The following is a 59,633-nucleotide window of genomic DNA, read 5'->3' as shown; positions in this document are numbered from 1 at the left end:
AATGAACCATAATCCCAACTCATAACGTTACTGTCCTTTATGAATTTTCAGATAGGTAAAGCTAACCAACTAGGTTCAATGTTTCTTAGCTAGGTAACATTAGGCTATAGGTAGCAATTCAAATGGCTCTGAGGTATGAATAATATTACTACACATATCATACATGTAATGTTATCTAGCGAGACAGCTAGCCAGCTAAATTATTTTCTGCCAAAATTAGAAACTTATAATATCGGAAATTGTAGCTAACTAGACTCTTACATGTATTCATAGATTAACGCTTCTCCCTCACCGATGCCATGGTTGCCCTTAGTTTGAAGATGTAATCCGGAGACAAGTGTTCTCTTTTTGACTCCCTCCGCGTATTTGCAATCAAACGGCAGAATTCTCTATCTCCTTAGCTGTCATACTCTGCTTCCACCGGGCATTCCACCAATTTCAAAACTGTCCTCATGAAAGTGGAGAGCATTAGCAACACTTTTGCAGTTCTTTGTGATATCTTTCAAAAAGCGTTCGAAAGGATTACCTACACATACTGAGCAGCTCACGCTAAAGAAAGAAGCTACATGGCAGACCAATCCAATTTGCTTGACCAGCCCATCCATTATCTCAGCCAATCATAGCCATTGGAAAGGTTCCTGTTTTTTTCCGTGGCTAAACCAACTAGGCTCGTAATTTAATTATTTTATTTGTATTTACAAATGGCATACAATTTTGTTAAAGCACTTGAGTACACATTCCAAAATAATTTTGAGTAAAAACATGTTTGCGTTCAAATACCTTATGTTAAGTAGTGACACGTGACAGGAGTTTTCCTGAAACGAGTCACATTGAGTTCACCCCCCACACTCTTGCCCACAGAACAGCCTCAATTCGTCGGGCATGGACTCTATAAGGGGTCGAAAGCATTCCACAATGGTTGCTGGCCCATGTTGATTCCAATGCTTCCCAGAGATGTCAAGTTGGCTGGATGTCCTTTGGGTGGGGGTCCATTCTTGACACACACGGGGAAACTGTTGAGTATGAAAAACCCAGCAACGTTGCAGTTCTTGACGCAAACCGGTGCACCTGTTACCATACCCTGTTCAAAGGCACCCTCTGAATGGCGCACATACACGATCCATGTCTCAATTGTCTTAGGTAAAAATGATTTTTATGCCTTGGGACACCAGGTTTGCAATTAATTATCAGGTAGAACAGAACCAGCAGGCTCTGGACCTCTTAGTGTAAGAGCTAAACATCCCTGGTATACAGTGCATTCGGAAAGTATTCAGACTCCTTGACTTTTTCCACATTTTGTTACGTTACAGCCCTATTCTAAAACTGATTAAATTGTTTTCTTTCAATCTACACACAATACCACATAATGACAAAGCAAAAACAGGCTTTGACATTTTTGCAAATGTATTAAAAATAAACTGATATCACATTTACCTAAGTATTCAGACCCTTTACTCAGTACTTTGTTGAAACACCTTTGGCAGCGATTACAGCCTCAAGTCTTCTTGGGTATGATGCTACAAGCTTGGCACAGCTGTATTTGGGGAGTTTCTTCCATTTTTCTCTGCAGATCCTCTCAAGCTCTGTCAGGTTGGATGGGGAGAGTCACTGGACAGCTATTTTCAGGTCTCCAGAGATATTCGATCTCGTTTAAATCCGGGCTCTGGCTGGTCCACTCAAGGACATTTAGAGACTTGTCCCAAAGCCACTCCTACATTGTCTTGGCTGTGTGCTTAGGATCAATGTCCTTAGGTCCTGAGTGCTCTGGAGCAGGTTTTTAACAAGGATCTTTCTCTACTTTTCATCTTTCCTTCAATCCGGACTAGTCTCCTAGTCCCTGCCGCTGAAAAACATCCCCACAGTATGATGCTACCACCACCATGCTTCACGTAGGGATGGTGCCAGGTTTCCTCCAGATGAGACACTTTGCATTCTGGCCAAAGATCAATCTTGGTTTCATCACATCAAATAATCTTCTTTCACGTAGTCTGAGAGTCTTTAGGTGCCTTTTGACAAACTCCAAGCAGGCTGTCAACGTGCCTTTTACTGAGGAGTGGCTTCCGCCTGCCACTCTACCATAAAGGTTTGTTTGGAGGAGATGAGAGAACCTTCCAGAAGGAGGACAATCTCCACAGAGGAACTCTGGAGCTCTGTCAGAGTGACCATCAGGTTCCTGGTCACCTCCCTGACCAAGGCCCTTCTCCCCTGATTGCTCAGTTTGGCCAGGCGTCCAGCTCTAGGAAGAGTCTTGGTGGTTCCAAACTTCTTCCATTTAAGAATGATGGAGGCCACTGTGTTCTTGGAGACTTTAAATGCTGCAGACATTTTTTGGTATCCTTCCCCTGATCTGTGCCTCGACACAAGCCCGTCTCTAAGCTCTACGGACAATTCCTTCGACCACATGGCTTGGTTTTTGCTCTGACATGCACTGTCAACTGTGTGACATTATATATAGACAGGTGTGTGTTTCCAAATCATACGCAATCATTTGAGTTTAACACAGGTGGACTTCAATCATGTTGTAGAAACCTCTCAAAGATTATCAATGGAAACAGGATGCACCTGAGTTCAATTTCAAGTCTCATAGCAAAAGGTCTTGATACTTATGTAAATAAGGTATTTCAGTTTTCATTTGTATGTAATTGTGCAATTAAAAAAAACTGTTTTTGCTTTATCATTATGGGGTCTTGTGTGTAGATTGAAGAAACATTTTTATTGAATACATTTTCGGTCAAGGCTGTAACGTGAAAAAGTCAGGGTGTCTGAATAGCTTCCGAATGCACCGTAGATGATGGTCGGCATACTGTATCTGGGGTTACTTGCTCCTGGAACTGATTTGCTGCTTTTTTTTTTATTTACAGAAACCAGGGTGGATGTGAAAGAGTCTGTTCGTGGTCAAGACATCTTTATCATTCAGACCATTCCAAGGTGAGAGGATCCGGGTGTCATGTCTTCTACACCGTCTTAAAGTGTGTACATTCTATTTGGTTGGATTTGCAGTATCGCCACAGAACCAAATTGATCAATAGAAACTCGATGAGAGGAACGTAAATGTATTCCCTTTTGAAATTAGGCAGACATTGTTGATTCATCGCTGATCAGTCAGAATATGACCCCCCCATGGGTGTCTATGTAACAGTACAACTTTAGACCGTCCCCTCGCCCATACCCGGGCGCGAACCAGGGACCCTCTGCACACATCAACGAAAGTCACAAGCATCGTTACCCATCGCTCCACAAAAGCCGCGGCCCTTGCAGAGCAAGGGGAACCACTACTTCAAGGTCTCGGAGCAAGTGACGTCATCGATTGAAACGCTATTTAGCGCGCACCGCTAACTAAGCTAGCCGTTTCACATCCGTTACATCTGTCTTCCACAAACATATTTTCATCCAGTGGTTATGTCATTCATTAGTTGGCAGGAGCTGCCTGGGAAATTGAGATGGCAATATTAACAGCCAGCTAGGCGGCACTGACCTGTAACAAGTAACTTTCCTGACCTTTTTAAATGTATTTTTTAGTCTAAAACCAGATGTTTTAGGATTATTTATAGTGAAACAAATAAATTCTGGTGTTCATTTTGACAGTTCGTTGCAAAAGTTATATATTTAGGTATTTTAGTAGTAAATCTAGCTCTTTTTGTCCTTAAGAAGGTGCCTCTTCATCTCAAGGGAGAGGTTTGGTATGAAATACACTCCCTTCTAGATGTGCTAGGTGGAACCACCTCGAGGTTCACTATAAAAGGAGGTGACCACACGCCTTATTTGGTAATGGTCTGGTAAGTGGAGTGTGCCAGTATATTTTGCATAAGGCTTCCTTGACTAGACTACTGACGTTACACAAAATTCAAAAGGCAGTAAGGCACATTTCCGCATATGATACATTTTTTGCTTACCGTTTCATACACTTATGTGCTTTTATGAAGAATAAAAACATGTAGGCTTTGAGGATTTTACGTTTATATTCGTAGCTATATCCATCATAATGAGAAATGGGTGACAATGGTGGCGCTGTCAACTCGTATTTTCTCCCAACTGCTATGACTAATTGGTGGCTCATAGTTCAATGGCCGTGATTTCTAATCCCACATGGAGAAGATACTTTTTATTTCAAATCTTGAATTTACAATATTTATCCCTGGTAGTAGTTGTAGGGTTTTATACAGTACCCACAGGACTGGTCCTGGCCCTTCTGCACCCCTAGGCGAGACAACAAAAATTGGCGCCCCTTCAACAATAGTCCCAGGATTATGTTGGAAAGATATCTAAAGTCAATTTTTCCAGATGTTGAAGTTGAAGACGTTGAAGATTCATTTTCGGTTCTGAATGAAAGTTGACAAGATGTAATTCATAGACGTATGTTTGTTGCAAATAAAGGCTGGTCCAGACCGGACAAAAAAAGACGTCCAAAAGGCGTCCGTATCGGTCCGTTCTTACCGAGATATTGATTATTGGTGTCAGATTTGCTATCTGGGGCAAAAGTGTGACACGAGTTTGGCCCTAGAGGACTGGAGATGCCCATCCCTGGCCTACAGTGTTGTCTAAAATAGAATGTTAGGAATGCTATCTATGTGGTAGGCCTACCCTATGAAAAACAAAGATGACCAGATCAAAAAAAGATGTCCAAAAGACTGTCAGTCTGTCCTTACAGGGGTGTAGTCAACCATGTCTGACCACAATGGAAATTTATGAATGCCCATCCTTGTGGTGTAGGTCCATTAAAAACATTTTACAACCTGCATGATGTAAAAATGGTTAGTCTCATTACGTTGTTATACATTTTATCTCCAGCCTTTAGGCTACAGGAAAGACCGCATACTCTTTCTACCATATGCTACATGATTTATGAAAAATAAAAAAAATCATGGTATGTCTCCAACTGCACTCTGGAGAGGCGTGCTTGGAATGGACAAGTTAAATATTTTGCAGCCCTGCCTTTGACAAAGTTTACAATGCTTTGCACCCAAGGATCTCAACTTGCACATTCATTTTCTGCACATCTATCACTCCGGTGTTTAATTGCTATATCGTAATTACCGTGCCACTATGGCCTATTTTATTGCATTACCTCATTTTCACACACTGTATATAGACCTTTTCTACAGTATTATTGACTGTATGTTTGTTTATTCCAAGTGTAACTCTGTATGTGTCGATGTGCTTTGCTTTATCTTGGCCAGGTCGCAGTTGTAAAGGAGAACTTGTTCTCAACTAGCCTACCTGGTTAAATAAATAATTAAAAGCTCATATGCCACAGGTTGAGAGAAATTTTCCATTATTTTTTGGGCAGAATTAATTGTGAGGTTGGAGGTAAGTCTTGGTCAGTTTAGCTCAGAAAATGGCACCCTAGTCGATCTGCCACCATAGGTGGACGCCTAATCCTACCTAATGAGCGAGCCGGCCCTGGTACCCAAGACCAATCTGAGTTAATTTGATCGTTGGAAAAAGAGCTACTGCGTAAATAATACAATATAGGTTGGATTGAATTGAGCCCCTAATCTTAATTTTCAAGGACGATTGCATTTTTCCCCCCTCAGCACAATACCGCAATGTGAGTCCACATTTAAAATGTTTTTTTGCACCCCAAGTGGGATTTGATCTTAAACCGCAAGTGGCAATAGATGCCAGGAACTTGGTGACTAACCACTGTGCGCTAACTGTCCAGAGATGTATTTGCTCATAATGCACATAATGTTATTGTCAGATTATGCTTTAGTGAGAAAGTGTTGATCAGGTACAACTATGTTTACCAATTCCTTCCACCCACAACTTCTAGCCTGAATGCATTTTTTAGAAGATGCAACGGGTGATATTGGGTTTGAGTTGCCCTTTTAATGATTGTGGTTGGCTCTGCTGTTTCAGGAGGCTGCCTAGGTCAAATCTTCTCTGGCACTACCTTACTGCACTCTTTGTATTAGTTAAGTAATAAGATGTTATCTTTGATTACTAATTATAGTGTTAATAAAATTGCATCAAGTCCCCAACAAAGTTTGCCTCTGCTTCTCTCATGAACTGGCTGAATCCCATACAACAATGGAGTCATTCTTCGATACGATCATGAAGCTTAATTATTTGGAAATGCCCCATAGCTATCAAGGTTATTCTTCAGGGTTTAGAGAACGACTATTAGTGTGGCGCTCAACGTCTTGTCTTACAATGTGGCGATTAGTGCCAGGACAATGGGCACGTAGTCAAGTAAGGTTAACATTGTAGGATACTAACTAGCGTCATAGACTCACTCACTTAAATGTGTAGTGAATGTGTTTGAACAAAGACGAGTGTTAACTCCGAGAGCGAACGCTCCGAGTGTGTTAATGTGGTTTTGAATTTTATACCCCGTCAGTTACTACGACATGCAAATTTAAAACCATGACAACACAACAGCCAGTTTTATGCAACAGTTTACTGAAATATCTACAACAACTCTTATCTCACTCTTGCTTATCTTACTATGTTATCTTATCTCTGTCCATCTTGCTCCGTTGTCTCTTGAATGGTTCTTTTGTCCTACCCAGAGATGTGAACACTGCCATCATGGAGCTGCTGGTCATGGCCTACGCTCTCAAGACTAACTGTGCCAAGAACATCATTGGGGTCATCCCCTACTTCCCTTACAGCAAGCAGTGCAAGATGAGGAAGAGAGGCTCCATTGTCTGCAAGCTGCTGGCCTCCATGCTCGCTAAAGCCGGTATGTTACTATATGGCTACTGTATGCATCATGTGGCTTTCTCGTTGTTGTAATACCAATTATTTATTTATTTTTTGCATAGTAGCTTACAATGTTGTAGGAAGATGGTTACAACACTGCTAAGATAAGTTGTACATGTAGTTAATTAAACTTTTTTTTTTTATCACATACAGGGAGGTAACGCAGTCTGGTATCAAATTTTATTGGTCGCATACACGTGTTTAATAGATGTTATTGCGGGTGCAGCAAAATACTTGTGTTTCTAGCGCCAACAGTGCAGTAATATCTAACAAGTATATCTAACAATTTCACAACAAAACACACAATACACACATCTAAGTAAAGGAATGGAATTAAGAATCTATAAATATATGGACGAACAATGTCAGAGCGACAGACTAAGAGAATACAGTGTATACACATGAGATGAGTAATGCAAAAATATGTAAACATTATTAAAGTGACTAGTGTTCCATTATTAAAGTGGCCAGTGATGATTTCAAGTTTATATAGGGGAGCAGCCTTTAATATGCTAGTAACGGCTATTTAGCAGTCTGATGGCCTTGAAATGGAAGCTGTTTTTCTGACCTCGCCTTCTGGACGATAAGCGGGGTGAAAAGGCTGTGGCTCGGGTGGTTGTTGTCCTTGATGATCTGCTAGACGTAACAGGAAATGTAAATCCCGGACACTCAAATTGTATGATATGTTACGTATGGTTACGTAAGACACAATGGTCTAAGGCAAAAATTGAAGTCGGCAACCCAAAGGTTGTGAGTTCAAATGTCATCACGGACAACTTCAGCGTTTCAGCTACTTTTCAACGACTTGCTACTTGGCATGTTAGCTAACCCTTCCCCTAACCGTAATCCTTTTAGCTAACCTTAACCGTATCATACATTTTGCAAATTTGTCATTTATTTTTATTCAACCTTTTATTTAACTAGGCAAGTCAGTTAAGAACAAATTCTTATTTACTATGACGGCCTACCAAAAGGCCGCCTACGGGGGCTGGGATTAAAATAAATAAAAATAGGACAAAACACATATCACGACGAGAGAACACGACATAAAGAGAGACCTAAGACGACGACAAAACATGGCAGCAACACAACATGGTACAAACATTGGGCACAGAAAACAGCACAAAGGGCAAGAAGGTAGAGACCACAATACACGTGAAGCAGCCACAACTGTCAGTAAGTGTCTTTTTGCACCTCGCTCCAGTCGCTCGCTGCATCTAACTGAAAAGAGGAGTGACCAGCAGAACAGGTGTTGTATGTGGAGGTTGAGGGCTGCACGAGGCATCTCAGATAAGGGGGGAGTGAGGCCTGAGAGGGTTTTATAAATAAGCATCAACCAGTGCGTCTTGCGACGGGTCTACAGAGATGACCAGTTTACAGAGTGCAGTGATGTGTCCTATAAGGAGCATTGGTGGCAAATCTGATGGCAGAATGGTAAATAACATCTAGCCGCCCGAGAGCACCCTTACCTGCCGATCTATAAATTGTCTCCTTAGTCTAACATGGGTAGGATGGTCATCTTAATCAGGGTTAGTTAAGCAGTTGGGGTGGAAGAGGTGCAATTACGATAGAGGAAACCAAGTCTAGATTTAACTTTAACCTGCAGCTTTGATATGTGCTGAGAGGACAGTGCACCATCTAGCCATACTCCTAAGTACTTGTATGGGGTGACTACCTAAGCTCTAAACCCTAAGAGGTAGTAATCACACCGGTGGGGAGAGGGGTGTTCTTCTTACCAAACCACATGACCTTTGTTTTGGAGGCGTTCAGAACAAGGTTAAGGGCAGAGAAAGCTTGTTGTACACTAAGAAGGCTTTGTAGAGCGTTTAACACAAAATCCAGGGAGGGGCCAGCTGAGTGTAAGACTGTATCTGTATATAAATGGATGAGAGAGCTTCCAACTGCTTGAGCTATGTGGACATAATACAAATTGTAATTCATCACATATCATACGAAATGGGTGATGGACATCCACAAATTAATAAATACCAAATGAAACGTAACATATTATATTAAATGGAGTGTTTTCCGATTTACGTACAGAATAATAAGAAATTATCTGAGACCGGGCTGGGTAACGTTACACCATAGCAAGTCTATGAACTCTGTCACCACATGCAGCTAGCAGAAAAGCCAACGGTCATATTATGGTATTTTAGTAGGGAAACACTTATTGCGTCACTCTGTAAAAGCTAACACTGACTGGACCGGGCACATTGCATGCGCTAGCATTACAATTATATCTATATTTTTTTTACACATGCATGTTATTCAATAATTTTATCCACATTGCTCGCGTGCGTCAACGAGAGTCTGTTGCCGAACGCTAAAATAGAACTTGGTTTAGTTTTCACGAGGATACAAACCCACGTGGGTGGTTGATAGACGAACGAGGAGAGAATAATCAAAGATAACGAACTAAACTGTTTTACTTTTTATCTGTGTATTAATCGTCAAGAGTAGAGAAATACTATTTTGTATAACACCGGGTCAAACTTCTCCAAAGAACCAGCTAAAAAGAGGACCATATGCATGTCAGCTTAAATCCAATGTTAATCTCCAAGGCAAACTAGCTAGCTAGCTAAATGTTCATTCATGGGTTTTTTTCCGACCTGCCCTGAAATGAATATAAATGATTTACACTTGGTTTTCACACGTGTCTGGTTGGGGATAGACAAAATTATAATTCGCACAAGCACATATGTGAGCCGGTCTAGCTCGGGTGTTGCTTGACCCAGTGGTGGAAAAAGTACCAAATTGCCATACTTGAGTCATTTTCTATTAAGGTATCTTTACTTTTACTCAAGTAAAACTGCAAGTCACCCAGTAAAATACTACTTGAGTAAAAGTCAAACTATCTGGTTTTAAATACAGTGGGGCAAAAAAGTATTTAGTCAGCCACCAATTGTGCAAGTTCTCCCACTTAAAAAGATGAGGCCTGCAATTTATCATAGGTACACTTCAACTATGACAGACAAAATGAGAAAATAAAATCCAGAAAATCACATTGTAGGATTTAATGAATTTATTTGCAAATTATGTTGGAAAATAAGTATTTGGTCACCTACAAACAAGCAAGATTTCTGGCTCTCACAGGCCTGTAACTTCTTCTTTAAGAGGCTCATCTGTCCTCCACTCGTTAGCTGTATTAATGGCACCTGTTTGAACTTGTTATCAGTATAAAAGACACCTGTCCACAACCTCAAACAGTCACACTCCAAACTCCACTATGGCCAAGACCAAAGAGCTGTCAAAGGACACCAGAAACAAAATTGTAGACCTGCACCAGGCTGGGAAGACTGAATCTGCAATAGGTAAGCAGCTTGGTTTGAAGAAATCAACTGCGGGAGCAATTATTTGGAAATGGAAGACATGCAAGACCACTGATAATCTCCCTCGATCTGGGGCTCCACGCAAGATCTCACCCCATGGGGTCAAAATGATCACAAGAACGGTGAGCCAAAATCCCAGAACCATATGGGGGGACCTAGTGAATGACCTGCAGAGAGCTGGGACCAATGTAACAAAGCCTACCATCAGTAACACACTACGCCACCAGGGACTCAAATCCTGCAGTGCCAGATGTCCCCCTGCCCCCCAGTACATGTCCAGGCCTGTCTGAAGTTTGCTAGACAGCATTTGGATGATCCAGAAGAAGATTGGGAGAATGTCATATGGTCAGATGAAACCAAAATATAACTTTTTGGTAGAAACTCAATTAGTTGTGTTTGGAGGATAAAGAATGCTGAGTTGCATCCAAAGAACCCCATACCTACTGTGAAGCATGGGGGTGGAAACATCATGCTTTGAGGCTGTTTTTCTGCAAAGGGACCAGGACGACTGATCCATGTAAAGGAAATAATGAATGGGGCCATGTATCGTGAGATTTTGAGTGATAACCTCCTTCCATCAGCAAGGGCATTGAATATGAAACGTGGCTGGGTCTTTCAGCATGACAATGATCCCAAACACACCGCCCGGGCAACGAAGGAGTGGCTTCGTAAGAAGCATTTCGAGGTCCTGGAGTGGCCTAGCCAGTCTCCAGATCTCAACCCCATAGAAAATCTTTGGAGAGAGTTGAAAGTCTGATGCCCAGCAACGGCCCAAAACATCACTGCTCTAGAGGAGATCTGCATGGAGGAATGGGCCAAAATACCAGCAAAAGTGTGTGAGAACCTTGTGAAGACTTACAGAAAACTTTTGACCTCTGTCATTGCCAACAAAGGGTATATAAAAGTATTGAGAAACCTTTGTTATTGACCAAATACTTATTTTCCACCATAATTTGCAAATAAATACATTAAAAATCCTACAATGTGATTTTCTGGATTTTGTTTCCTCATTTTGTCTGTCATAGTTGAAGTGTACCTATGATGAAAATTACAGGCCTCATCTTTTTAATTGGGAGAACTTGCACAATTGGTGGCTGACTAAATACTTTTTTGCCCCACTGTAAGTAGTACTTTAAAGTATTTTTCTTAAGTATTTTACACCACTGGCTTGACCCACTGGTGTTATCACAGGGCTAACTCACATCATCACAATGGACCTTCACCAGAAGGAGATCCAGGGCTTCTTCAGTTTCCCTGTTGATAACCTGCGTGCCTCGCCCTTCCTGCTACAGTACATCCAGGAGGAAGTAAGACTACATTACCCAGAATCCTCCAGTCACTTGTAGAATTTCAATCATGATATAATGTATTTGTTGACTAAAGTTTAGTTTTAACGTGGTGTTGAACTGTGAAATCATGTTGGATAATATTTATTTGTTTCTAGATTCCAGACTACAGAAATGCCATTATCGTTGCAAAGTCTCCTTCAGCGGCCAAGAGGTAACATAAAGGTTGGGAGTTTTCCAGCAAGATGGATAGTGAATGATGTGAAGTGTGTTTGTGGCTGCAGATTTGTGTGTAATGGTGATTTGTTTGCTCTGCATGTATTTAAATCCTTTTTTTTGTGTGCGTTCATCCCAGAGCTCAATCCTATGCTGAGCGGCTGCGGCTGGGCCTGGCGGTGATGCACGGGGAGGCCCAGTGTTCAGAGTCTGACATGGCCGACGGAAGACACTCTCCCCCTCCAATGTCTTCAGGACGCACCACCTCTGGCCACCCTGGTCTGGAGCTGCCATGTAAGATACCCCTGACATGCACAGGCGTGTGTGCGCACACACACACACACTAGAAAATATCCCTTCCTTTGACCATAACACACAAAAATCACTTGTGTTGCTCTCATGTATATAATCTGCCTAGTCAGCAGACTGTGCTGGTTTATGTAACCACTAGTGTCAGGACAGGATGAGTTCAGCCCTGACTGCTGTCTATCAGAGGAATCCATAGAAAGGTAATGAGTCTGAACCGAAGGGTTAAAGCCCCACTGCTTATGGGGAGTAGACGACACTGGGATGGGCCTCCCATGCAGCATGCATACACTTGTGAACGCACGTACACCCAGACTCTGATCCTATCCATTGTAGAGACACAGAAACATGGCATTGGGTCAAAGGGAGGCTTTACAGAGATCTAATGGAACAGTATTTACAGAAATTTACATTTATGGACTGTCCGAATAACAACCCATAGCTCAGAGTTATTTTTACAAATCCATTTGTCACAGAAATGCTGTTTTAAAAAACATAATAATAAAAAAATAATAAAAATCCAGCCCTGAATGCCCAAAGGCACTGGTAGCAAAGAGGACCTCCACACATTGTCCTCATGCTGACGGTGTGCAACTGGAGTGGTTCAGCCAGTCAGGGCTGTAGTATGTGTTGGTTCAGCAACAAAGCAATCATTCTCAGAAGCCTGACACTACTGGCAATGCCTGTGAAATACTGCAGGCCATAAGTCATCATTCCCCTCTCCTCCACACAACTTCTGGGTTTCTCTTCTCACCTTTTTCTTATTTTCTCTCATTCTTCTCTCTGCTTCTCCCTTCCTTTATACAGGAACAGGGTTGGTCTCCCTTTATCAAAACAACAGCTAAATTCAGATACGGAGCAAAGGGGCACCTTTTCATCTTTGAGAAATTAAGACCCCCCTGTTATTTTTTTATTTTCAACTTTCTTTTATTTGCTTTCCTTGGATAAATGGGACCAGAAGGCCTGTCTTCGGTTCTGGAGTTGTTTGTCTGTATGCTGCCTTTGTCTGTCTGTATGTCTATTATATATTCTCTGTATATGACAGTGTTAACATATACCATTTATCTTTTGAAGACACAGGGAGGCACCAGCCTTCGTTCCCAGGCATAGAGCTCCCAAGTACGACCGTAATGCTCCACTCTCTCTTCTGCTAACCCCCTATCCTGCAATACTATTTGTGATCGCTTATACCTGCCTGCATGTAATGTTGATGTCTACCGAGGGAGTTTCCATTTCTAGCAGTACTGACCTTCTAAATTCCACTTTGTGAAGATCTCAGTTCAGTTAAGTGTTTAGACTGAGGGTGGGGCAGTCAAACATACCTGGGGTTTGAGTTTTTTTGTTTTTAAACGGTGTAGAAATTAAAATCATCCTACAATTATAGTCTTTTCACTTAGCCTGCTAGCTGTCATCGTAACGAAAGCCAGACAGTCGTGGGAGCAACGGAAATTCCTAAAGCGATGGATAGGGGACAGTTTAAACAAATTTAAAAAAATAAAACATTGAAAAAATTTAAGGGAATATAATACATTTTAAGTGCTGCTCCTCCAACTGTTGGCTGTCACCAAATTTGGTATGCTTATTGAAACAAGATATCTGTAAAACAGCAGATTTCTTCACCTCAAATTGGTGTCAAGGTCTTTCAGATAATCCCAAGCTTACATTGTACGGTATTCCTCACTTGATACATTTGACATTACATTGCCGTTTGTCTAATACACAATTAACTGTGAACTTCCAAAATTCTAATAAAATCATCACATTCAACCCTACCGATAGCAATAAGAATCTGCTGGATGCATTCATGCAAGAATCATGGAAAAATACATGGCTCTTCCCATGTATACTTTGGAGTTGCACTACAATTAATACCAGTTTGAAACCATGTGGCTTGTCAACATTCCCTTCAACATGCCTCAAATGTAGCATTTATCTGACTTTTGACCCCTTCAAAGCAACCAACAAAATGGCTGCTAATGCAAATGCCTTACCAGAGGGCACCTACTGTATTCCACTGAAAGGTTGGTGATTGGCATACATTTTATGGGGCCAATCATTGCCCCATAAATGTTATGTCATTTTGGGCAATTTCTCTATAGCTCCAATGGAGATGAGGGAAACATTGCAAGCACCTCAGAGGTTGAGTGAGGCATGATGGCAAGCTTGGTTGTGTTCCCCTGCATCCTTTTTCTTGATCAATTCCTAGTTTAGAATATTTGGAGCTAACTTGCTGATTCAGCAACGGTATGATTCTTGTTTATTTAAAAACTCAACCCCAACCCCTAAAGCCTTAAATCTATTTGAACAAAATCATTTTGTTGCTAATGTCAACACCTTGGAGTTCCAAGTAGAGCCTCATGATTCAAACCTGAGTTTTTAAATATGCAAACATCTGGTTGGATGCCTCTGGGCTGACGATGAGGAAACAGGTTTGAAGTTGGTTGTGATTTGGCATGGCATGGGGTTGCTGTGTGGATCCCTAAATCCCAAACCGGATGTTTTATTTGTGGGAAGGAAGACAGCTCTATATTCATAAGCCATGTGTTGCTATCATCGCCATATGCCTGAAGCTGCCCTATATTTACCCCAAATCATTTCACTTAGTTGTCCTTTTGTCAAAATTAGAGTTTCAGGATTATTCTGTAGGCGTTGTAGCAGTCTGTGGACATTGAGGTAGAGCTGTCTTGCATGGTCTTTGCAGGTGTTGAACTTGATCCCTTACTCAATCTCCTCTCCCAATAATTTCAATGTAATTTTTCCTCATTTTCCTCTGAACCACTGTTTTTGAAAGTGATGATAAATCTCTCTCTTCTCTTTCAGTAATGATGGCCAAGGAGAAACCGCCAATCACTGTAGTGGGAGATGTGGGAGGTCGCATCGCTATCATTGTTGTAAGAATTTGATCATCTCTTATTTCTGTTTAAACTTTAACCCCTATGGGACAAAAAAAAACTTAACTATTGCTAACAAGCAAGAGTGAGTGTTATATCAACTAGTGAAATTTCACACTCACTGTTCTTAGGAAGTCCTCGTGTAAGGTGTATTTGGACATACTGTATGATAGAGCTAGTGTTTTTTTATTTATCTAGACGCTAATAAACTTCCGCCTTTGTCGTTTCCCTCTCTCAGGATGACATCATAGACGACGTGGAGGACTTTGTGGCGGCGGCTGAGATTCTGAAAGAGAGAGGGGCCTATAAGATCTACATCATGGCGACACACGGCCTGCTCTCAGCAGAGGCCCCCCGGCTCATAGAGGAATCCGCCATCGACGAGGTAAGACTAAGGACACGGGCCGTACTCGCACAGGCGTTTTATTAAGCCTGAAATGACTGTCTTTTCTAACATCGACACAACTGACAATTATTGTAAGTAGTCTGTGCTGCTCCGATACTTGAAGCTTCTCAAGGTCGGAAGTGTCTCTTTGCTGAATAAATCAAACAAATCTATGCTTCCTTAAAAAGACAAGTACACACACCGATACCCAAATACAGTAATATGCAATGCATACTCAAACTCTGCGAATACACTACTGTTTTCTAATAATTCAAAGGACATTCTTAAACAGGTCCTGCTGTAACCTGACTCTCCATTTTGTGTCCTTGTGCCCCCCCCCCCCAGGTGGTGGTGACTAATACAGTCCCTCACGAGGTCCAGAAGCTCCAGTGTCCCAAGATCAAGACAGTGGATGTCAGTATGATCCTGGCCGAGGCCATCCGACGCATCCACAATGGAGAGTCCATGGCTTACCTGTTCCGTAACATCACAGTAGATGACTGAGCTACACGCACAAATGTTGTGTTCACACCGTGAGACCAAGGATTTCCACCTCTGTTACATAGGCAGTTGTTTCTTTTCATTCTTTTTGACTTGCCATGTAAAAAAAAATATCTTGCATTCTCAAATGTCTACTGTTCAGTCCACTACTGTACTGTGTTATACTATATGCATGGTAAATTCATCACCCATCACTCTCATAAAGAACAATTTGCACTGATATATCTTGGATTAGTTTAATTTAATCTTAGTGTGTGTGTGTATTGTATGCAACTTTTCAGTGTTTACTTACAGCACAGCATTTGGTTAATAAATCCTTTTTTGATGAACATGTATTTGTGATCAATTGAACTCCAATATTGAAGCAAGACTGGTACGTAGTTAGTCTGTTCGAAAGGTTACTGAATTAGTTTGTAGTTAGATGCCTATGGCCCAAAGCTCTTCGCAGCCGCTGAACTATAGCACAGAACTGTAACAAGTGGCAAGGCCTATTTTAGTCACAGATACCGATACCGCTCTAACTGAAATCGGCCAAGAATAGACACTTGCACAGTCTGTTTTCTCTGCACACAAAAAAAATAAGAATAGGTTATTTTTTTGTCACTTGGCAAATTATGATAGACAAATCAGAGGACCTCCATCTATCAGCTATCAAAGAAGACTGCTCTGTTTTCATGGGGATTTGATCTCCATTTGCTCATAGATGAAAACAGGGAATATGCATATCGAGGACTTTACTGAACTCATTAATCACACGGAAGTAGATGAGGCTAAGCCTTTGAAGAGAACAAATGCTTAAATCTGCTCTTACATATTTTCAAACACTTCTTGTTCCCTTGAAGCGTTTGTGTTCTGTTGAAGTCCGTCATGAGCAAACAACTCTGAGTGACGTACTGGCTCCGTGTTCTGCAGAGATGCATTGAATTGACCTGTTCTGTGTCTAGATATTGTGTGCCTCTCTTGTCTCCCTCTCCACAGCTATGTGTTTACCATCCAGTGGAATGAAATACAACATTCATAAACCTGTCGAGCTGATGTTGGAGGGTCAAGCTGAATAGGTCTGTCAGTTATTGCCTCTTTCTGACAGCTTATTCAATAGGCCTGCTTCTCTCATTTTTTTATGATCTACCACACACTCAATGACTCAATGGAAACATTGTCTCAATGTTGACGGTGGTTTTGGTTGCGTGTGGTTAAAATCTTGGTTCTGGGTTCCTCTAAATTCAAATGAAGCTTGTCTGTATTTTCCATCTGAACCATGTCATGAAAGCAAGTGGTACTAGCTTAAATGTACAGCAATGAGGCAAGTCTATGGATCTATTGGGCAACTAGTCTGTTAAAGAAGTGAGAATGTATATATTTTCTGTAATTTTTTTGGCCACTTGTGCTAGTGATATCACCTAATTTCACTTATGCTTGTCTGAGGATACAGTATTAATGGCAACTATGGTATATTGCTGAAAGAACAGTTCATTATGGACTAGAACGTGGAGTCAAACGGCACCTGCTAACTATGTCTTGCAAGCAGAATATTAAGAGAATTGGTGTGTTGTCTCAACCAGCTTGTTGATCTGTCTTCACAGAACACATCACATTTTATAGCAAATGTTTTATCTTCAGATGCATTGTAGTCGTCAAAAAGAGTCCCAGGACCCTGAACTTGTTCTAAACGCCTCAGGATTCTCTGAAACATCTGCTGAGGAGCTTTGACCAAGTCTAGGGGCAGAGACAACTATAGACACTGGACAATCCATCTGAACTGAGGACACGATATGTACTTGTAACTTATTTGGATTCTCTACAAAATAAACTAAGTCATTTCAATACGGTAGGCTATAGTACCGCATTTAGTAATCACTCATCACAGACAGAACTATTGCATATGACTCAAAGGCCTACGTACCTGTTTGACTGTGTGTATATATAGACCTCTCTTCTCCAGTCGTCCATTCCATGAATGAATAGGGGGAGAGTACGGAAGAATGTTTTAACTGGACAGAAAGAGGAACTAGAGGACTAACGTTCATCAGGCCACTTCCTCATATTTGACAGGAAACCATGCGTCTGATGGGGGGACAGGAGACCACAGCTATTGGTGGAGACCGTGTGGTGTACTCTACTTTACATGACTTTACATGTATGTTGGGAGCTGTGACCGTGTTGTCTGTGTCCATGACATACAGGGAAAATCCGCGTACATATTTCTTTCAGAAGTTTTTAACATTCCTCTTATCTGATGTATTGCGCAAGGCTGTCGAAACAAGACAGAAATACAATACTTTGTAAGGGATATGTTTAGTAAAGTAAAAAGGTCCCAAGATGGGTTCACTCAAGTGCAGTATATTGTGCTAATATCATTTGAGAAAGGTAGCCTATTGTCTCGTGATGTTGCTAATTTTGCATACATTACTGAGGCTTCTGGCGCATGCCTAGACTGCTCACAGCAGGTGTAACTAATTAAGCCAAATTTTGTTTGTGAGAGCAACGGTCAATGTCTCAAAGCAAGACTGATTAAATACGCTAATTTAAAGAAATGCAACGATTTATGCTTATAACGTTGTTAAATATTTTATGAAGGGGGGCGCAGTGAAAGACAAGTGTCGTTAGAGGGCGTTGTTGGACTATAACACAGCCTGCACAATTCAGTTCGACGCCTTTTCTGGACCAAGAAGTGGGGCTGTGTGAACTGAATCACAGTAAGCTATGTCTGCAATTTTTACAAGCCTATCTTATTCTTTACAAATTAAGGTTCAGGCTTAATGTCATTCAATTGTATTCCAGATAGCCTGATAACGCCAGAAAAATCCCTTGAGCCTTGTGTAATTGTAGGCTATACCCAAGGTCAGGGATTGGCAACTGGCAGCTCTTTTGTAGGCCCGCGGATCAATTTCCCCCCCACACCCCCAAAAATGTAGCTTAGGGCCCCCAAAAGGCTAGGGCCTGCTCTGACTGCATGTGTGGGTATGGATGTGTGTGTGCAGACCCGTGAGCCACAGCGGCCCCTCATGATGAGTCCCCACCCCCATCAAAGTTGCCCATCCCTGGTCTAGGCCTTATCCTACTATGCAGACGTTCACTTGTAAGTGGGCTTTGGTAGTATGTTTTTGTAGTTTGCTTGTGGAAATTTGATCCACGTCATGGTGCACCTGCACATCTATTGGGGTCATGATGATAGATAGACCGTTGCTATTTGATTGACGTGTGCGATGTCTGATGTGTGTGTGTGATATCCATTTCACTCCTCCAGTTGGTGTCTGCCAGTTGTTCATTCTCTATTGAGAATGCAAGTATGTGTCTCATATTCATAACACAGTTAGTTATTACAGGAGATCATAGCTTTTTTTTTAAATGTTGTGTACTATTTAATTAGCTTTATGGGGTAAACATTCCATCGTAAAATGAACACTGGTGAAGCAGTTTAATGTATAAATCGTGAATTTAAAAAAATATAAGAATGTAAAAACTTGATTAAAATAAAACATATTGCATGTAATAGACATTTGCATGTCAACACTTTTTACACACATTAATCAAGTCATGCTTAATAGCAAATCAATCAATTTTTTTTGAATACAAGCGAGTCTTTTGTAAACAATAATGCTGTGCTACATGTGAATTTCCAACTGAATAGATGGTGTTTTACATCAAAACATTGACTTTGCACAAACCCCAGCACATAAATCTTCCTTTTGAGTGAATAAATACTCTTATTGTATGTTTGCAACAGTCAAATGTCTTATTGCAAGTGAATGTCAAACACACATTGCAAAATTAGCATCATTTGAATACAAAAGCTATACATTGATCTAAACTGAAACAGCAGAAGCCTGTTAACCAAATAAGCAGCAACACATTACATTAAGTAATTACTGAGTAACAACTGAGCAGTTGAACATCTTTGTCACCTTTTCACCCTTATCTCCCCACCTTACAATGTTTACATTAGTTGGACCAAGTCCTCTTTCATAACCATTCGTTGTCACCCATTCTCTTCCCATATCAACCACATTGCTTGGACAAGGGAAGCAGACGTGGAATCAAGAGTGTTTGGGAGTTACGTTTCAGCACACTGGCAGTCCCTCAACTCAACCTTTTCAGCCCATACACAGTCAAGTTTCCCTCTCCCTCTTGTCCAGCAGCACTTTAACAGGTGTACTAGCCCACACCCTTTCCCTCTTTTTCTCCTTCAACCTGCCCCATTAGGAGATGATGCAGGAGTTGGTCTTGTTCATGGGCGGCCGGATGCCCTTGGGCTCTCCTTTGGGGAAGGTCTCCCTGCGGCGCCTCAGAGCAGGGCTCAGCCGGCTGGGCAGGTTGGTCTGCTGCAGCAGCTCCCTGAACACCTCCATCACGTTGTTGTTCTCCTTGGCCGACGTCTCCACGTAGCTGTTGTTCCAGTCCAGCTCCACTGTTGACAGTACGTCGTCAGCTGCCACCTGCCGGTCGCTTCCTGCTCGATCTGACTTGTTGCCCACCACCACGATCGGGGTGTACTTGTCCTCCTTGACCTCCAGGATCTCGTTTCGGAGGCTCTTGACGGCCTCCAGCGACTCTGCATCATCGACCGCGTAGACCAGGGCGAAGGCGTCGCTGTTCTGGATGGAGAGCTTGCGCATGGCAGGGAAGGAGTAGCTGCCGCTGGTGTCCAGGATCTCCACGGTGACCTTAGAGCCGCCGATGTCGTACTCCTTGCTGTGCATCTCCTCCACGGTGCGCCGGTGCTTGGGCTCGAAGGTGTCCTGGAGGAAGCGGCGGATCAGGGCCGTCTTGCCCACGCCGGCCGCCCCCAGGAACACCAACCTCACCTGGGTCTTCTCCTTCACCTCTAGAGACATGATACTGCTTTTTGTCTTTTTGTCTGGGTTCTAAAAGTATCTTTAATCTGACTGTTCAGTCACTGACAGTCTCTGTCAGAAGACAGGTAGAATAGTAGGACACAAGACCAGTCAAACTCTTCTGTCTTCTGGTGAAGTAGCTGTTGGTAGAAACAGCTGCACAATTGCACACTGAGTGTAGATTGTCTGAGATTTCTGTACAGATTCTAGCAGAAGGTCTCTGATTGTGCTCAAAGTTCTCTTGTATTAGGTAGGTGCTTGTCTGCCTCTGTCGTTTTCCACGGTCCCTTTTATGTGTGTTTTTGGTCGTAGGGATTCCATGCCCTCTTTCGACAGGAGCCAATCAGCACATGGTTGTCTATTGCGGCGTAAGATACGTGCGGCCAATCACTGGTCTGCATGCAAATGTGAGTACTAGACAGATTTGGGAGGGGAAAGCGAGGTGATATCTGAAAGTGTATAAACAAGAGCTACTGGAAGAGTGGAGCGGAGAAAATTTGCTAGGAGCAGCAGTCTGACAATCATTCAAAGCAGACTCACGTAACGTTAGCTCAGAGATGAAAGAGCTGCCTGATCTCTTGATATTCTATTTTATGTTTATGTGCACAATAAAAAATACATATTTTTTAAATATAGTAAATCCGCCTTGAGTAGTGATTTACAATGTGTCTTTAGTTATACATTTATAGTATGGACTTTAATTCAATAGAATGTGTTTGACAGTGATTACAACAGCAAAAGATGCCATCAAGGAGACTATAGTTTGCTGCTTGCTATGTATTTCCTCATGGTTGAAGTCTCTCAGTCCGCATCTAAATGTGTTGATAATACATTTTGAATCAAATGATGACATCCCACTTTATGACTCGTGCTTGTCATTTTCTTCTACATAAACAACTCTTTGCCAGTGCAAGGACAGCTTGTCTGGATTGCTATGGTCCTCCTGGTTAAGTAAGCCGTTCACCTCACATGACCATTATGGTAATGTCTATAGGTCACGCAAATAATGTATGACATAGATGATTAACGTGACATAAATAAACCTTTTGGCAGTGTTGGCCTGATTATTTAAGAAGCCAATTAGTGAGCTGAATATTATCTCAGATGAACTTAATCACAACACGCTGAATATTATATCAGATTAACTTAATCACAACACGCTGAATATTATATCAGATGAATTTAATCACAACACGCTGAATATTATATCAGATGAATTTAATCACAACACGCTGAATATTATATCAGATTAACTTAATCACAACACTCTGAATATTATATCAGATGAATTTAATCACAACACGCTGAATATTATATCAGATTAACTTAATCACAACACGCTGAATATTATATCAGATTAACTTAATCACAACACGCTGAATATTATATCAGATGAATTTAATCACAACACGCTGAATATTATATCAGATTAACTTAATCACAACACTCTGAATATTATATCAGATTAACTTAATCACAACACGCTGAATATTATATCAGATGAATTTAATCACAACACTCTGAATATTACATCAGATGAATTTAATCACAACACGCTGAATATTATATCAGATGAATTTAATCACAACACTCTGAATATTACATCAGATGAATTTAATCACAACACTCTGAATATTACATCAGATGAATTTAATCACAACACTCTGAATATTATATCAGATTAACTTAATCACAACACTCTGAATATTACATCAGATGAATTTAATCACAACACTCTGAATATTACATCAGATGAATTTAATCACAACACGCTGAATATTATATCAGATGAATTTAATCACAACACTCTGAATATTACATCAGATGAATTTAATCACAACACTCTGAATATTATATCAGATTAACTTAATCACAACACTCTGAATATTATATCAGATGAACTTAATTGAGGCACATTTGTCCTTATTGCCTGAATCTTTAACACATGCTCTTTCTTCAGCATCCAATTAGGTGTAGGCTAAAGCATTTCATAGCCTTTGAGTGATATGTACTGAATCACGTCGCTCCTGTGTGAGAGCCAGATGCTTTACAGAAGGGAGCCCATTTCCTTCTTAAATTTCCCCTAGGATCTGCAACGTTTGACGGACTGTGACTTTCCCTGTCCCTGCCTCGTCAGGCTAGTGACAGCATGGAACCGTTTTGAGCTCTAGGGAGGGACTCCCTCCCCACCACGGTGTGTACCCGATCTCAGTTATCTTCTCTAGACCACTGGCTGTGTGATAGGCAGCAGAGCAGCCTGGGAAGTATAATCTATACAATCTATGTTCCAAGACTGTCATGCACTCGTATACTACTCTTATGCACTCGTATGCACTCACAACTCTGGAATTATAATCAGTGTTCTACCGTTCTTATTCATTCACAATGTTCTGTCCACTCTGCCATGACCTGAGACATTAGTGGGCTCATTTGGGAGCATGTCATGTGTCCAGAACAACCCATTTCCAGTAAATAGGCCTATCTTCCATTGCGTTTATTAGTGTACCTCTTTCTTCCCTTGTGACGTGGGCATAATGGGGGGGGGGATCCTCGTAGTCCTGTAGATAGTATATTATAGTACAGTCTGTCCAAAAGCTGCCAATGTCCCATCACCAGGCAAGACACTGGTTCTCCCTGTCCTGCTGTTGATCTCAGGAAAATGTTCTATCCCTGTGCTCCTCTGCATCACAAATGAGTCCTCTGATTGAAACGAGACAGGAACAGCGTCAGCATACAAGGACATAAGACAATCAATGCTGAAGCGGGGAACAGAGCGGGGGGACAGACAGATATAGGGGAGGTAATGACAGAGGTGATTGAGTCCAGGTGAGTCCAATAATCACTGATGCGCGTGACGGGGGAAGTGAGGTGTGCGTAAGGATGGTGGCAGGAGTGCGTAATGCTGGGGAGCCTGACGATCCGGCGGAGGCATAGCAGCCTGACGAGCCGATTGGGCGTAAAAACCTGACGATCCGGCTGATGCCTGACGTGCAATGGGCACCTTCCGAGGCAAGAAACCTCTCGAGCCAGCTCGGGAATGACAGCCCAACGAGCTGGCCAGTACTCCCCTTTATTTGGTGGCTTCAGCATTCTGTAAGGACCGACCCTGGAATAGAGAAGCAGATACGGGGAGTCAAGCATTTAATCAGGAACAGACATGAAACAAGACAGGAATAGCATCAGCACACGGGTATACAAGGACATAAGACAATCAATGCTGAAGCGGGGAACAGAGCGGGGGAACAGACAGATATAGGGGACGTAATGACAGAGGTGACTGAGTCCAGGTGAGTCTAATAATCGCTGATGCGCGTGATGGGGGAACGCAGGTGTGCGTAATGATGGTGGCAGGAGTGCGCAATGCTGGGGAGCCTGGTGCCCTCGAGCGCCAGGGGGGAAGAGTGGGAGCAGGCGTGACAACAGGTGTCTTTTGTGTTGTCATGGCAGCAGTGATGGAGATGTTTCGGGCGAAGGGGGGAGATCATGTGCACTCATACAGTCCACTTCTTCTCTAATTGCCCGTGTCCTTCTTCTCCTTGACTGTTTAATGTTCCCAAGACAAAGCCCCTCCACCACTGTGGGTCTCCCCCCGTGTAGGAGAGCCCAATTAGGCTGAGCGCACCCAGGTGTGCCAAGCTCTATCGCTCCTTCAGCTCGAACGTTACGCGTGCAAGTGCCGGACGGACATCCATTTACTACGGTAATTACACAAGCATTAATTTACAATCATTATCAAGATCACAGCGACGTTCATTTGCAATCACCTACAACCTTCGATAGACTTTCTAATCATTTTTAATCACCAGAGTCATTACTTGGACATTAATTAACAATCATTATAAACTGGGTAGTTTGACTCCTGGATGCTGATTGGCTGAAAGATGTGGTAGATCACACAATATAACTCGGGTATGACACAAAATTACTTGTTTACTGTTCTAATTGAATTGGTAAACAGTTTATAATAGCACTAAAGCACCTCGGGGGGTTGTGGTGTGTGGCCAAGTGCTGTATCCAGGCTCAAAGCCCTTGTGTACTGTGGACGTGTTCAGTGCCATGATTCCCCGAGAGGAACACAGGGAATCATGGAACCTTAATTGGGGAGGACGGGCTCATGATAATGGCTAGAGTGGAATAAGTGGAATGGTATCAAATACATCACGGTTTCATCATGTGTTTGATGCCATTCCATTCGCTCCATTCCAGCCATTATTATGAGCCGTCCTCCCCTCAGCAGGCTCCACTGAACACAACATAACCCTGTGAAAAGACGGTGGAGATGACAACAGTGATATTTGGCCAAAAATGCATAGGCCTATATTATATGATGTATGTGAGGCACTGAATTACCCTGCACCAGTTAAAGATTGAATCCGCATTTAGGGAAACAGCGCCATGTACACGGAAGCGCCTTTGTTATTGTTTTTGTTGATGAAATGGAGGAACATGGAGGAGAGGAGTGGGAAGAGCTTTGTAAAAAAGCTGCTGTTCTTTCGCACATGTAATGATGTTCGTAAGGGGGAAAAGTGTTCTTATTTGTCATTGTAGGGGCGGCAGCGTAGCCTAGTGGTTAGAGCGTTGGACTAGTAACCGGATGGTTGGGAGTTCAAACCCCCGAGCTGACAAGGTACAAATCTGTCGTTCTGCCCCTGAACAGGCAGTGTTCCCAGGCCGTCATTGAAAATAAGAATGTGTTCTTAACTGACTTGCCTGGTTAAATAAAGGTAAAATTTAAAAAATGTAAAAAATTAAATTGTAATATATAAAACGGATGTGGTGGTTCCACCAAAAATAGTAAATACTTTTGACTGCGCAATCTTTCCAATGTTTCTGACCAGGAAATAACTTTAATTCCCTCAATGAAAAATCCAGGCATGCATGGAGTGGAACATGATCTAGACAGTATCATCTTCCATTGAAAATGTTTCCAGTTTTTCAACTCATTAGTCACGTATCTGCTATGATGGGTTTCACAAATCTACCTAGATGGGTGGAAAATCCATTCTCTATGGGCTTACTGTAGGTTTAGTGCTTGGACTGATTCCAAATGGTTATTATACTGTATTCACTTGTGCTCAACATGGTTTCCACTCTTCCCTCATCATAGTATAGTAGTAACTGTTGATATGGAAATGTCATTAAACCAATGTTTTGGTAATTTGTGTCACATGTGCTGTTGTTGACCAAAGTCCTGTCATTTACACCATATGACTTCCCTAAGTACAGTCTCTTAGTTTCCCCCCTTCCTCGTATGTTAGAATTCCAGAAAGCAGCATCATATGCACAATTAACTGAGAAAACAAAACACTATCATTTGATCCGGTAATCCAACTCTAGCCAGGCCCATATCTTCTCAACATTATGGCTCATCGGATGTTTGCAAGGATGGGTAGTACAGTAAGTCAGAGGGTATCCCCTACCTATCCTACTGTACCTAATGTTGCCTTCCGCCATAAACACTGTACATCTCTTTTGGCTTGTTCCACACTCAATTATTTATGTCATTCTTTCCCTTTGTTATCCTCTGCTGCTTTTTGCCCTTGGCTGACTCAAGACAGAGAAACAAGGCCATTTTCTAAATCTTATCCATGTCCTGCAGGGGTTGGTTTGGGTTGATCCACTTCTCCTTTCTTTGGGCTTCAACACGAGTGTCACTCATGTTTGATTTGTTATATGGCTTGACTGTCCCTGTCCTCTTCCAAGATGCTCTCTAAAATGGATTAGGTTTTGTCCAGAAGGCTGCCGGACCCAGGTCCCCTCTACTTTCTCGGTTCCATATTTAGGCCTGTCAAAATAGCATTGTGCTAAAATAGTTGCTCCTGAGCCTCTATCCTGTCGTATATGCGCTCGGTCCAATGGACGATGTCTTAGTTTAAAACAAAGTCCCCCGCTCCTCTCCTTGCTGTGGATTTATTTGTCCAATGTTTCGGCTTAAGAGCCTTTATCAGCGTGTGGCAAATGGGTCTTATTGGTGTAAAACAATGACAGACTCCTGGTTCTTTCATGGGCCCATGTTGTAAATAGACTTGTTAACCAGAGATTATGTCAGCACAACATTTTACCTCTCCTAACACAACCAAGGCAGGTGAGAAGCTGTACTGAAGTGCTGTTCAATGCACAGGCTTAATTGGCCAATACCCCCTGCGAGGTGACAGAGACAAATGCATGGAGGTCAGTGCAGGCCAAGGCAGTTGTAATAGAAAGCAATGAGGGAGACACTGTTGTGCATACTCAACAAGCAACCAGTAGCGGTTACGTGAGTAAAATCACTGGGGAAGCCAACAATAACAGACCTACAGCATGGTCAAACAAGTTAATGTTTCCGACATTTTTGGACCGCTAAACAACTATTGATTTAGAACCACGGAGAGTGACCGCAAGTCACAAAGAAAACAGGAGCTGCCTCCACTATTCCGGCACCATTTCAACTTCAACGTTTCAACATCATCAAATCACCTGTGCTTAGTCTAATACATTGAAAACTAAAAGATACCAAAAGCAATTTAGTCCAATCAACGTAAGCTAAATATGATGTGGCTATCAATGATTCTGTGTGTGTGTGTGTGTGTGTGTGTGTGTGTGTGTGTGTGTGTGTGTGTGTGTGTGTGTGTGTGTGTGTGTGTGTGTGTGTGTGTGTGTGTGTGTGTGTGTGTGTGTGTGTGTGTGTGTGTGTGTGCACGCGCATTTGTGCAAGTAGAAAAACATGTTGACTCACCCTACTTGTAGAGAAACGCCAATGCCATCCTCTTCTCTTCCATGTTGACCAAACGGTCTATCACTCTGTCATATAGTACATGCTTTTATTTTTTGTTGTCCTATGCTACCTGGATAAAATGCTTGCTTGCTCGCAAGTCTAACTTACATTCATGGGCAACGTTAGCTAGTTAACATTAGCCTTCTACATCTGGCTACATATTGAACTCCCATCCTCTCAGGCCAGGGGCACAACAATGTATGAATTAATAGTTGGATCAGAATCGCCATTATAGTCATTGGCCAGTACAGATAATTAAGTAAAACACAAGTCCAAATCCCTATCTCCATCCATGGCTAATTTAGGAAAGGGGCTATTTTAGCTAGCTAGCTAGCTAGCCACCGGAGGACAACAACACAACAGGATGTAACAATTGAAGTTGTTTCTGTTAATGATGTATGCTCTCATGTAAGGGGTGCGTACTGGCCGCAGAGAAGTCAGACGCAGGAGAGCAAAAACTGTGTTTCCAACGGCGCAGTTTAATAATAAAAACTCACCGGAAACTAGAACAATCAATAAATGGGTACAAAACCCAACACACACCAGACATAACGTGCACAAGCACTTACAACACTTGGGGGGAACAGAGGGTTAAATACACAACATGTATTTGATGGATTTGAAACCAGGTGTGTGGGAAGACAAGACAAAACAAATGGAAAATGAAAGGTGGATCGGCGATGGCTAGAACTGCCGAACGTCGCCTGAACGAGGAGAGGGACCGACTTCAGGGAAGTTGTGACAGTACCCACAAACCGTGGACCCAGCTTTCGGCAGGGCAGGTGGAGGGGCAGGTTTGTCTGGTCGAGAGCCAGACCCAGTCCCCCGGTGAGGACACCGGGGCCTCACTGCGGTTGCGGTCTGCGTTCTCCTTTTGGCGCAGCACGGCCCACTGAAGGTGAACACGGACAGCTTCCCATGTCTCCTCCGCACGCCTGAACCAGTCGTCCACCACAGGAGCCTCGGTCTGAGTTGGATGACCGTTCAAAATGTATTTTCCCAGTCAGAGCTAATTTTTTTTCCAGAGTTCCCAGTTGTCTTGAACTCACTGAAGTCTGATATTTCCCAGTTCTGAGTATCCAGTTGTTTTGAATGTGGCAGAATTCATGCTGGATTGACAGCATGGTCAATGTTGAATGTTTATCCTTTTAAGCTTGGAAAAGAGACCCCTAAACCCAGACTTGGACCACATAGCCACCACTGAATAGCAGGCTAGTGATTGCTTTGCAATGCTTGCAGTTAGCCACTGATTCCTTCCAAACCACTCGTTGTTGAATTTGCGAATTCCAACGTGTCCAATGTTTATGTCCAATGGCCGATGAGCACTGATAAAAAAAATCTACAGTGGCTTGCGAAATTACTCACTCCTCTTGGCATTTTTCTTATTTTGTTTGTTGTATCATTTGATTTACACAACATGTCTACCACTCTGCTAAATATTGTTTGTGATTTTATTATTTCACAAAAAAATAAGACAAAAAAACAGAACGCCCCCACAATGTCAATACTTTGTAGAGCCACCTTTTGCAGCAGTTACAGCTGAAAGTCTCTTTGGTATGTCTCTATAAGCTTGGCACATCTAGCCACTGGGATTTTTGCCCATTCTTCAAGGCAAAACTACTTCAGCTCCTTCAAGTTGGATGGGTTCCGCTGGTGTACAGCAATCTTTAAGTCATACCAAAAATTCTCAATTGGATTGAGGTCTGAGCTTTGACTAGGCCATTCCAAGACATTTAAATGTTTCCCCTTAAATCACTCAAGTGTTGCTTTAGCAGTATGCTTAGGTTCATTGTCCTGCTGGAAGGTGAACCTCCGTCCCAGTCTCAAATCTCTGGAAGACTGAAACAGGTTTCCCCCAAGAATTTCCCTGTATTTATCACCATCCATCATTCCTTCAATTCTGACCAGTTTCCCAGTCCCTGCTGATGAAAAACATCCCCACAGCATGATGCTGCCACCACCATGCTTCACTGTGGGAATGGCGTTCTCGGAGTGATGAGAGGTGTTGTGTTTGAGCCAGAAAGCCACATTTTTGTACCTTCTTTCATATGTTTGGGGAGTCTCCCACATGCCTTTTGGCATACACCAAACATGTTTGCTTTCTTTTTTCTCCAAACAATGTTTTTTTTTATGGCCACCCTTCCGTAAAGCCCATCTCTGTGAAGTTTACCCAGTTAAAGTGGTCTTATGGACAGATACTCCAATCTCTGCGGTGGAGCTTTACAGATTCTTCAGGGTTATCTTTGGTCTCTTTGTTGCCTCTCTGATTAATGCCCTCCTTGCCTGGTCTGTGAGTTTTGGTAGGCGGCCCTCTCATGGCAGGTTTGTTGTGGTGCCATATTTTTTCAAATTTTTTAATAATGGATTTAATGGTGCGCTGTGGGATGTTCAACGTTTCAGATATTGTTTTATAACCCAACCCTGATCTGTACTTCTCCACAACTTTGTCCCTGACCTGTTTGGAAAGCTCCTTGGTCTTCACGGTGCCGCTTGCTTGGTGGTGCCCCTTGCTTAGTGGTGCTGCAGACTCTGGGTCCTTTCAGAACAGGTGTGTGTATATTCTGAGATCATTTGACAGATCATGTGACACTTAGACTGCACACAGGTGGACTTTATTTAACTAGTGAAGGTAATTGGTTGTACGAGGTCTTATTTAGGGGCTTCATAGGAAAGGGGATGAATACGTATGCACACACCACTTTTCTGTTTTTTTTTTGTTGTTTTTTTTTAAATAAGCTGGTTTTTTTTTCTATTTCACTTTACCAATTTGGACTATTTTGTGTATGTCCATTACATGAAATCCAAATGAAAATAAATTTAAATTACAGGTTGTAAGACAACAAAATAGGAAAAATGCCATGGAGGATGAATACTTTTGCACTGTATAATTTCTCTTCATATGTCAAGGGTTGAAAAAGATTGGCAAGTAGATTGTTGATTTAATTATTTTTACCTTTATTTAACTAGGCAAGGCAGTTAAGAACAAATTCTTATTTTCAATGACGGCCGAGGAACAGTGGGTTAACTGCCTTGTTCAAGGGTAGCTCAGGGACCTTGTCAGCTCGGGAACTCAATCTTGCTACCTTTCGGTTACTAGTGCAACGCTCTATAGCCTGCTAGCTAAGATTTTGAAGATAGGATGTTGACATGATCAATCAAAGCTATGGTAGATATAACGTGATTTGATGTAATTTTATCTGTGGTTTCTTCATAGGTTCCTGCTTTCCTAGGGAATTTTTCCTATCCACCGTGCTTCTACATCTGCATTGCTTCCTGTTTGGGGTTTTAGGCTGGGCTTCTGTATTAGCACTTTGCGACATCTGCTGATGTAAAAAGGGCTTTATAAATACATGTGATTGTATGACTCGCTGTGCTAACAGGGAATAAGCAGCAAACAAAACAACACTCAACACCCTGACAGATAACCTTCATGACTCATGTTGGTGTTGGTGGGAATTGAAATGAAGATCTGATCGATTAATGTATGCTGTTTACAATCGATTTAGCTCTGGAACGGAGCCAGTCTCAGATATTTACACACATAAGACTCTGAAAGGCCAAGGCACTGTGAGCCTGTGGGGCGTGGGCATTGGACACACACGCTTCTACACCACTGACAGGACAAGAGTGTTTGTGTGTGTGTCTGAAATCCTTTAGTTTGCCTGCATGTGAGTGTGTCGGTGGCGATGCGTGCTATGCATGCAACTCCTGTTTTTTTCTGTGTTTGTGTGCTGGAGTCAGTGTTGGTGTATGCATGTGCCTATTTCTATATGCGTTTCTGTGTGTGTGCTTGTATGCGTGCGTGTGACTCTACAGCAGCAGACAGATGGCCTGGCTGCCAGTCTACTTTGGCCCTAATGGTGTGTGACAGGGACAGATCCGTTATGCCACGTCTTATTGGGCCCGTCACATTTCTGTGACGGGCCCAAGGGCACGCATGACGAGCTGCCATGTGAGATTGGCTGGGAAACAGCCAGAACATTCCGGAAAGAAGAGGTTTATCCTCCTCACTACTGCTCAGCCTCGGTCCCAATTCTCCTCATGCACAGGTGCTGCGTTAAGTCATAGCAGCTTCATCACCGAGCGAGGATGAGCCACCTCAATCTGTTGTTTCTGATGAAATCCTTGAGAGTCTAATGAAAATGTTGTTGGGCTCTCCTCCCCAGGCAAGCATTTGCCATAGACACACTCTTTAATGTTAACCGTCTATGACAGCAGACTTTCAGCCAGTGCTTAACGTCCTCTAGTGCACTGACGACATGGGAAAGAGAAGGACAGGCGTGTTATAGGAATAACCATTCATTGGTCAACAGATACTGACAAAATGTTTTCTGAAGCTGAAATAACTGGATTTATTTGTTTGTCTGTGTTTGACCCATAATTACACATTCCCACGCTTGCTAAGTATCACAGTACGTGGCGGTGTATGTTATTGTATACCAGGAAAGGATTTGTTTAACATTCCAAAGGACATCCTTGTAAGGGCCATTATGCAGTGAAATCATCTATACGCAAGCAGTAGGAGAGCCCACTTACAGCATGGCTGTAAGAGCCCTCTTGTAGGTGTGAGTGTAGTAAGTCATCTCTGTGTAGGTGATATTGTGCACCCTACATTGCTGACCCACATTTTATTATATTCCACCTAGTCCAATAACAAAAAGAACACCATTGCTGTTCAATCTTACCTTTAAAAAACATGTTCATACTCAAATCCAGACACACAACCACAACAGCTCAATTCCTGCTCCATTTCGGCAGTCCGTGCCCTCTGACTCAGATAGCAGAACTTGGGCAGATCTCAACCACTGTTACAGTAACCTAGCTTATATGAATATCATTTTTCAGAGTCAAACTCAGACACACAAGACCCCAAAAATAAATTCCTCAGAAGAAGTCCTTCTCTTCTTCTGCAGTGCCCCCTGATTCAGGTAATAGAACCTGGTCCAATCTCCACCAGTGTTTCAGTGACATACATAAGATCCCAATTAACAACATGAACATTGTCATGTTCTGACCTTAGTTCTTTTGTTATGTCTTTGTTTTAGTATGGTCAGGGCGTGAGTTGGGTGGGTTGTCTATGTTCGGTTTTGTATGTTGTGTTTTATGTTTGGCCTGGTATGGTTCTCAATCAGAGGCAGATGTCGTTAGTTGTCTCTGATTGAGAATCATGCTTAGGTAGCCTTTTCCCACCTGTGTTTCGTGGGTGATTGTTTCCTGCTTTGTTGTTTATGTCACCATTTCTGGACTGTTTCGGTTTTCGTTTTCATTGTTATTTTTGTATTTTGTCATGTTCAGCGATTATTAAAGTATCATGGACACTTACCACGCTGCGTATTGGTCCGATCCTTGCTACTCCTCCTCAGACGAAGAGGAGGAAATCCGTTACAAACATGTAGGCTCTGACCCAGAAACGCACATCTAATGTATTTGTCACCCAACCCATAAACAGGTGCAGAATTATAATTACATTTGCCTTATTAAGTGGGCTTGACAGATGGGTCACCTTCACCACAGTTCACTTATTGGTGGAACTGAACCATTATCATTCTAATGTGTGTGGAATTATTAGTAATTGGTGCACTGCTATTTAGCTTTGTCATTACTGCAAACAACCGCATCTAGGACATTCTACTGTATAGTGTGGGCACATTGTGCATTGATACGTCAGATTCAGTAGGTGTTTTTTACGTCGAATTATGGGTCAGTTAGATGAGGTGTGGTCAGAGTAGTCATATACTGTAACTTGAGCCTGGCACAAAGCCACATTAGGCCTGAACCAATAACCAGCATATTTATTTTCTTTCAAATACTTGGGGCATGATTGATTTAGCTAACATTCAGTGTTTCAGGTGGGCAGTTTTGCACTTTTGGAACTATTCCTATTGGTTCCATTGTGCCGGCAAGGCAAAAATGCACCTGAAGTATTTGAAACAGCAAATGTACATTTGACCCAGGTTTGTACTACCTGCATATGACCTGAGATTATCATGTTTATGAAAAAGAGCTCAGAATCTACATTAAATAAATCACTTAGGCCTATGCATTTCATCACAAAATGTGTTCAAGTAGTCTGCCTGAATTACTGGATGTGAAAAGGTGTTTGCTGGAACACACACACCTGTTGTTCCTGTCAGACCAGATCAGATTAGTTCAATTAACAATGCCAGGAATGCTGTTCCCCACACTCCTTTGGCGTTTTCTATTACAGCCATTGATCCAACATACAGAGATTGATCAACACACACAGTTTAGGGAAGTAGTTGTTCTTTATTTTCACATAATAAATTAGAGTAACAGTTGTAATCATACATTTTTACCAGGCGATTAGCTACTATACAGTAGTATACAGTACTTAAGTAAAAAATACTTTAAAGTACTACTTAAATAGTTTTTGGGGGTATCTGTACTTAACTTTACTTTCTTTTTTTGACAACTTTTACTTTTACTTCACTACATTCCTAAAGAAAATAATTTACTTTTTACTCCATACATTTTCCTTGACACCCAAAATGACTTGTTACATTTTGAATGCTTAGCAGGAGAGGAAAATGGTACAATTTATACATTTATCAAGAGAACATCACCCTGGTCATCCCTACTGCATCTGATCTGGCAGACTCACTAAATTTGAAATATTTGAAAGGATTTATACTTTTACTTTTGATACTTAAGTATATTTCAACCAAATACTTTTAGACTTTTACTCAAGTAGCATTTTACTGGGTGACTTTCACTTCTATGAAGGTATCTTTACTTTTACTCAAGTACAACAATTGGGCACTTTTTCCATCTCCTGAGTATTCAGACCCCTTTACTTTTTCCACATTTTGTTACATTACAGCCCTATTCTAAAATTGATTAAATTGATTTTTCCCTCATCAATCTACACACAATAACCCATAATGACAAAGCAAAAATATTATTATTTTTAAATGTTTTGCAAATGTAAAGACAAAACAAACATTGAAATATTACATTTACATAAGTATTCAGACCCTTTACTCAGTACTATGGTGAAGCACCTTAGTTAGCGATTACAGCTTCGAGTCTGACGCTACAAGATTGGTACACCTGTATTTGGGGAGTTTCTCCCGATCTCCCCTGCAGATCCTCTCAAGCTCTGTCAGGTTGGATGGGGAGTGTTGCTGCACAGCTATTTTCAGGTCTCTAGAGATGTTTGATCTGGACATTCATCAACTTCTCCTGAAGCCACTCCTGTGTTGTCTTGGCTGTGTGCTTAGGATCGTTGTCCTGTTGGAAGGTGAACCTTCACCCCAGTCTGAGGTCCTGAGCACTTAAGAGCTGGTTTTCGTCCATAATCTCTTTGCTCCGTACATCTTTTCCTCGATCCTGACTAGTCTCCCAGTCCCTGCCACTGAAAAACATCCCCACAGCATGATGCAGCCACCACCATGCTTCACCGTAGGGATGGTGCCAGGTTTCCTCCAGACGTGACTCTTGACATTCTGGCCAAAGAGTTCAATCTTGGTTTCATCAGACCAGAGCATCTTGTTCCTCATGATCTGAGACTCTTTAGGTGTCTTTTGGCAAACTCCAAGCAGGATTTCTTGTCCCCTTTACTGAGGAGAGGCTTCCATCTGGCCACTCTACCATAAATGCCTGACTGGTGGATTGCTGCAGAGATGGTTGTCCTTCTGGAAGGTTCTCCCATCTCCACAGAGGAACTCTGGAGCTCTGTCAGAGTGACCATTGGGTTCTTGATCACCTCCCTGACCAAGGCCTTTCTCCCTCGATTGCTCAGTTTAGCTGGGCGGCCAGCTCTAGGAAGAGTCTTGGTGGTTCCAAACTTCTTCCATTTAAGAATGATGGAGGCCACTGTGTTCTTGGGGACCTTCAATGCTATATAAATGTTTTGGTACCCTTCCCCAGATCTGTGCCTCGACACAATTCTGTCTCTGAGCTCTTCAAACAATTATTTTAACCTCATGGCTTGGTTTTTGCTCTGACATGCACTCTCAACTGTGAGAACTCTAAAGACCGGTGTGTGCCTTTTCAAATCATGTCCAATCAATTGAATTCCCCAAAGGTGGACTCCAAACAAGTTGAAACATCTCAAGAATGATCAATGGAAACAGGATGCATCTGAGCTCAATTTAGAATCTCAAACCTGTTTTTCGCTTTGTCATTATGGGGTATTGTGTGTAGATTGATGAGGATATTTTTAAAAAAAAATCAATTTTAGAATAAATCTAACGTAACAAAATGCATCCCTAATGTAGCACTGGGCCAGTCATCTGACTGACAGGAGAGATGACCAGAGGGGCTATGTTTCTCTCACCATCAGGATACCCACAGTGGAAGTATGGATAGAGTTTCTCTGTGAATTTGTGGCCAGTGAAAGAGCAGATGTGAGATCTGGCAGTGGCATCCACATCATAAATGGAGACCCGACCCTCCTCATAATCCACAAACACCCCCACCTTCTGGGGCTTCTTTTTCAGGCTCAGCTGTACTTTGGGGTCATTAGCCTCATAGTAATTATTTGTGCTCAGCCCCAAAGTCCAGACGCCATCCTCAATGCTCAGCGGTAACCACCCCTGCCTATTGATGGATTCTGTGGCCACTCCTAAATCCCATTCAGTCTTGCCCTTCACCTGTACCTCATAGTAAGATTTCCCTGAGGAGAAGCCCTCCTTCCCCAGGACACTGTATATATAAGTAAACCTCTTTGGGTTATTTGAGAGATTCTGTGATTGGTCCCCACACCTCACTTGCTTCCCATCCACGGACAGGATTAGTTCAGGATATGCTGTGTCAGGGTCCAGAGTCACATCCACTGCATACTGCAGAATCTTCATCTCAGCTTCACACAACTTCTTCAGCTCGTTCTCCATCTCATTATGAAATCTCTTTACCTCACTCATCAGTTTGTCTCCCAGCTGAGATACAGCTCTCTTCATGTACCCCATGTGCAGGTGGCTTTGAACATTGATCTCCGACCAGTCCTTGGCCTTTACAGGGAGACACCAGGATGGGGAGCTCTGGAGGAGTTGAAGATGGTCCTTGGTGTGTGTGAGCTGCCCCAGCTCAGAGCTTATCCTCTTCAGCTCAGTGATTTCTTGCTCCAGTTCTTTAATGATACCTTCAGCACACTTCTCTGAAGCTTCTTGCTTCTGCTCAATCACACAAATGAACTCAGCCTTACATGTATCAATGGAGTGAACTAGAGCGGTGAAGATCTGTACTTTGTCAGACATCTCCCTCTCAGTGTGTTTTTTGCTGCGATCTACTGAGTGTTTGATCTCCTTAACCTTCTGCAGTCGCTCCTGAATCATCTGCGTCACTTGTGCCTCTGTCTTCCCAAGCTGAGCCTTCCTTTGGTCACATTCTTCTTCCAGGGGTACGCTGTTATGAGCCTTGTGGTCAGTCTCAGAGCAGAACTGACACACACATATCTGGTCAGTCCTACAGAACAGCTCAAGGAGTTTGTTGTGCTTCTTACACATCCTGTCTTCAAGGTTATTTACAGGGTTGATCAGTTGGTGTCTCTTCAGGGCTGGGGCTATCTGATGAGGCTCTAGATGAGACTCACAGTACGAGGTCAGACAAACCAGGCAGGACCTCAGAGCCTTGCGCTTCCTGCCAGTGCAGACATCACAGACCGCTTCTCCAGGCTCTGTAGCAAAATCCTCTCTGTCTCTCACTATCAATCCCTTAAAAAGTTCTGCAACTCCTCTAAGTGTTCTGTTGACATCCGGTTCAGGTCTTATGTGGAATATCTGCTTACACAGGGGACACTGGAACAGGCCTGTGCTATCCCAGTATCCTTTGATACAGGCCTTGCAGAAGTTGTGTCCACATGGGATGGAGACTGGGTCAGTGAACACATCCAGACAGATAGAGCAGTGGAACTGCTCTTCAGACAGGAGACTGCTGGGGGATGCCATATCTGGAACACATACAGAATATAAACTATAAAGAACCCCCAAAACATAGGCTAAATCAGTTATTGGAATGAGTCAACTTCAATATCTTTGCTCACTAAACATACAGTGCCCTTCAGAAAGTATGCATAACTCTTGACTTATTCCACATTTTGTTATGTATAGCCTGACTTAAAAAATTGATTAAATATATTTGTTTCTCACTCATCTACACACAATTCCCCATAATGACCAGATGGAAACATTGTTTTTAGACATTTTAGAAAATGTATTGAAAATGAAATACACAATTATCAAACCCCTGAGTCAATACATGTTAGAATCACCTTTGGCAGCGATTACAGCTGTGAGGTAAGTAGGTAAGTCACTAAGAGGTTTGCACACCCGGATTGTACAATTGGATAAAAGTGGAGACTCAGAGCTACAAAATGCTATATCATACACTGCATTGTTGAGGAACAAAGGGAAAGTAATTCTGCTTTGAAAGCACTTTTAAGAAAATGTTTCGGTATCTAGTGAAGAGCTCCTCTTTGTCTACACCCATTTAGCATCGTTCAGACCCTCTTAAGCTTTACCCCCACCCCTCTCGTTTCTCCCTCAGAGCTTTCAGAGCGCACACTTGACGCTCTGGCCGATGATTTGTTTACCTTAACATGAAAACAGCCTAACCAGCTCTGCTAGCAACAATTGTATTGCGCTTTTTTGCAGACGTTTACTGACATATTCAACGCGTTGTACACTTTAGCTTAAGACATGTAGCTACCTAGCTAGGTAAACAATGAATCAAGCTAGGTAAACGATGTGTAAGATCACACAAGTGAATGTAACGTTAGCTAACGAGCCAGCCAGCTAACGTTTGCTAGTTAAACGACAATGAACATCATGTCGTTACTACCCTGCATGAATATGCTGGGAGCTTACCATCCAGGTTCAATGTTAACTAGATAACATTAGCTATTCCCTCCGCAAGGCAATCAAACAAGCTAAGCGTCAGTATAGAGACAAAGTAGAATCGCAATTCAACGGCTCAGACACAAGAGGCATGTGGCAGGGTCTACAGTCAATCACGGATTACAAAAAGAAAACCAGCCCAGTCACGGACCAGGATGTCATGCTCCCAGGCAGACTTAATAACTTTTTTGCCCGCTTTGATGACAATACAGTGCCACTGACACGGCCTGCAACCAAAACATGCGGACTCTCCTTCACTGCAGCCGAGGTAAGTAAAACATTTAAACGTGTTAACCCTCGCAAGGCTGCAGGCCCAGACGGCATCCCAGCCGCGCCCTCAGAGCATGCGCAGACCAGCTGGCTGGTGTGTTTATGGACATATTCAATCAATCCTTATCCCAGTCTGCTGTTCCCACATGCTTCAAGAGGGCCACCATTGTTCCTGTTCCCAAGAAAGCTAAGGTAACTGAGCTAAACGACTACCGCCCCGTAGCACTCACTTCCGTCATCATGAAGTGCTTTGAGAGACTAGTCAAGGACCATATCACCTCCACCCTACCTTACACCCTAGACCCACTCCAATTTGCTTACCGCCCAAATAGGTCCACAAACGATGCAATCTCAACCACACTGCAATCTCAATCCACACTGCCCTAACCCATCTGGACAAGAGGAATACCTATGTGAGAATGCTGTTTATCGACTACAGCTCAGCATTCAACACAATAGTACCCTCCAAACTCGTCAGCAAGCTCGAGACCCTGGGTCTTGATCCCGCCCTGTGCAACTGGGTACTGGACTTCCTGACGGGCCGCCCTCAGGTGGTGAGGGTAGGTAACAACATCTCCACCCCGCTGATCAACACTGGGGCCCCACAAGGGTGCGTTCTGTGCCCTCTCGTGTACTCCCTGTTTACCCACAACTGCGTGGCCACGCACGCCTCCAACTCAATCATCAAGTTTGCGGATGACACAACAGTGGTAGGCTTGATTACAAACAACGACGAGACGGCCTACAGGGAGGAGGTGAGGGCCCTCGGAGTGTGGTTTCAGGAAAATAATCTCACACTCAACGTCAACAAAACTAAGGAGATGATTGTGGACTTCAGGAAACAGCAGAGGGAACACCCCCCTATCCACATCGACGGGACATTAGTGGAGAGGGTAGTAAGTTTTAAGTTCCTTGGCGTACACATCACAGACAAACTGAATTGGTCCACCCACACAGACAGCATCGTGAAGAAGGCACAGCAGCGCCTCTTCAACCTCAGGAGGCTGAAGAAATTCGGCTTGTCACCAAAAGCACTCACAAACTTCTACAGATGCACAATCGAGAGCATCCTGTCGGGCTGTATCACCGCCTGGTACGACAACTGCTCTGCCCAAATCCGTAAGTCTCTCCAGAGGGTAGTGAGGTCTACACAACGCATCACCGGGGGCAAACTACCTGCCCTCCAGGACACCTACACCATGCGATGTCACAGGAAGGCCATAAAGATCCTCAAGGACAACAACCACCCGAGCCACTGCCTGTTCACCCCGCTGTCATCCAGAAGGCAAGGTCAGTACAGGTGCATCAAAGCTGGGACCGAGAGACTGAAAAACAGCTTCTATCTCAAGGCCATCAGACTGTTTAACAGCCACCACTAACATTGAGTGGCTGCTGCCAACACATTGACTCAACTCCAGCCACTTTAATAATGGGAATTGAAGTAAAATATATCACCAGCCACTTTAAACAATGCTATTTAATATAATGTTTACATACCCTACATTATTCATCTCATATGTATACATATATACTGTACTCTATATCATCTACTGCATCTTTATGTAATACATGTATCACTAGCCACTTTAAACTATGCCACTTTGTTTACATACCCTACATTACTCATCTCATATGTATATACTGTACTCGATACCATCTACTGCATCTTGCCTATGCCGCTCTGTACCATCACTCATTCATATATCTTTATGTACATATTCTTTATCCCTTTACACTTGTGTGTATAAGGTAGTAGTTTTGGAATTGTTAGTTAGATTACTCGTTGGTTATTACTGCATTGTCGGAACTAGAAGCACAAGCATTTCGCTACACTCACATTAACATCTGCTAACCATGTGTATGTGACAAATAAATTTGATTTGATTTAACTAGCGACGCAAACAGCTGTGGAGTAGTAATAACTGTACATTCATTCCCATTTAGAGTAGTTCGTCACATTGAGCTGATGTGGAACATATTGAAACGGTAGGGTATGTTTTAGGATTTTATATAGAAATTAGTTTGTTTGCTAAAGACAAACAAGTAAACACAGGTTTGGAAACAGAAAGGGATGTGAGATTATCTCTTTACTCACCTTCGCTTGTGTGTATGAATGTGTCTGTGTGGACACTGCTCTCTCCGCCACTCTGGTCCTAGAAGTGCAGCTGTGTAAAAAAGCCTCTGAAGATAAGACAAGATGTGTTACATTCCACTTCTATCAACTCTCTCTCCTTACCATCAGTCGAGTGACAGAATACCTGTATTGCAATGCTTTACTGTAAGTCTGTATTTCCTGCTAGCGAAGGTAACCATTCATAGATCACACCCTTATGTAATTTCAATCAATTCAAACTTTATTAGTCACATGCGCCGAATACAACAGGTGTAGACCTCACAATGAAATGCTTACTTACAATGCAGTTTCAAAAAATATTGACAAGAATAAGAGATAAACGTAACAAGTAAATAAAGAGCAGCAGTAAAATAACAATAGTGAGACTATATACAGAGGGGTACCAGTACAGAGTCAATGTGCGCGGGCACCGGCTAGCTTGGGTAGTATGTACATGTAGGTAGAGTTATTGAAGTGACTGTGCATAGATGACAATAACAGAGATTAGGGGGGAGGGCAATGCAAATAGTATTGGTAGCCATTTGATTAGATGTTAAGGAGTCTTATGTAGAAGCTGTTTAGAAGTCTCTTGGTTTTGTTGTGCCCTCTTCACGACTGTCTTGGTGTGCTTGGATGTTAGTTTGATGTGGACACCAAGGAACTTGAAGCTCTCAACCCGCTCATCTGCAACCCTGTCAATGAGAATGGGGGCGTGCTCGGTTCTCTTTTTCCAGTACTCTACAATAATCTCCTTTGAGGTAGTAATTAATGCAAATTCATACAATGTGATTTTCTGGATTTTTGTTTTAGATTCCATCTCTCACAGTTGAAGTGTACCTATGATAAAAATGACAGACCACTACATGCTTTGTATGTAGGAAAACCTGCTAAATTGGCAGTGTATCAAATACTTGTTCTCTCCACTGTATGTACTGTCACTGTGGGGATGACGTCCTTGATGCACTTATTGATGAAGCCAATGACTGATGTCGTGTACTCTTCAATGCTATCGAAGGAATCCCGGCACATATTCCAGTCTGTGCTAGCAAAACAGTCCTGTAGCTAAGCATCTGCTTCATCTGAAATTGATCTAGTCACTGGGGCTTCCTGCTTGAATATTTGCTTGTAAGCAGGAATCAGGAGGATAGAATTATGGTCAGATTTGCCAAATGGAGGGCGAGGGAGAGCTTTGTATGCGTCTCTGTGTGTGGAGTAAAGGTTGTCCAGAGTTTTTTTCCCCCTCTGGTTGCACATGTGACATGCTGATTTGGTAAAATGGAGTTTCCCTGCATTAAAGTCCCCGGCTACTTGGAGTGCCGCCTCTGGGTGAGTGTTTTCTTGTTTGCTTATGGCAAAATACAGCTCATTCAATGCTGTCTTAGTGCCAGTCTCTGACTGTGGTGGTATGTAAAACAGCTATGAAAAATACAGATGAAAACTCTCTAGGTAGATAGTGTGGTCTACAGCTTATCTTGAGATACTCTACCTCATGCGAGCAATAGCTAGAGACTTCCTTAGATATCGTTGACAAGCTGTTATTTACAAAAATACATAGTCTGCCGCCCCTTGTCTTACCAGACACCGCTGTTCTATTCTGCCAGTATAACGTGTAACCAGCCAGCTGTATGTCGATTGTGTCGTCGTTCAGCCACGACTCTATGAAGCATAAAATGTTACAGTTTTTAATGCCCCGGGGGTAGTTTAATCTTCCGCGTAGCTCGTCGATTTTATTCTCCAAAGATTTCACGTTTGTTTGCAGAATGGAGTGAAGTAGTGGTTTATTCGATCGCCTACGAATTCTCAGAAGGCAGCCCACCCTTTTGCCCCTTTTTCAATGTACCTGTTCGTTAAAACCCTTTTGGACCATTCATGATATGGCTTCACCTTTCAGGTATGAAAACCAGCTTTAAAAGATGAGGGAAGGCCTACTCTTTACACCAAAACTGTCATTTTGGAAAAAAAACAACAGTTTCCCAGTCTTAGAAAAATATAGTGGTTTATGGGTAAGACAACAGGAAATAATATTTTTGACACGTAATCGATGTGACAACGCTGTTTGAGGAGATGAGGTGGGGGAGGCTCATTGTTATGGCAAGGTGTGTCATCAACAGCTCTCTGGATTAACAAGACATTGGCATCACTCCAGACTTGAACATGTAACCCATGTGGTTGGGGGTGAAGTTGGAGGTGAAGCATGGTTGAAGGTGAAGGAGTGAAGATCCTGATCAATAAGGGGAAAGAAAGTTGAGTGCTGAGGGAGGAAGTATTCTGTTTTTTTTGTGTTTTTTTTCGCAGCTTAGTGGAAAAAACTTCCTCTTTGCATTTGTAGCTTTTATTCAAAAATGTGTTTTCAGTCAGTTGAGTTTTGCAACACTGTACAGGATCCACATAGCTATAATTGTCAGTTCAAATTTTCTGGCTAAGCCTGTTTTGATTACCTCATGAAAGGTGCAAGAACAATGTTTTTTTCTGCAGTAGGCCTCCCCCGTTGTGGGAATGCTTGAACACTGTCCTCCTAACCTGATTGTCGTGCCCTCTTCACGACTGTCTTGGTGTGTCTCGGAAGACTCAGAAATTCTCCTTTGTTTGCTGCTCATGCACAGTTTGACATCACCTCAGATAATAAAACCTCCAGTCTACTTCCCCTTTATACTCTACCATCACCATACAGTCTGATGTATTTCAGCACGGTGCTTGACCCACAAACGCTTGATGCATTTTGGTGAGGCTGTCAGGAGTCCTTTATGCAGTCAGAACCACCAAGTTAAAGTGGATTTCCATACAATAGATGGCCGTTTACTGATAACGAATTTAAGTAATTGAATAGTCGGTCAAAGGAGACATTTGAATAGAGTTACTATTGCAGTCCATTGGCATTGTAATGTATTAATATATGTTTTTCTCAGTGAACAGATGTTATGATTTATATGTTGTCCATCACACTGTAATGTATTAATCATACAAGTCAGATTGTTGTACTTATGGGGGAAAGTGATCACAATTGGCATGCACATAAAAATTAATTAAAGAAGTTTTGTCAAAAAATGCGAATGTGTGTGTGTGTGTTTGCGTGCGTGCGTGTATGGTTGTTGGCCCCACTTCTGAAATTCTCTGTACAAATCCACTAAAAGCAGACATGACAACTAATCCTAATAAATAAAATAAAATAAATCAATAACTGCTCCAACTTGTTCTCTGCATCCCTGATTCCTGACTCTCAAACCTCAATACTGGCCTGAACAAGCCACAACAATAAGAACGCGATGTACAAGGGCAGAGAACGGTGAACCCACTCTCAATACCGCCACAACACAGGCCCTCCAACCCTCCCCGTCTCATTTAACCAGGAATTAACACTACGGCTGCACTGAATAGAAGGCAGCCGGCCCCCTGTGTTAATGCTGTGAAAAGAGCAGTGGTCAGTGGATCAGCAGAACAGAGGGTCAACACAACACTGTGCTGTTGTGAACCAGGCTCCCTAATGGCTGGTGTGCCCAGGTGAGAAAGGGGTAAATATTATTTACCCAAAGACACCCTGTATCAGTCGAAATGGTGACCATGTCTCACTCACCTACCCATCTGGAGACATTGCTGATCTGAAAAAAAATCTAGAAAAATTGACTGACTACGACTGGTAATGTGGTTGTCTCCCTTAGCTATCGAATGCACTAATTGTCAGTCGCTCTACTAAATGTCTAAAACCTAAATGTATGTGTGGGGTACAGAGATGAGGTAGTCGTTCAAAAATCATGTTACCCACTATTATTGCACACGGAGTGAGTCCATGTAACTTATTATGTGACTTGTTAAGCACATTTCTACTCGTGAACTTATTCAGGCTTGCCATAACAAAGGGGCTGAATGCTTATTGACTCAAGACATTTCAGCTTTTCAGTTTTTATTCATTTGTAAAACATTCTATAAACATTATTCCACTTTGACATCCATATAAAATTCTGTCTAAAACAACAACATTTGGAAAAAGTCAAGGGGTGTGAATTATTTCTGAAGTCACTGTATATAAGTCACGTTGAGCTGATATGGAACATATTGAAACTGTAGGGTATGTTTCCGCATTTTGTATACAAATTAGTTTTTTTGCCTAAAGACAAACAAGTTAAAACAGGTGAGGACACAGAAAGGGCTGTGACTAACTCTTTACTCACCTTCGCTTGTGTGTATGAATGTGTTTGTGTGGACACTGCTCTCTCCACAACTCTGAGTCCTAGTAGTGCAGCTATGTAGGAAACCTCTGAAGATGAGACAAAATGAGACAAGATGTGTTACATTCCACTTCTATCAACTCTCTGATCTGCGTCAGTCGAGTGACAGAATACCTGCATTGCAATGCTTTACTTTAAGTCTGCATTTCCTGCTAGTGAAGTTAACCTTTCATATCTCATGCCATTATGTCATATCAATGTACCGGTTCTTTAAAAACCCTTTTGCACCAGTCACAATATGGCTTCACCTTTCAGGTATGAAAACCAGCTTTAAAAGATGAGGGAAGGCCTACCCTTTTACACCAAAACTGTAATATAGGGGGGGTCTGGTTAAACAACAGCATTTTAAATGTAAAAAGAGAACCTGGAAAACAGCAAAGGACCTGAAGTACAAGGTTTAATGACATAGTCCTGTTGGACAGAGACAACACGATGAAGAGTTCAGGTAGAGGAGGTAGAAGAGGCAAATAATTAGCTGACAAGGATGGAGCAGTCTAGGCAATGACTGGAACATGCCTGTGAACTGGTGTTCTTGACCAAGAACCCCATGCAGGTCTATGGAAACATCTACCTTCTACATGCACATGCCCAGTGTAAATGTTATGCTCAGTGCTTGACTTGGGCAGGAGCTCACCGGAGCTGAGTACTGGCACCTCAAATGTTCTACTGTTTGAGCTCCTGTTCCTCATAGAATATTACCTTGAGCGGTTTGTGGAGCTCCTGCACCTAAATATAAACAGTACCGGCACCCAAAATGAGTACCGGAACCTAAGTTGAGCACTGGCTATACTCAGTCTTTGAGGAATGAATTACTCATGTTTTTTTCAATCCAAAGACATTCTACCAACAATCAATCATAGGATAGTAATCCATTTTTTCAAATGTACTGGTATGGAACATGCAGACTGTAGTTCATATTTTATTACATGAGTGGTGCCTAATGGCCAAGGTATCTCACACACACAACCCTCTGTTGCTTCGGAACTAACATCAGTTCTTGTGACTCAGGCTTGCACAGCAAATGGAAAATATGGGTTATGTGTGTATGCTAATCTATGCTGCTGTGTCTCTTTCACTCTGGTCGTACTGTGCTGGTCTTAGTCTGGACTTAGTCTGGTCCACTGGACCACGAGTTGAACCACTGTTAGGTCAGCAGGTCACCGATGAAGTTGGATTTGTGACTCGTCCAATAGCTGTTAAGACGTCTACAGTTGCGTTTCTCTGAACACTGCGCTATTCTATTACCTTCTTCCTCCTTCATTGTTCTTCTCCAATAGCCCAGAGCTTTATCCAAAGTTTTGGAGTTGAACGAAAAGACACAGCCAGATGCCTTGTCTCACCATCATTACTGTCAACTGGCCACATGCCATAGTAAAATCCACATGGTCAAAATGACTGCTTATTATTTTAGGCCAATAATCTGTAAATATCCTATTGTTGATATGTTAGGATGAGAAATGGGACCTGCCAGGTTGAAAAGTTATTAGTGACTCCCACCTCCTTCAGGGCCACTTTATTAACCCTGTGGTATCAGAAAATGGCAAAAAGAAAGTCAGGTGAATGGTCTCAATCACATAAAGGACATGGTGTCCAACCACAGTTTGTGCACCTTGAACATAGAGGTGTGCCAAGGTTGTGTGTGTGTGTGTGTGTGTGTGTGTGTGTGTGTGTGTGTGTGTGTGTGTGTGTGTGTGTGTGTGTGTGTGTGTGTGTGTGTGTGTGTGTGTGTGTGTGTGTGTGTGTGTGTGCGTGTGGCACACTGACTGAAGAGACTTGGTAAGAGGATGCCAAGTGGAGCAGAGGTGTCCTCTTACCCAGAAAGCAGCTTGACTAGTCAACCCATTCCCAGAGTAATGCATGCTAATGAAAGCCTGCTGCTGACTAAATGCGCCCCCACACTCAGTACTCAACACTCAGCTGGCTTTCACATGAGGCAGACTTTGTGCCATTGAATAATTTGTCAGGAAGGAATATAAAATCAGAATGATTTGTATGAAGTACAATTTAATTCCTTCTTGACCCATTTTTAATGTTCCCATAGTTTACACTACAGCTGTATGGAATTGCACTGTAAATATGTGCATTGGCTTCACAAATTAGATGAAAGAAAATACATAGGTAAATGCATTCTAAATGATGCAACTGGCAACCAATGATCTAACCCAAAAGAGGTGAGATAGATTGCAAAATACTGACGAATTTGGACCACCATTGGGAATAAGACTCAAGTTACACAGCATTTTCTCTTATGAAACATCGTCTTTGACAACAAGGTTCACCAACAGCACACCTTAAACCAAGCTTAAAAAGAGATTAAACATCTAGAACGATTTTCTGCACTCCCCACAGGGTTGGCCGACCAGCGGCTGTGTTTCCTCACAGCGGGGGAAGAGGGTTAACAGGCACCATGCTGGGTACAAGATCAAACAGAGACGCATGTATAGAGGACACAGGCCGGGGTGCCTCGTAAGGATCCGTCGACCGGCGAGTGGGAAGTCTGCAAGTCTGCCCTTGCCATCAATCTTACTTGCCAATGTACAATCATTGGACAATAAATTAGACGAGGTACGATCACAAATATCTTACCAACAGGACATCAAAAACTGTAATATTTGATGTTTTACTGAATCGTGGCTGAATGACGACATGAATAACACTCAGCTGGCGGGATATACACTTCACCGGCTAGATAGAACAGCACACTCTGGTAAGAGAAGGGGGGGGGGGGTCTGTGTATAAACAACAGCTGGTGCACAAAATCTAAGGAAGTCTCTAGATTTTGTTCTCCTGAAGTAGAGTATCTCATGATAAGCTGTAGACCACACTATTTGTCAAGAGGGTTCTCAGCTATACTTTTCGTGGCTGTTTATTTACCACCACAAACGGATGCTGGCACTAAGACGGCACTCAGTCAGCTGTATAAGGAAATAAGCAAACAGGAAACAGCTCACCCGGAGGCGATGCTCCTAGCGGCCAGGGACTTTAATGTAGGGAAACTTAAATCATTTCTACCAGCATCTTAAATACGCAACCAGAGGGGGAAAAAAATCTAGATCACTTTTACTCCACACACATAGATGCGTACAAAGCTCTCCCTCGCCCTCCATTTGGCAAATCTGACCATAATTCTCTCCTCCTGATTCGTACTTACAAGCAAAAATTTAAGCACAAAGCACCAGTGACTCGGTCTATAAAAAAAAGTGGTCAGGTGAAGCAGATGCTAAACTACAGGACTGTTTTGTTAGCACAGATAGGAATATGTTCTGCGATTCTTCCAATGGCATTGAGGAGTACACCACATCAGTCACTGGCTTCATCAATAAGTGCTTTGAGGACGCCGTCCCCACAGTGACTGTACGTATGTACCCCAACCAGAAGCCATGGATTACAGGCAGCATTCGCACTGAGATAAAGGGTAGAGCTGCTGCTTTCAAAGTCTCTAACCCGGAAGCTTATAAGACATCCTGCTATGCCCTCCGATGAACCATCAAACAGGCAAAGCGCCAATACAGGACTAAGATTGAATCATACTACACCGGCTCTGACGCTCAGCGAATGTGTCAGGGCCTGCAAACTATTACAGACTACAAAGGGAAGCACAGCCGTGAGCTGCCCAGTGACACAAGCCTACCAGACAAGCTAAATCACTTCTATGCTCGCTTCGAGGCAAGCAACACTGAGGCATGCATGAGAGCATCAGCTGTTCCGGTTGACTGTGTGATCACTCTCTCCGTAGCCGACGTGAGTAAGACCTTTGAACAGATCAACATTCATAAGGCTGCTGGGCCAGACGGATTACCAGGACTTGTGCTCCGGGCATGTGCTGACCAACTGGCAGGTGTCTTCACTGACATTTTCAACATGTCCCTGATTGATTCTGCAATACCAATGTTTCAAGCAGATCAACATAGTCCCTGTGCCCAAGAACACGAAGGCAACCTGCCTAAATGACTACAGATCCACTCACATCCGTAGCCATAACGTTGTTTGAAAGGCTGGGATTGGCTCACATTAATACCATTATCTCAGAAACCCTAGACCCACTCCAATTTGCATATGCCCCAACAGATCCACAGATGACGCAATCTCTATTGCACTCCAAAGTGCCCTTTCCCACCTGTACAAAAGGAACACCTACGTGAGAATGTTATTCATTGACTACAGCTCAGCGTTTAACACCATAGTGCCCTCAAAGCTCGTCAATAAGCTAAGGATCGTGGGACTAAACACCTCGCTCTGCAACTGGATCCTGGACTTCCTGACGGGCCACCCCCAGGTGGTGAGGGTAGGTAGCAACACATCTGCCACACTGATCCTCAACCCTGGAGCCCCTCAGGGGCATTTGTTCAGTCCCCTCCTATCCTCCCTGTTCACCCACGACTGCATATCCAGGCATGACTTCAACACCACCATTAAGTTTGCAGACGACACAACAGTGGTTGGCCTGATCAACGACGAGACAGTATATGGAAGAGGTCAGAGATCTGGCCAGGTGGTGCCATAACAACAACCTGTCCCTCAATGGTATCAAGACAAAGGAGATGATTGTGGACAACAGGAAAAGGAGGACCGAGCTGTGGTGGAGCAGGTTGAGAGCTTCAAGTTCCTTGGTGTCCACATCACCAACAACCTAGAGTGGTCCAAACACACCAAGACAGTCGTGAAGAGGGCACGACAAAACCTATTCCCTCTCAGGAGACGGAAAAGATTTGGCATGGGTCTTCAGATCCTCAAAAGGTTCTACAGCTGCAACATTGAGAGCATCCTGACTGGCACTACAGAGGGTGGTGGGTAGTGAGTACGGCCCAGAACATCACTGGGGCTAAGCTGCTTGCCATCCAGGACCTCTACACCAGGCGGTGTCAGAGGAAGGGCATAAAATTGTCAAAGACCCCAGCCACCCCAATTATAGACTGTTCTCTCTGCTACTGCATGGCAAGTGGTACCAGAGCGCCAAGTCTAGGACCAAAAGGCTTCTCAACAGCTTTTACCCCCAAGCCCCCGGCCTATCTGCATTGTGTCCCTGACTTAAAAATTGCACTGTTGGTTAAGGCTTGTAAGTAAACATTTCACTGTAAGGTCTACATCTGTCGTGTTCAGCACACATGACAAATAATATTTGATTTGAACACACTGTCCTTGTCTATCTATCTATCTATCTATCTATCTATCTATCTATCTATCTATCTATCTATCTATCTATCTATCTATCTATCTATCTATCTATCTATCTATCTATCTATCTATCTATCTATCTCACAGTCCCAGTAAATCACTCTCATCCATCTACCTACTTCCCCTCACCTACATACAGTATCTGTCTCCCTCTGTCTTATCTATGAGTGCTGCTGTTGCTCCCCCATCCCTCCTCCCTTTCACCAACATTGCTCCCCACTGTGGCTCTGATCAGGGCTTTGTGAGACTTCTCTCCATCATGTGGTTAAGGCCTAAGAGGGAAAAATGCCTGGCGGAGGATTGAATTAGTCAACTGTTTGCTCTATTGCGGTCCAACCCACCTCCATCTCAAAGTTCTTACAGCCCTTTTACTTATTCATCAATCCCACCTGTCTATGTGAGCACCTCAGACAAAATAAAGTTGAGAATTAGCCAACTGTATGCTGTATCTCTCCCTCCATCCCTCTCAAAGTTACCATATAAATATAATCATTCTAGTTCTGTGTTTATTACAATCCTCTTCATCAGCCCTTCACTCATTCTCCAATCACACCTGTCCCTCCACCTGTCACAACGTGATGAAGAGCTTCACTATGGCATTTCAATGATTGGCAAAAAGCCACAGCGGATCTGTGCGACAATGAAGGCCCCATCCCTCATGTCCCTCCATTTGTCCCTACGTAAATAGAAGCAATCAGGCCCCATGTGCCAATACACAGAACATAATACACAGATGGAAATCAATCTGAGAGATAACAGTAATAGCTGTACATCCACTTGTGAGCCGGCTCCGGAATGACCTTTCTTACCTTTGCGTTCGGAAGGCATCCTTTGGAGAGGAAGTAGGGGTGTCTGTGGAAAATGTAGATCTAATTTGTAAAGAGACAGAGTAGGCTGCTAAGACCTGTGAGTGGATTGCTTTTCAATTGGTTCAGGGGAACGTGATCTGGGTGTGAACATGGTGGTGAAAAGACTTCAGAAGGAGCCAGGGGAAGTGATAGCTCAGCTGCCTGCTGTGACACAGGGCTATCTTCATGTATGGGTTTGAGTTACGTCCCAAATGGCACAGTATTCTCTTTAACATAGGGCCCTGGTCAAAAGTAGTGCACTACATAGGGAAAAGGTAACCCCTGCGGATATAATCAATGCAATATAGTTCTCGGTTAACCAATTACCAATTACCATATTATCTCCCTTCTCTAGTGGACTTTATTTCTGCATGCTCCGTCATGGAATAATTAGACAAACCAGTCAGGTATTCTACAAGATTAAATTAATTAATAAATCACCCTTTTCTTTATTGAAGGAATGCATCCTCCTTTCGATCACGTATCCCTTTAAAAGCACCTCTTGATCCCTTACTACCATCAAAAGGCCAGGGGTGTTTCCGAAGTGGCAATAGGAAGCCATTTCAGTCGCGGCCCTAGCTCTGATCAACAGGAGAGCATCCATGTGCATGTCACTCACATATGAATACATCTCCCTCCTAAACCTCATTTTTCCCCCGTGGCTTTGATAACCCTGGAATGTCTTATCTCAGAAAGACATTAGTGAGAAACCCATGGCAGCTCAAAAATTCATCATCACATTCCCTTCACTCCTCCTCTCCTAGGTGTAATTTTTGTCTACTTTTTTGCAATAAGTTATAATTATTTGTGTACTGGACTGACATTTTACTGCATTGTTAGGAGCAAGTAACATAAGCATTTCACAGCACCCGCTATAACATCTGCTAAACTGTGTACGTAAACCAATTAACTTTGATTTGATTTCTATATCCCCCTCTTTCTCTCTCTCCTTCTCCCCAATCTCTGACACGGATATTGAGCTCTACTGTGCAGTGACTGGTTTCCATGGCTTTTCAAGGGTATTACAACACTAATTGCCACATCGATTCACTGTTCTACACAGGTCCACCGAGAGCCTCCACATTTGCATGTCAAACAGAGAACCACAGAACTGTCCTTCACTCAATACAGGTTAGCATTAAGACTGGATATGAATGATAACAGAGCTTCTAACTCAAAATAATAATGCATGATGTGTCAAATCAAATCAAATCAAATCGTATTGGTCACATAGACATATTTAGCATATGTTATTGCGGGTGTTCCTAGACCATGTAGTGACTATATGACTATATGACAAACAAAGCAGGGACACCCACTTTATTTGAAGGGTGTCTTATGATGCCTTCATATAGACGTCATAAGCACAACAATAATCCGCAACCGTATATCACGCTCTATAAAGATTCACAATGCGGCTCAACTGTGTGACATAACCATCCATTTATTTGTTCACATGTATTCATCTTTTATAGAGCATGGAATACAGTTCTAGATAATTTGTGACCCATTTTGTAGTGCTTATGAAGCCTACATAAATGTTTTATGAAGTCTTCATAAGATGCACTATTAGTCGTAAGAGGCCATGCATTAAATCTTAACATTTACATTATTTTCTTCTGTTTTAGTGAATCTTAAATAAACCATCAAGTAATTTTAATAGGTTATCACTATGTAATTACCATTCTACCATATAATTTCTAATTCAATCTGTTCGATAAAATATATCTCATTGCTACCCAAGCATTACGGTTTATTGCATGAGCACAGGAGTAAAAGAGAGAGGGAGAGAGAAATAAAGGGAGGGAATGATAGCAGCATATCCAAGGTTAAAAGGTAGATGTCTTTGGCCCGTTTCTGTCTTTCCCTCTGTAGTGGGCCCTTGTGTGCCCTACCTTCCTCTTAGTGCCTTACTTTCTGTCTTTCCCTCTGTAGTGGGCCCTCGTGTGCCCTACCTTCCTCGTAGTGCCTTACTTTCTGTCTTTCCCTCTGTAGTGGGCCCTCGTGTGCCCTACCTTCCTCGTAGTGCCTTACTTTCTGTCTTTCCCTCTGTAGTGGGCCCTCGTGTGCCCTACCTTCCTCGTAGTGCCTTACTTTCTGTCTTTCCCTCTGTAGTGCGCCCTCGTGTGCCCTACCTTCCTCGTAGTGCCTTACTTTCTGTCTTTCCCTCTGTAGTGGGCCCTCGTGTGCCCTACCTTCCTCGTAGTGCCTTACTTTCTGTCTTTCCCTCTGTAGTGGGCCCTCGTGTGCCCTACCTTCCTCGTAGTGCCTTACTTTCTGTCTTTCCCTCTGTAGTGGGCCCTCGTGTGCCCTACCTTCCTCGTAGTGCCTTACTTTCTGTCTTTCCCTCTGTAGTGCGCCCTCGTGTGCCCTACCTTCCTCGTAGTGCCTTACTTTCTGTCTTTCCCTCTGTAGTGGGCCCTCGTGTGCCCTACCTTCCTCGTAGTGCCTTACTTTCTGTCTTTCCCTCTGTAGTGGGCCCTCGCGTACCCTACCTTCCTCGTAGTGCCTTACTTTCTGTCTTTCCCTCTGTAGTGGGCCCTTGTGTGCCCTACCTTCCTCGTAGTGCCTTACTTTCTGTCTTTCCCTCTGTAGTGGGCCCTCGTGTGCCCTACCTTCCTCGTAGTGCCTTACTTTCTGTTTATCTCTCTGGAGAGGGCCCTTGTGCCCTACTTGAGGTTCTCACGACTTTGGTCCACTCCAAGTTCAACAGGCTTTGATCCAAGGAGCAGAGGAGTGGGAGGGATATCCTCCATCTTCCACACACACACACCAAGCGGTGTAGTACTACTTAAGTAGTTTTCGTTCGTCTCTGTCCTTTTCTATTTCAAGTTTTTGACAACTTCTACTTTTACTTCACTACATTCCTAAAGAATATGATGTACGTTTTACGTCACACATTTTCCCTGACACTCAAAAGTACTCGTTACATTTTGAATGGCTAGCAGGACAAGAAAATTGTGAAATTCATGCACTTATCAAGAGAACATCCCTGGTCATCCCTACTGCCTCTGATCTGGCGGACTCACTAAACACAAATGCTTATTTTTGTCAATTATGTCTCAGTGTTGGAGTGTGCCCCTGGTTATCAATAAATAAGAAATAAATCAAATGGGACCATTTGGTTTGCTTAATATAGGGAATTGTACATTTAATACTTAAGTATATTTTAGCAATTACATTTACTTTTGATACTAAAGTATATTTAAAACCAAATACTTTTACAGTTTTACTAAAGTAGTATTTTACTGGGTGACTATCACTTTTACTTGAGTCATTTTCTATTAAGGTATCTTTACATTTACTTGAGTATGACAATTAGGTACTTTTTCCACCACTGTCAAAGTCCACAGCTGAGTGTATAACAAGACTCTCTATAATTAGACTGGTGAGTGGTGAATTACCATAAGACTGCCACATCACTCATGCAGTAACGACAGAGATGAGCATGAGATTCATATGTCCAATTATAGAGAGGTTGTTTCATAAGACAGAGCTTTTGTGCTCAGAAGTAGAAGATCATTTCCCTTAGTATTTGTGTGTGTGTGTGTGTGTGTGTGTGTTTGTCTGTCTGTAATTCCCCCCCAACCTCCTTCGATAGCAATTCAAATATATTGTACATAATTACAGTAGCGAAGATGGTCAGCTTTGTCCTTGCAGCTGCTGCCAATACAGACAAACGGTGGCTGCCTTGCATTGTCCTGCCCTGCAAGGACAGCCCCTTATCAATACAACACACACACACAGAAGGCGCACACTTCACGTAACACATGAACGTGAGCGTGCGCGGGCACACACACCAACCCTCTGCATGAGAGAGAATATAAAACAAGTCACTATGACAAAAGCAGGTGTCACTGGGCGACAACAATTGATTTGATAAATTATAATTCTCAGCCGCATATCCAAGACATATTTAAATGCAAATTATTTACATTATATGTACAAAAGTATGTGGACACCCCTTCAAATGAGTGGATTCGGCTATTTCAGCCACAACCATTGCTGAAAGGTGTATAAAACCGAGCACACAATGGCTCAGCCGCCATGCGATCTCCATAGACATACATTGGCAGTAGAATGACTTTACGGAAGAGCTCAGTGACTTTCAACATGGCACCGTCTTTCCAACAAGTCAGTTCGTCAAATGTTTGCCCTGCTAGAGCTGCCCCGGTCAACTGTAAGTGCTGTTATTGTGAAGTGGAAACATCTTGGAGAAAAATGGCTCAGCCCCGAAGTGGTAGGTCACAGAATGAGACCAGCGAGTCCTGAAGCGCGTAAAAATCATCTGTCCTCTGTTGCAACACTCACTACCTGTCACGCCCTGATCTGTTTCACTTGTCCATGTGATTGTCTCCACAGTGTATTTATCCCTGTGTTTCCTGTCTCTCTGTGCCAGTTCGTCTCGTATGTTTTTCCAAGTCAACCAGCGTTTTTCCCGTTCTTGTGTTTTTTGTTATTCTCCTTTTTCTGGTCCTCACGGTTTTGACCCTTGCCTGTTTCTGGACTCCGTACCCGCCTGCCTGACCATTCTGGCTGCCTTGACCATGAGCCTGTCTGCCACTCTGTACCTGCTGGACTCTGATCTGGTTTTGACCTTTTGCCTGTCCACGACCATTCTCTTGCATACTCCTTTTGGGTTAATAAACACTGTAAGACTCCAACCATCTGCCTCCTGTGTCTACGTCTTGGACTCGCCTTGTGTCATGATACTACCGAGTTCCAAACTTCCTCTGGAAGAAATGTCAACACAAGCGATTCATTAAATGGGTTTCTATGTCCGAGCAGCTGCACACAAACCTAAGATGCCAAGTGTCGGCTGGAGTGATGTAAAGCTCGCCGCCATTGGACTCTAGAGCAGTGGAAATGTGTTCCCTGGAGTGATGAATCACGCTCTACCATCTGACAGTCCGACGCCCCAAATCTGGGTTTGGCGGATTCCAGGAGAACGCTACCTACCCCAATGTATAATGTGAACTGTAAAGTTTGGTGGAGGAGGAATAATGGTCAGAGGTTTTTCATGGTTCAGGCCCCTTAGTTCCAGTGAAGGGAAATCTTAATGCTACAGCACACAATGACATTCGAGAGGATTCTGTGCTTCCAACTTTGTGGCAACAGTTTGGGGGTGGCACTTTCCTGTTTCAACATGACAATGCCCCTGTGCACAAAGCAAGGTCCATACAGAAATGGTTTGTCGAGATCAGTGTGGAAGAACTTGACTGGCCTGCAGAGGGCCCTGACCTCAACCACATCGAACACCTTTGGGATGAATTGGAACGCTAACTTCGAGCCAGGCCTAATCGCACAACATCAGTGCCCAACTTCACTAATGCTCTTGTGGCTGAATGGAAGCAAGTCCCTGCAGAAATGTTCCAGTGGAAAGCTTTCCCAGAAGAGTGGAGACTGTTATAGCAGCAAAGGGGGGACCAATTCCATATTAATGCCCATGATTTTGGAATCAGATGTTTGACAAGCAGGTGTCCACGTACTTTTGGTAATGAATAAGCAATAAGGCACGAGGGGGTGTGGTATTTGACCAACATACCACGGCTAAGGGCTGTTTTTATTCATGACGCAAAGTGTTTGCTTGGATACAGCCCTTAGCCGTGGTATATTGGCCATATACCACAAACCTCCGAGGTGCCTTATTGATATTATAAACTGGTTACCAATTCAATTAGAGCTATAAATATACATGTTTTGTCATACCCGTGGTATACGGTCTGATATACCACGGCTGTCAGCCAATCAGCATTCAGGGCTCACCCAGTTTATAATCTCATATAACTCATACCTGACAGGTCAGGGATGATTTGAGACAAATAGTAGACACCTTCAAAGCGAAATCCCATTTAAACCCTCCGCTATAGACTCAAAACTGTCTTTTGAGTTACAGTGGCTTTTGAACTGAGGGTTATGAGTGCGGGTGGTGGATGCTCAAGGATACTAGTGAAATTTCAAACTGAATGTCGGTTGACTTTGAATAGCTCTCTGTCTGTCCTTGACCAAAGGATATTTTAACTGTGGCCTCAGAAATAGCTGATTTCAGCTATATTGTAGCTACACAGTCATTGGAAAGCACACCACGGCATACATCCAATAAATTGTTCATGGGATTGAAGTTGTGTGTCAGACTTGAAAGTGCAGGATTGTTATTCCCAACTGTATGCTAGAGTATATATTATTACTTTTTTCCCCCTTTTTCGTGGTATCCAATGCATCCTCTGAAACACGACCCTGGCAAGCATCACTGCTTCTTGACACACTGCTCGCTTAACCCGGAAACCAGCCGCACCAATGTGTCGGAGGAAACACTGTACAACTGACGACCGTGTCAGCATGCTTGCTCCTGGACCTCCACAGGAGTCGCTAGTGCCCGATGGAACAAGGATATCCCGTCCGTCCAAACCCTCCCCTAACCTGGACGACGCTGGGCCAATTGTGCGCCACCTCATGGGTTTCCCAGTCGCGGCTGGCTGCGACAAAGCCCGGGATCTGTAGTGACGGCTCAAGCTCTGCGAAGCAGTGCCTTAGACCGCTGTGCCACTCAGGAGATCCTTGAATAATGTTTTGTTTAGAAATACAGCCAATTAGACAGTTGTCTTGGGGTAAAACTAAAACATTGCACAGTTATTCAAACATAATTGTAGTGCAAGAACAATGCCATTTTTGACCTGGAAATCTGGTTACTCCTTTCTTCGAGAGAATCTTGACTGGTTGCATCCCCGCCTGGTATGGCAACTGCTCGGCCTCCAACCGCAAGGCACAACAGAGGGTAGTGTGTACGGCCCAGTACATCACTGGGGCCAAGCTTCCTGCCATCTAGGACCTCTATACCAGGTGGTGTCAGAGGAAGGCACCAAATATTTCCAAAGACTCCAGCCACCCTAGGCATAGACTCTCTCCTCTCTGCTACCGCACGGCAAGCGGTGCCGGAGCGCCAAGTCTAGATCCAAAAGGCTTCTTAACATCTTCTACCCCCAAGCCATAAGACTCCTGAACAGCTAATCAAATGACTATTTGCATTGTCCCCCACCACACCCATTTTTACGCTGCTGCTTCTCTCTGTTATTATCTATGCATAGTCACTTTACCTCTACCTACATGTACATATTACCTCAATGACATCAACTAACCCGTGCCCCCGCACATTGACTCTGTACTGGTACTCCCTGTATATACCCTCACTAAATTGTTATTTTATTATTTTTTATTTATTTTTTACTTCAGTTTATTTTAGTAAATACTTTCTTATCACTTTTTTTCTTAACTGCATTGTTGGTTAAGGGCTTGTAAGTAAGGATTTCACTATTGTATTCGGCGCATGTAACAAATAACATTTGATTTGATTTGTTTTGAAATCAATGAAAATTCAGTGTTCACGTCACTGTCTTGGTTGTGCTCATAGTGTCTAAGTCCGTGTGTGTTTTGATACAGGCTTTTACACAACATTTGGCACACTCTCCCTCCTTTATCCTTTCATCTCACCTCTCTCGCCAGTCTCCATGGCGATGCCAGAAGCACCAAGCCAGCTCCTTAAACGGGCAAGTGAATTGGCAGAGTGAAACACAAACCCATCTGGCCAGAGAGAGAGAGAGAGGTTGTGTCAACCTGGAGTACATCCCCTTCATTAGCTCAAATGATGATTGAACAGAGAGCAGAGGCAGGGTAAACAACACTGTTTCTATGTACAGAGCAAAGCTGACCGGGGCACCACTCTGAAAATGGACTAGGGAATAGCCCTTGTGCTTCACTTTCATATGTCCTCCTCCCTTACTTGACCATTGAAAGCAGCCTGGGTTTGCAAATGATTATTATTTATTTGTTCTGTACATTTGCTGCTCGTGCTGTGCCATCACACCGTGTTATTACCAGAATTGCATGTAATTGCCTGGTTGTTGTGCTGCAGTGAGAGCAGTGATCTCTATTAGAGGGTTTTTTAGACATGTGGTTAGGGGCAACTTTTACCTCCAGCCAGTTGACAGTTCATTTACATTTGAGTCATTTAGCAGACGTTCTTATCCAGACCAACTTACAGTAGTGAGCAGATATATTTTCATTCGCACCCACAACCCTGTCATTGCAAGCACCATGCTCTACCAACTGAGCTTCATTGGGACTAACCTTCATTAAGAGAAGGTTACAATGCCAAGGTTACAATGCCAAGTTTGGGCCGAGACACATTACCTGAAGCTAATTGTGCATCTCCTTCCATCCACATTCATGCTATCTTTGCCTAATGGCGTCTTAATGGCGTCTACACTTTTTAGCAGTTGTAATAGTGCTGCTTGTTTGTAATCCCTCTGGGACTAATCTGTGTTTAAGTCAGGGGTGAGTCAGGGGTGAGTCTGGGTTGAGGTTCAGAGTGCGTCTGTCCTGCCCTTCCCTTGTGCAAAAACACTGCACATTTGTCATCGGCCCAGGAGACAGACAAAAGCCTCTGCCACCACTCTACCATGCCCATCTACAGTAGCTGCACCTGTTCCCCTTCTACCACCTGTCCCCAATGCCATGCAAGGGAGATTTAGTGTATGGAGTATTGATGCAGGTCCATACCAATCATCCACCCCATACCATCCCTCCTCCAGGGTGAAAGGCCATCAGCATGTGTGGGTTGACCACAGTGGAGGCTGCTGAGGGGAGGACGGCTCATGAAATTGCTTGGAACAGAACAAATGGCATCAAACACATGGAAACCATGTATTTTTTAAAACCCTTTTTCTCCCTAATTTCATGGTATCCAATTGATATTTACAGTATTGTCTCATTGCTGCAACTCACGTACGGACTTGGGAGAAGCGAAGGACAAGAGCCATGCATCCTCCGAAACACAACCCAACCAAGCCGCACTGCTTCTTGACACAATGCCCAGCCGCACCAATGTATCAGAGAAAACACCGTACACCTGGCCACCGTGTCAGTGTGCACTGCGCCCGG

At 42.9% G+C, this 59,633-nt stretch overlaps 3 protein-coding genes across 4 annotated transcripts in view; 1 reads left to right on the top strand and 2 right to left on the bottom strand.

The window, feature by feature from the left end:
• LOC118364948 (phosphoribosyl pyrophosphate synthase-associated protein 1-like) overlaps positions 1–15,951 on the top strand; it is a 34,227-nt gene extending 18,276 nt beyond the window's left edge. The window contains exons 3-11 of one of the 2 annotated variants that reach the window (XM_035746783.2): positions 2,862–2,928; positions 6,513–6,685; positions 11,229–11,344; positions 11,482–11,537; positions 11,679–11,833; positions 12,920–12,964; positions 14,666–14,736; positions 14,975–15,121; positions 15,467–15,951. In XM_035746783.2, coding sequence (XP_035602676.1) covers positions 2,862–2,928; positions 6,513–6,685; positions 11,229–11,344; positions 11,482–11,537; positions 11,679–11,833; positions 12,920–12,964; positions 14,666–14,736; positions 14,975–15,121; positions 15,467–15,625 — 989 coding nt within the window. In that variant the 3' untranslated portion in view covers positions 15,626–15,951. The remainder of the gene's footprint in view (positions 1–2,861; positions 2,929–6,512; positions 6,686–11,228; positions 11,345–11,481; positions 11,538–11,678; positions 11,834–12,919; positions 12,965–14,665; positions 14,737–14,974; positions 15,122–15,466) is intronic. The other variant, XM_035746785.2, reaches the window with a different exon arrangement.
• Positions 15,952–19,025: 3,074 nt separating this feature from the next.
• Positions 19,026–20,739, bottom strand: LOC118364947 (GTP-binding protein Rhes-like). The gene has a single exon (XM_035746782.2). The coding sequence runs from the start codon at positions 20,455–20,457 to the stop codon at positions 19,822–19,824; it is 636 nt and encodes a 211-aa protein (XP_035602675.1). The 5' UTR covers positions 20,458–20,739; the 3' UTR covers positions 19,026–19,821.
• A 12,719-nt stretch (positions 20,740–33,458) lies between these two features.
• On the bottom strand, positions 33,459–40,586 carry LOC118364946 (zinc finger protein RFP-like). The gene is made up of 2 exons (XM_035746781.2): positions 40,433–40,586; positions 33,459–37,121 (listed from the first exon to the last, which is right to left on the bottom strand). The coding sequence occupies exon 2, from the start codon at positions 37,117–37,119 to the stop codon at positions 35,443–35,445; it is 1,677 nt and encodes a 558-aa protein (XP_035602674.1). The 5' UTR covers positions 37,120–37,121; positions 40,433–40,586; the 3' UTR covers positions 33,459–35,442.
• Positions 40,587–59,633: the final 19,047 nt, after the last annotated feature.

This window comes from Oncorhynchus keta, chromosome 32 (assembly GCF_023373465.1).
Source record: "Oncorhynchus keta strain PuntledgeMale-10-30-2019 chromosome 32, Oket_V2, whole genome shotgun sequence".
NCBI lineage: Eukaryota > Metazoa > Chordata > Actinopteri > Salmoniformes > Salmonidae > Oncorhynchus > Oncorhynchus keta.
The sequence above is the reverse complement of the archived record's forward strand: the minus strand, read 5'-3'. Positions and strand labels throughout refer to the sequence as shown.

Bases quoted from the DNA above. Each gene is read 5' to 3' on its own strand.
- LOC118364947 (XM_035746782.2), bottom strand. From the start codon at position 20,457: ATGTCTCTAGAGGTGAAGGAGAAGACCCAGGTGAGGTTGGTGTTCCTG.
- LOC118364946 (XM_035746781.2), bottom strand. From the start codon at position 37,119: ATGGCATCCCCCAGCAGTCTCCTGTCTGAAGAGCAGTTCCACTGCTCT.